Below are 72089 nucleotides of genomic sequence, written 5' to 3' on the forward strand. Positions count from 1 at the left end.
GCTACAGCTTGCAAGCGCTGGCATTAAGCACATGCATTTGACATTTTGTTGGGTTAATTGTTCCATGACATCAGGGGTAGATTTCTTTTGTTCACACAGCTCATGGATTACTCCAGTTCTAAAGCTTTTTAAAATGTTAGCATAGGTTAGCTTTGCAGACTGATGTATGTTTTGAGTTAGTTCTCTGTAGAGAACATGTTAACAGAGATTTATATCCCCAATGCTGTCAATTGTATTACGGCATTGGTTGTGTCCTAAAGATTTGAAAATGGGATTATTATATTTTATTTTATATGGTTTTATAAAAAGATGAAAACCCAACTGGCATCAGAGTGTGAGCACAGAAAACACACAGGACAATACAAGTTAGACAAAGCCTAGGGTGGTATATTAGTTTAAAGTTATGGTTATAAACTATTCAAACATGTATGTTTTCAGTCCTCTTCGAAATGAAGTCAGGTTGTTATCCAAAAGTAGGTTCATCGGAAGGGTATTCCAAATGGAGTGCTCAATGTACAGGAATAATTTGACATTTGCTTTCATCCGTTTGGGTCATGGGCAGTTTAGCAGCAAGGTGTTGCTTGAACATAATGTTTAACTGGTCGATAAATAGTGATTTCTTTCTTTAGCTATTGTGGGGCAGTGCCATATACAGCTTTATGAGTCAGGACCGATAATAAATTGGATTCTGACTTTAACAGGGAGCCAGTGAAGATTCCTTCTATGCGAAGTAATACGTTCACTGTGAGGTACCTGTTTAATAATGTGCACAGCATTATTTTGGACCACTTGTAGGGCATGCAAATCCTTTTTAGACACACCGCCCAAAAGAGAATTACAATAATTAATTGCCAGTATTTCACAATTTGTTTCAAAGATGAAAGGTCACATTTTTCTAACAATTTTCAGATGATATTGTGTGTTATGAGTGACGTTGTTCACTTGTGCATATGTTCTACCATTGCAATCCAAAACTATGGCAACTGTTTTGACTTTAGACTCTATTTTGATCACGAATCCGTCAAGCATAAATTCAGTGTATCTATGATCTAGTTTGGATCTATGTAAGGATGAACCAAACAGCAACAACTCTGATTTGGCATCATTCAGTCACATCAAGTGATCCACCATCCACTGTTTTACAGTTTTTAAGAATGTCATTCAGTTTCACAGAGTTCTGTTCATAGCTTCCATCCACAAGTTGAGTATTGTCAGCATAATTAGTAAACCAGATTGTCAAGTCCTCCAAAAGATCACACAAAGGCTTGAAATAGAGGTTGAAAAGGACAGGTGACAGACACGCCCCATGGGCTACTCCAAAAGAGATTGGAGCATAATCTGACAATGCATCGCCTTAATGAGCAGCTGAGACTCTTTCAGACAGAAACGAGTAGGTCCATTTTATAGCCATAGAGGAGCACTTCCTGTTTTTTCCAAGGCTGCCATTAGCATGTCATGATCCATTAAAACGATGGCTGCTGACAAGTCCATAAGGACCAGCAAGCCACATCTTCCACAGTCCACAATGTTCGACATGCCTGACTGTAGGTTCACAAGTGTGCTTTCAGTACTATAGTGGGGCCTAAAGCCTGAATGTTTTCGGTGAAGAACAGGGTGAACTTCCAAGAATTCTTGACATTTTTTCATAGCCACTTTATCAAGAACTTTCAAGAAAAAAGAGGGTGTTTGTGATTGGACTAAGATTAGGTATGACATTGGGCTCTATCCCCACTTTTTTGACTAAAGGTGTGATTGTGACTCACTTTATACATCTGGGAAACTTCATATCTAAAGGATGAATTAATAAATCAAGTGAGAAATGGGCTAAAAATAATTGCATTAGCTAAAATGATCTTAGATGGAAGAATTTCCCCTGAGCAGGATGTAGGGTGCATGTTTTTCATAATTTCCAAGAGTCCTACTATGTTAATATCTTTGTAGGTAAAGTCCTGTGTTTCCACCTCTGTAGTTCCAGAGTAATCACTGATCATGTCATGAGTACTCATAAACAAGAGGTTAACTTTAGGGGGGCACTACTGGCATTTTAATCTTAGGACTTTATCAGCAAAACCTGTTTGAATTTGAGTACAGTAATTTATAGTAGGTGCAAATGAAATTGTCTGTTGACTGGGGTTTTCAATGTTCTTTAAAATTCTAAAACGTTCTTTAGTTCCTTTATTGGCCTTAGTGATTTGGTTCTCATAGTAAATTTCTTCACATTGTATGTGGTATTTTTATAGGTTTTCTTTAATTCATACCAGACTTGTATGGTGGTCAGAGTTTGTCTTCATCCAAAGACATTCGGCTTGCCTTTTTGCTCTCTTGATTTCTTTTAAATCTTTAGTGAACCAGTCCTTATGGTGGATTTTATTTCTCATAATCAAGTTCTTTAAGGGCGTAACCTGGTCTAGCATTTTGGTCATAGATTGCTCAAAAACTTTAATTAAAAGCTCTGGTTTATCTTTATCAGTTGTATGCTCCATTACTGAGGCTAAAACATTCATCGTGTTGCTTTCAGAGACCTTTTTATAATTTATGGCATGGAATACGCCATGCGTGATATCCAATTTTGTATGCTTGACGTTTGGAACACAATGATGTAGTGATCTGACTATATCCAGCATTAGGTCTCTGTAATCTCCACTTGAATATTTTTCACAGCGATCCAGTGTTGCTTTAAGAATTAGTTAGGTCTGTATTTAAAATATCAAATTCTGCACTCTTCAATTAGTGCACAAGTTGCATAGCCTCTTTGCCTGTGGTGTCCTGGAACCACCTAGTAAAATCACCCAGGAGTATTGTGGCACTACTCATTTTATTTAAAGGCTGTTCGAATGTGAGTTAGTTCTTGCCCTTCATTCAAATTTGTCATATTATTAGGTGGTCGATACAGCAACAGAAGATTAAGACAATTTATTTGATCTAGTTTTATTTTTAGATTTAACATTTCACATCCACCGCAGGTAAGAGGAACCTGGTAGAAAAGCAACTCTTTCCTCATAATAATGGCTACACCTCCACCTTTAGAGTTAGTGCGGTTATTGGAGAAATCTACATAGTTCTCTGGTACTGCTATCTCCAGAGCGGGACCGCAGGGGTCTTGTGACCAGGTCTCCGTAAGGCAAAACAGGTCAGGCTCATGTTCGGGAACAAAACAATTTACGTCTATTGCATGAGCATTTTGAGACCTTGTGTTGAGTAGTGCAGCTTTACGTATTCACTGGTTTTGGATATTATCAAACTCAGCCAAAGTTTTAAACTTTGTGCCTGTTACCTGATCCATATTGCTTTCAATATTCTCTTGACTGTCCAAATTAGTTGGAATAGAATTGTTAACAATATGGACTGTTAAGCTAAAGCTCTGTGGCACAGTTACTCCATCTCCAATACCTATGTGCGGGGTGTCTATCCTTGACACTGCAGTATTGTCACTCTATTTTTTGTATTTGTATTTTGTATTTTATTTATTTAGTTTATATAGCATTTTCATCCAAAGCGCTTTACATTAAACAACAGTATACATAGACAATAAAACAGTAGAAGCAATTTACAATCATGAATCAAACCAGTAAAAAACAGAAAGTAGAGCAATTCATCTGAAGGGGTAGTGGGAAAGGGAGGAAGGAAGGAGGAGCGAGGAAACAGGAGGCGAATAGGGTGAAAAAGAGGGAGCATAAGGGGAGGGGGGCGGGAAGAGAGGATCATAGGGAAGAATCAAGGGAAGGGAATGAGAGGTGGCGAAGGTTTCAAGGAGGGGAATGGAGAAGGAGAGATTTCAGGCAACAGCGGAAGGAGGAAAGGTAGGAATGGAGCGGATTGAGAGAGGTAATGCATTCCAGTGCAGGGGGGCTCGGAGCTGAAAGAAGTGGAAACAGGAGGAAGCACATGGGGAAGGGGGCGGGAGGGATTATAGAAAGAGAGGAGAAAGGAGAGATAGAGGGGATCCAGGTCATGGAGAGACTTAAAGACTATACAGAGGAAATGAAATTTAAGTTGGGAGTGGAAGGGAAGCCTGCCAAGGGCGGACAGTGAAGAATAAATGGAGTTGTGAGGGGCAAGGAGACAGAAAGCATGGACAGCTGAGTGGTAGATAGATTTGAGATGGGCAAGATGAGAAGCAGGTAGTCCAAAGAATAGGGAGGAGCAATAGAAGAGGCGAGAGAAGATAAGGGAGGAGATTAAGAGTTTAGTTGCATGAAAGGTAAGGGAGGAGAGGACTTTGTGAATATTGAAGAGATGATAGCGACAGGCGCGAGAGGTAACAGAAATATGGTGGGAAAAGGAGAGGGAAGAGTCAAAGTGAATGCCTAAATTGCGGGCTTGGGCAGAAATAGTAAGATTAGAGGGGGCAAAGTGAATGAAAGGTGGAGGAGAGGGAGAGGGAAGAGTGTTGGTGGGAAAGAATAAGGCTTCAGTCTTATCAGTATTGAGAGAAAGAAAGCGGAATAACATCCAGTTTTTAATTGCAGTAAGACAGGAAGAGTGATTGGCAGCTTCATGGGCAAGGGTATCTGGTGCTAATGTTATGTCATTTGGTTTAGGTTCTTGTAAATACCTTTTACTGGTGTTAACTGTAGGAGGTCTCCGAAAAAACAATAACTTGTTGTCCTTCAAACTGTTGCTTGTAGTCGGTTATTGGGACTTCCTGCATTCTGACATGAGGTGGGAAAGCATGCTTAATTCAGCAACCAGGAGGACTTGTATTTGTTTCAGAATTCTGCACACTTCAGTAGCAGCTTCTGCTGACAGTTTGTAGTATTCTCATTTGTTTTGATGTTCTACTGGGAGAAGTAGTCAGTGTAAAGATATACCTCCTATGTTGCAGGCAGCCAGACCTGTAGGCGCTGTTACAACAGCTGAACGGTTGTTCTATCTTAAGTCTTATAGACATTTCCTGTTTATTTTAATTATGAAGGTTTTGCCTGAACCAACTTCTCCAATTACATTCAAGAGCAGAGTTTTATAATGTTTACAGCTACAAGTTTTAGTTTCATGTTTAAGTCCATGTTCAATTTGTTCAGTGACTTCTAAGTAAATGGTGAGTTGTTCATCATTTCGCTGTGATTTGAGCACTGACAAATCTTCTTCAGATTATTTAGATTGATACATGATGTTTTCTACCTTATTCATGGCTAATTCTGCTTCATTGTGAATGAGTGTTTCCCCAAGTAGTTCTTGGCTGCCTTTAAGAGAAGGTTGATTGCCTTTGGGTTATGTCTTTATCTAGTAGAGTGTTTCTCTCATTCTGTTGCTAGCATTTATTGTGCAATATGTGTGTATATTGTTTAAAATTGACGTATCTTATTATGCTTGAATTTGCCTTGAATGTAAACAAGAATAGGCATCCCCAACCACGTAGACCCAGGGGAGTAACAGAACCATTAACAAGAGAGAAGAAGGGGTCATGTGAATCCAACCGCTGAAGGATCAAACAGGATACATTGCTCTCAAGGTAAAAGCTCAATCAGGGGATAGGCCAGGCCAAGGATCATATAAAATCAGTCAATCTTTATTATATATAATAGTGGCCATGTAGTTATGGTTAAGTTGGTCTTTCCATAGGAAGAGCACTTTTTGGGCGGCTTATATCTTCGCTCTCCCGCTCTCCCTAGACGGATCCTCACCAAACTTTGCAAAAAAAGTATTTGGGTCACTCTGATTTTTTTTGCAAAGTTTGGTGAGGATTCGTCCAGGGGGGGCAAAGTTATAGGGGGGTCCCAAAACTTTTTTTTTCCCATAGACTGAATGGGAAAAAAAATTTGCTCGCGTCTACAGCCCAAACCGCTGGACGGATTTTCACCAAATTTGGATCAGGAGCAGCGGCTTGGTCCCGAAAGCGTGCTTTTGCAAATTTGGTGAAAATCCGTGTAGTAGTTTTTTTAAAATGACCAAAAAGTAGGTAAAAAAAAATTAGTGATATCTGTGTTCGGTCCGCGGATCGAATTCCCTGTTTGCTCCGCGGACAGTGTCCTGATTGGCCAATCGGCTTGCGTGATGTTCACGGACATGCAACGTGTTCGCTGATTGGACGGCGTGGAGCGTGAAGCGCGTCAGATTTTCGGTAGCGCCCGCCATCTTGGATTTGCGGTCATCCGTGGACAGCGCAGTGAAACTTTGTTCAAAATTTGTATTTAGTAGAGTGTGTTGGTGTGTAGGAGTGTTTGGGGAGGGTGGGAGTGTATGAGATAGGATGAAAGTTGTGTTTTTTATGTGTTAGACGTTCTTTTTGTGTTCGATTCGTCTGCGGACATCACGGGTGTTCTGAAATGTTCTAAATAAACTGAATGGGGGGTGTTCTGAGGACTCAATATGCGTCCGTTTTGTTCGCAAGCAAACTGAAACTGTTCTAAGAACACTCGCAGTGTACTGAAATGTTCGCAAATAAACAAAATGGGGGTGTCCTGAGGACACTGTCCGTATTGTTCGTTGTCAAGTTGAATATGTTCTAAGAACACTCGCGGTGTCCTAAATTGTTCACAAATAAACAAAATGGGGGTGTTCTGAAGACGTTGTCGAACACTCGTTGTGTCCTGAAATGTTCGCAAATATGAATTGGGTTGTGGCTGACAAGTTGAATGTGTTCTAAGAATACTTGCGGTGTCCTGAAATGTTCGCAAATAAACAAAATGGGGGTGTCCTGAGGACGCTGTCCGTATTGTTCTCTGTCAAGTTGAATGTGTTCTAAGAACACTCGCGGTGTCCTGAAATGTTCGCAAATAAACAAAATGGGGGTGTCCTGAGGACGCTGTCCGTATTGTTCTCTGTCAAATTGAATGTGTTCTTAGAACACTCATGGTGTCCTGAAATGTTCGCAAATAAATGAAATGGGGGTGTTCTGAGGACACTGTCCGTAGTGTTCGTTGTCAAGTTGAATGTGTTCTAAGAACACTCACGGTATCCTGAAATGTTCGCAAATAAACAAGATGGTGGTGTTCTGAAGATGCTTCTCAGAACACTCGCGGTGTCCGGGGAATGTTCGTAGGGGGTGTCCTGAGGACGCTGCCCGTATTATTCTCTGTCAAGTTGAATGTGTTCTAAGAACACTCGCGGTGTCCTGAAATGTTCGCAAATAAACAAAATGGAGGTGTTCTGAAAATGTTTCTAAGAACACTCCCGGTGTCCTGGAATGTTCGTAGGGGGTGTCCTGAAGGAGTAGTCCGTATTGTTCTCTGTCAAGTTGAATGTGTTCTTAGAACACTCATGGTGTCCTGAAATGTTTACAAATAAACAAAATAGGGGTGTTCTGAAGACGTATCTAAGAACACTCGCGGTGTCCTGGAATGTTCGTAGGGGGTGTCCTGAAGGCATAGTCCGTATTGTTCGCTGGCAAGTTGAATGTGTTCTAAGAACACTCGCAGTGTCCTGAAATGTTCGCAAATAAACAAAATGGGGGTGTCCTGAGGATACTGTCCGTATTGTTCGTTGTCAAGTTGAAAGTGTTCTAAGAACTATCGCGTTGTTCTGAAATGTTCATAGGTGGTGTCCTGAAAATGCTGTCCATATTGTTCGCTGGCAAGTTGAAAGTGTTCTAAGAACACTCATAATGTCCGCGGACATTAAAAGTTTCCATAGACCATAGTTGAAATGTTTGACTCTATGGATTTGATATGCTGCGATGCCATTTGGCCATGCACCCAAGACTGTATGCCCTGACAACAACCACCGCCGCTTATCACATTCATATTTGCTTATAACTTTGGGTGAAAAACAAATGTATAAGGAACAAAGATATTAGATACTATGGATGTGATATGCTGCTATGGTTCTCCTTATTATTGTATACTTACTGTTTGGTCTAGTAATGGGAGTCCATGTTTTTCTTGTTAATTTCTGTGATAAAAGAAAATAGCATGTTAGTATTAGTATTTTGCAATGACTTATTACATTGTATAATCAATATACTTTTTGGACCCTCATATTTAGTAGATTACAAATCAGAGTACTGTGCAATTTGCTCAGTTTCTGTATTTGTTGCTAAAATCATTGGGTCTGTGGGAGAAAATAAAATCCATGTTGGATAAAAAAAACCCTTTTCTGTTATGCTACTGTTTATTTGTTTGTCTTTTTTCAGTGTTCACTTGTTGTTTCTGGCTAATGCTTAATACTTTGGCTTGTTGTATTTTTTTGGAGCAGTAACATATTATTTATTTGTTTTGATATTATGCAATTTTGGAGCAGTTAGATACCAATTGGCATATTATAACTGCCTATTTTTTGATATATTTTAGTGGTATTGATTTATCTATTTGGATATTGATAAATTTTGGGACAGTTAGATACCAATTGGGGTATTCTAACTGTATATTTTTGGTCTAATTTAGTGGTATTCATTTATCTGATTAGTTGTTGTAGAATCTTTGAGCAGTTAGATAGCCTTTGGAGTATTCTAACAGTTTATATTTTTTTAACACAAGTTTACTTATGGTTTAAATACAGTTTAGTTATCAAATTTTGGTTTTAAGAACATCAAATAAGCGTTTGTAAGATTTCCTGGTAATCTCTGCTTTAGAGTAATGGTACTATCATTACATTCAAACCATCCACATTTCTTTTTTATATATGCAGTGTAGTGCCCTGAATTGGTTGTGGCTCCTGCATGGTAGATTATACCTATTGTTGTGAAGGTTTTCTTACCAAGTGATATTTGACCATGTGTGAATCCAGTCAGCTTGCAGTTGTTTTTGGTACCATCTGCATTGTAACGTAGAAGCATTAGTGTTATGTATTTACTATGTGTTCGTATTACTAAAGTGGAGCGATTATCTGAATTGCAGGTAGAGCATAATCTACCATGGTTTGCATTTTGTACAAGTCGCTGAAATGGAATGGATTCACAATTTGGTATTGATATATATACAAAGCTTTCATTGGGGATTCCTTCTTGTGTCACATTGTTGCAGAGAGTGCATGTATGTTTCCACATGTATGAAATCTGAAAGATTTCATTTATAGGTATGTTTTTGTTTTCCAGTACTTGTAGTAAGTACATTAGAAATTCTTGTGGATCTTCCTGTGAATTTATAGTGAATTTCACCATTCCAGCACAGTAGTCCAATTGTTGTCTTATTCCAAAAACACTATCAGGCCGATTCATGGAATAAATGTGCGCCGAAAATCCCGGCGCAGAGGGGCCAATACGTGCGCTGCGCCGAAAATCAGCGCAAAGCGCAGGGAAACCAGCGCACGTCGATTCATGGAAGTCCCTGCGCAAGAAAAGCAGAGGACGTGCGCGGAAAAAACGCGCGGCGCAGGCCGGCGCACAGGTCAACCAACGTCGTGCGCCACGGCCACTGCGCCATCACTCCGAGCGCAGCGCACAGCTCTAAAGTAGGCGGGACACAGGGCGGGACACTCGGAATGGGGAATAAAATGGGGCACAACACTCAGAATGGGGAAGAATGTGGGCGGCACGGGGAAAGTTAAGGAGGCAAGTGCGCGGAACGCCCACACGCTCGCATACAACACGTATTCATGGAATAGAATAGGGCAAAAAAGCGCACGCTCAAAGCAGCGCACAGGCACAAACATGCACAAACACGACCGCCACAAGAAAGCAGGCGGTAGCGTCTCTGCGCCTGCAAGAAATGTGCGCTAAAAGGTGCGCCAACAAATAGCACCTACATACAGACATGATCAATGTCCAATACTGTGGCCCTCCAGGACAAATGACGTACAAAGGGGTACCCACAAACACAGACACGCGCAGAGAGAAAAAATAAACGTGTGCGTGCATACCGGGGTGCGCGGTAAGTTGCACACGTGATATGGCCGGGTACGTGGATTTCAGGGGTGCGCGGGAAGTTCCACACGCGATATGGCAGGGTACGTGGATTACAGGGGTGCGCGGGAAGTTCCACACGCGACATGGCAGGGAACGTGGATTTCAGGGGTGCGCGGGAAGTTCCACACGCGATATGGCCGGCTACGTGGATTTCAGGGGTGCGCGGGAAGTTCCACACGCGAAATGGCAGGGAACGTGGATTTCAGGGGTGCGCGGTAAGTTGCACACGCGATATGGCCGGGTACGTGGATTTCAGGGGTGCGCGGGAAGTTCCACACGCGATATGGCAGGGTACGTGGATTGCAGGGGTGCGCGGGAAGTTCCACACGCGAAATGGCAGGGAACGTGGATTTCAGGGGTGCGCGGGAAGTTCCACACGCGATATGGCCGGCTACGTGGATTGCAGGGGTGCGCGGGAAGTTACACACGCGATATGGCAGGGTACGTGGATTTCAGGGGTGCGCGGGAAGTTGCACACGCGAAATGGCCGGCTACGTGGATTTCAGGGGTGCGCGGGAAGTTCCACACGCGATATGGCCGGCTACGTGGATTCCAGGGGTGCGCGGGAAGTTCCACACGCGATATGGCAGGGTACGTGGATTCCAGGGGTGCGCGGGAAGTTCCACACGCGAAATGGCCGGCTACGTGGATTTCAGGGGTGCGCGGGAAGTTCCACACGCGATATGGCAGGGTACGTGGATTTCAGGGGTGCGCGGGAAGTTGCACACGCGAAATGGCCGGCTACGTGGATTTCAGGGGTGCGCGGGAAGTTCCACACGCGATATGGCCGGCTACGTGGATTCCAGGGGTGCGCGGGAAGTTCCACACGCGATATGGCAGGGTACGTGGATTCCAGGGGTGCGCGGGAAGTTCCACACGCGAAATGGCCGGCTACGTGGATTTCAGGGGTGCGCGGGAAGTTCAACACGCGATATGGCAGGGTACGTGGATTCCAGGGGTGCGCGGGAAGTTCCACACGCGAAATGGCCGGCTACGTGGATTTCAGGGGTGCGCGGGAAGTGCAACACGCGATATGGCAGGGAACGTGGATTCCAGGGGTGCGCGGGAAGTTCCACACGCGAAATGGCCGGCTACGTGGATTTCAGGGGTGCGCGGGAAGTTCAACACGCGATATGGCAGGGAACGTGGATTTCAGGGGTGCGCGGGAAGTTCCACACGCGATATGGCCGGCTACGTGGATTCCAGGGGTGCGCGGGAAGTTCCACACGCGATATGGCAGGGTACGTGGATTGCAGGGGTGCGCGGGAAGTTCCACACGCGAATTGGCTGTGTGCTCCCAGGCATTACCTGTACACCCTCCACGGCCCCTGCAGGCAGCACACACAACAGGGAACTACCCTGCACACCTGCTCATGTCTCCCACCACCCCCACCCCCCATCCACCAGGGACACCCTCCACCAGGCCCCCACCCATGTCTCCCACCACCCCCACCACTGTGGGGAACCTGTCAGCAGGCCCCCACCCATGTCCAACCCATGTCTCCCACCACCCCCAACCCCCATCCACCAGGGACACCCTCCACCAGGCCCCCACCCATGTCTCCCACCACCCCCACCCCCAGCACTGTGGGGAACCTGCCAGCAGGCCCCCACCCATGTCCAACCCATGTCTCCCACCACCCCCAACCCCCATCCACCAGGGACACCCTCCACCAGGCCCCCACCCATGTCTCCCACCACCCCCAACCCCCCATCCACCAGGGACACCCTCCACCAGGCCCCCACCCATGTCTCCCACCACCCCCACCACTGTGGGGAACCTGTCAGCAGGCCCCCACCCATGTCCAACCCATGTCTCCCACCACCCCCAACCCCCATCCACCAGGGACACCCTCCACCAGGCCCCCACCCATGTCTCCCACCACCCCCACCCCCAGCACTGTGGGGAACCTGCCAGCAGGCCCCCACCCATGTCCAACCCATGTCTCCCACCACCCCCAACCCCCATCCACCAGGGACACCCTCCACCAGGCCCCCACCCATGTCTCCCACCACCCCCAACCCCCCATCCACCAGGGACACCCTCCACCAGGCCCCCACCCATGTCTCCCACCACCCCCACCACTGTGGGGAACCTGTCAGCAGGCCCCCACCCATGTCCAACCCATGTCTCCCACCACCCCCAACCCCCATCCACCAGGGACACCCTCCACCAGGCCCCCACCCATGTCTCCCACCACCCCCACCCCCAGCACTGTGGGGAACCTGCCAGCAGGCCCCCACCCATGTCCAACCCATGTCTCCCACCACCCCCAACCCCCATCCACCAGGGACACCCTCCACCAGGCCCCCACCCATGTCTCCCACCACCCCCAACCCCCCATCCACCAGGGACACCCTCCACCAGGCCCCCACCCATGTCTCCCACCACCCCCACCCCCAGCACTGTGGGGAACCTGCCAGCAGGCCCCCACCCATGTCCAACCCATGTCTCCCACCACCCCCAACCCCCCATCCACCAGGGGCACCCTCCACCAGGCCCCCACCCATGTCTCCCACCACCCCCACCCCCAGCACTGTGGGGAACCTGCCAGCAGGCCCCCACCCATGTCCAACCCATGTCTCCCACCACCCCCACCCACCAGGGACACCCTCCACCAGGCCCCCACCCATGTCTCCCACCACCCCCACCACTGTGGGGAACCTGTCAGCAGGCCCCCACCCATGTCCAACCCATGTCTCCCACCACCCCCAACCCCCATCCACCAGGGACACCCTCCACCAGGCCCCCACCCATGTCTCCCACCACCCCCACCCCCAGCACTGTGGGGAACCTGCCAGCAGGCCCCCACCCATGTCCAACCCATGTCTCCCACCACCCCCAACCCCCATCCACCAGGGACACCCTCCACCAGGCCCCCACCCATGTCTCCCACCACCCCCAACCCCCCATCCACCAGGGACACCCTCCACCAGGCCCCCACCCATGTCTCCCACCACCCCCACCCCCAGCACTGTGGGGAACCTGCCAGCAGGCCCCCACCCATGTCCAACCCATGTCTCCCACCACCCCCAACCCCCCATCCACCAGGGGCACCCTCCACCAGGCCCCCACCCATGTCTCCCACCACCCCCACCCCCAGCACTGTGGGGAACCTGCCAGCAGGCCCCCACCCATGTCCAACCCATGTCTCCCACCACCCCCACCCCCCACCCACCAGGGACACCCTCCACCAGGCCCCCACCCATGTCCTCCTGGCCCCTGGTCCTGACGATACACAATAATGGCAGTAATGGCCAGCATACCCAGCACAAACACCCAGGCAAGGATTGCATGCACCCACATAGTGAATGCAATCACATGACACAACCCCAAAGGCAAGTATGCAAAAAAACACATGTCCGCCACACACACATACACAATGGGTGCAAGTGAATGTCAAAACCCATATCATGACATGTAAGAAACCAAAGAAAAAATGACACAAGTGTAAGATAATATAAAAATGTATTAAATAAAAAAATAAGTAAACTAATACAACTATCTGGCAAAGCAAATAAAAGGTCCATGTCCGGGAACAAAAATGAGAAACCAAAAAACAAAGGATAGAAAAATCAATAGATTATGTCCAAAGCAAACACATGTAGCATGAAATCAAAGAAAAACCATTACGACATGGTGTAAACAATATGAAATTAAAAAAATGTATCTCCCAAAAAATAACAATATATACAGGAATGTTCAAGGGTCCATGAGCCCAACACCACTAATGAAACCTAATACTAACTAAGTTAAAAAATATGTACAAAAAAGTGGCCATTGTCCAAGCGGTCCAAAATAATAAAAAGAAATAAAGGAAACCTAGCACTAACTAACTAAAAAACTATATACAAAGGCAGCGGGCTAGTCCTGCGGCTCACTTGGTGATGCTGGCCAGGGCATCCTCGAACTCCATGTCAATGTCCTGGAGGCGGGACTCAGTCCTGGCCCCGAGGTCTCGCAGGGACAACCCCATGTGCTCACCAAATTCCCTGCGAGCCTCCTCGAGGCACTCAGCCCGCCTCAATGCCCGATGCATCGAGATCTCCGCCCTGGCCATGGCGAACCGCTCCTCTTCCGCCCGCTGCCGCTCCGCACCTATCCGCTGGCCAAACTCCTCCCACACGGAACACACCGCCATGCCAGGGTTGCCCTGCCCTCCGGCCGATGCCTGCCCCTCTGATCTTGATGGCCCTGAGCCATGATGCCTCCCACGTCGAGCCCGCTGCTGCCTCCGACGCCACTGCCTCTGCCAGCACGACGGCATCCAGGCTGATGGTAACCACCGACGCCGTCGTGCACGTGCCCTGCCCGATGATGCCGGCACATCTTCCACTTGCTGTGTCGTCCACCCCTGCTGGACCTCCGACTCCCAACTGCGGCAGGGATGGGATCCCCACCGAGCTGGCTGCATTGGTCGGGGCAGGTCCACAGGGGGCCATGGTGGCATCTGGGCCGGAAGACGGCAAGGAGAACGACCGGTGGATAGCCTGCACAGAGGAGGAGAGGGCCGTCAGATTGGCCAACACATGCAGGAACCCCCCGAACATGGCCGATCCCAATTGGGCCACGTCGGCACGGTGCACTTCGTGATGACGTGCGTGCTCCTCCCGGGAAGCACGCACGGCATCACGAATCACAGCCGTGCGCATCGCGACCCCAATCAGGACCTGCTCCACGCGGCCAGGGGTTCCCACGGCCGCAGGTGGAGGGGAGTCAGTTGACATGGACATCCCCTCTACCTGCGGACGGGCCTGGGACGGGGCATCCCTGCTGGTGCATGGTGGTGCACTCACAGGGTCAGGGACAGCGACATGCACAGGCACCTCCACGGTGACCTGTGCTGCCTCCTGCCCCTGGCCCTGGACTGCACCACTTGCACCAGCAGGGATGCTCCCACCAGGCCCCATGTGTGCACCAGTGTCGGCCTCCTCCTCCTCTGTGCAAACCACCAACCTGGATGGCTCCTCACCGTCTCCCGCCGTAGCAGGCCCCTGTGGGGGCTCACCCACCCCTTCCGCTGCAGCTGTGGGGGCATCCCCGCCGCCTTGCTCCACAGCGCCGTCTCCGCCCTCTTCTTCACTAGCCGCTGCGTAGAGGGAGACAAAGGACACAAGCATCAGGCTACTGTACAATGGTCCCCTAGACAGGAAGCAATAGCAGATGAGCACCCCTGTCAAAGTACACTTCCATCATGTCCCTCCACAACACATGGGTCAGTCCAGGCAAAACACACACAGTAACAGGCATGGTGCATGCCATGCACATTTCCATGCATGTCCAATTGACTCTTGAAACATTCAATGATATGTAACTCACATGCATCATGGCTCATGCATATCACATGCACACACTTCACCTCAGTCACATCCATCTGGCCCCAATCACACCGAACACAGGCAAAACAAGGGGAAGTTGGGTGCGTCACTGAATCTGTGCATTGTCACACACATGTGTCATGCATCCATGGCATGCACAAGTCACAGACATGCAGGTCAGGCACACAGACATGACTACCATATATGTACCTGGCATCAGCACCCATCCTTCACCCCCATCCATGTCCAGGTACAGAGACTGGCATGCTCTCATGTCCCAAATCTGCATAGTGCTCCCCATGCCGCATTTCAACACATGCAACAACCATGTGGGTCACACATCACTGGTCGCACATGCATTACCATGATGTCCCAGCACACATACATGCATACATGGCCCATGGCACACATACAGGCAAGTATCATAGAACCAGCACACCGCAACATGCACTGTCTCACACAGTGATGCTTGGACACTTACCGCTCAACTCCAGACGGGTCTCCCTCTCAAGGATCTGGGCGTGGAGCGCTGGGCGTACGCGTTCCAGGACCCTCTTCTGGATGGAACTCATGTGGCCCCGGCCCCCCTCCACGAGGCGCCGGGCCTTCACAAGGGTCCTGGACCTCAAGTCCTCCCAGCGCTTCTTGATCTTCAAGACGTTGCGGGTTGCCACCCCCTCCGCGTTGATGGCAACCACACAGTCGGCCCAGATCCTCTCCCGTCCTTCCTTGCTGGCGCGGGACGATCCAAAGAGGGCATCATACTGCCCCAGGACATGCTCCACCAGGACACCAACTTCGGTGGCAGTGAAGCTGGTGCCCCTCTGCCCCTCTGGCCTGGGGTTGCCACTGGTGCCAGATGTAGAAGTGCCCGACATGGCAACCCCAGAGGCAGGTGTGGGTGGGCAACTGGGTCCTGGGGCTGGGCTGTGGAGCGATGTAATCCCAGTTGGGAGTCTTCAGTTCCAGCAGGGGTGGACACAGCAACTGGACCCCTGCAGATGGCTGATGTGCAGGCACCAAATGGCAGGGCACGGTGGCAGCAGGCAGGCAGGCAGGCAGGCAGCAGCAGATAGCACGTGGGAGGCTGCTCAGGGCACTGGGGGGGCAGTAACTCGGCCTTCGGGGCAGGAGCGTGGTGTTCCGTGTGTTTTCGGGTGGCCAGCTTGATACGGAGTGATTTGGCACGTGAAATTCCTGCACGTCAGCGTGAAATCCGAGGAAAGGCCCTTAGCGCGTAAGTGCGTCAGCACGCATACGCGATTCTATTGGACCAGAGTCCCTCATCGCGTAAGCGCGTCTGACGTGATCCGCACGGGCGTTCCCCACTCAGCACGTGAAGACGGAGCACACGCGGAAATACTGCACGTCAGAGTGTCATCGCGTGTAATTGGCCAAAAGTGCGCGTACACGCCATTGGCCTATGTACGTGTATTTCATCGCGTGTAATTGGCCAAAAGTGCGCGTACACGCCATTGGCCTATGTACGTGTATTTCATCGCGTGTAATTGGCCAAAAGTGCGCGTACACGCCATTGGCCTATGTACGTGTATTTCATCGCGTGTAATTGGCCAAAAGTGCGCGTACACGCCATTGGCCTATGTACGTGTATTTCAGGGGTGCGCGGTCACTTACACAAGCAAGTACGTCAGCGCACCTGTATGCCTGCTGCGTGGGAATTTCCACACGCGATTGGAGTGGGAACTCGATTCCAGGGGTGCGAGGCTCACACGCTCGCCTACAACACGCGCAAGGCATTAATTTGCGCACTTTTCAATAAACAAGCCAGATGCCAGGATGAACATACCGTTCCTAGCAGCAGTGGCAGTGGGCTACCAAAGGAGGAGGAGGAGGAGAGTCAGGGCCAGAATATTCACACCCAGAACCAGCCATTCGGGATGCCTGATGACCAGGTGTATGGGAGGTACAGGTTTCCAGCACACATCATACTGGACCTGGTCAGTGAGTGGGAGGATGACCTCACATCACCCACCCTGTGCTCCCAAGCACTCAGCCCCTTGCAGAAGGTCCTGAATGTACTGCACTTCTTGGCCACTGGATCCTTTCAGCGGACAAGTTCCATAGTGGGTGGGGTGTCACAGGCCACGCAGTCACGCTGCCTACACCAGGTCTTGAACATCATCACTGCACGGCCATCAGTCCGCAGGCACATATATCTCCCCAGGACTCATGCAGAAAGGCGGACGTGCATCCAGGAATTCTATGGTGTGGCTCAATTCCCCAAAGTGCTTGGTGCAATTGACTGCACACATGTGGCTCTACGTCCACCCAGGGCAACAGAGCACATCTATAGAAACCGCAAGCACTGGCATTCCATCAACGTGCAAGTTGTATGCAATGCCAAGGGAATAATCACATCAGTATATGCCAACTATCCAGGGTCCACCCACGACAGCTTCATCTACAGAATGTCTACCCTATGCCGGGACCTAGAGGCTGGACAGCATGGAGATACATGGCTGCTTGGTGAGCATGAATGCCACTGCACATGCATGCATGTCAGATACTGGGTCATGACACAACACCACTAATGATACCCATCACCACCTCCACAGGGGACAGTGCCTACCCTATCAGCCCCCACATGATGACCCCAATCCGGAACCCCACCACGCCACCCCAGGTAAGGTACAACACAGCCCACATTGCAACACGGGGCATAGTGGAGCGCACATTCGGCGTGCTCAAGTCACGCTTTCGCTCCCTTGACCGTTCTGGCGGGCAGCTGTTATATGCTCCCCGAATAGTGTGCAGGATCATAGTGGCAGCATGTATCCTGCACAACGTTGCAACACGCCGGGGCCTGCCCGTGGACATGGTGGTGGCCCCACATCCACAACCACATGCACGCCCGCTGCGCATGGGAGGGGAAAGGGCACGGGGGGAGGCAGCCCGTACGCAACTGGTGGCCAACTTCTTCACCTAGGAATCACAGTGCTGGCTAGTGCACACTGCTCTGGCACATACCATCTGACAATCAATGATGACACTACCTGACAATGTCTGAAATTTACTTGACAATAAACTGTCAGATACACATCAGCCTGAGATTGTTAACATGGAAGTGTCAATATGTGTGCACCCCTAGCTACACATACACCAGCAATGCATCACAACGCAAAGACACAACTCCATCAATCTAATATGCATTGCCACAGGCGATTCACTACATGACAACATTGCCATGTCACCCATTCCCTTCACAGTCCCGCCACTGAGGACACCATGTCATGGTATGTGACAGCAAACAAACTGGCCATCACAACATGACACCAGTGTCACAAATAGCAGTGCCCCAAATGGAACATAGCCGCACTTGAGCAGCTAACGGACCTGGAGCCACTACTACACACCTGTGTAAGAGTAATTTCAATCAAATTACACACCAACCCACCCTGAAGCCCACCCAAACAAGACACAATGCATGTAATCAATGGTAGTCTCATTACCTGATTCTGCTGGTATGTCCTCACCGTCCAGATGTACAGTGATGGCGCCATGCAAAAGTGTCAGTGCACATCTACCGACATGTAGTCTGACTCCAGAGAGTATGCCCTTGTGAAGATCTGTGTGAAATACCTGCAAAACATGAGCAACATATGTAAGTAGAGGCACATATCAAACCATCATGCATAGTTAGGTGCAACAACAATGAACACTATGAATGTCTACACAGTATTGACTATGGACTGGCCAACAGCTCATGGGAGTCCAATGTCACCGTGTAATTTGATGTCACTTGGGCACACCCTTTGCAAGCCCATGGAAACGGAAGCAGGAGGGGTGTGGATGTCTGCTACCCAAGCATTGAAACCAAACTCAGGACAAGCCTGCATGTGCCCAGCCACAATACATTGTATGCCCAGGTACCCACACAAGGCAACACTCTTGCAAAATAAAAATAAAATAGAGAAAAAATGGCCATGAAAGGGCCGGCGGGGGGGGGGGGGGGCACCTATGAGGTCCGAGGACAGGATGCACGCCACAATCCACCTGTGTGGATCATGGGAAACGAAAACACCCCATAGGCTCGTGGCCCACACGGCTACTCTGTTGTGGGAGATGAGTCGCTATGGCTCTGGCCAGACCCTGCAGCTGACTCTGGAGGTGGGGGAGCTGCCTCAGAAGATGGTGTGACAATGGGAGGCAGCCCACGCAAAGCACGAGTTTGCTCCTCCAAGGCTGCAAGCAGGCGGGTCTGGTAGTTCTGGTTCTGGGTTATATTCATGCGGAGGTCCCCATGCAGTAACTCCCGGGATGACCTGACCTCCGCACGAGTTGCCTGCATCTCGGCCGAGAGCGTCCGTGTCAGACGCTCCAGCTGCTCCTCTGTCCTTCTATGGGATGAAGCCTCAAGCTCTAACAGGGTCGACCTGAGGTGACGGAGTTCTTCCCTCAGGCCTTCCCTGTTGCACTGGGACTCCATGGAAAGTGATTCCCGCAGAGTCGCCAGTGCCGCCCGCCTGTCCATGTTGGACGCCAACATATCCTCCCTGTGTGCCTGGCAGATGGACTCTGTAGCCTGCTCCAGTCGCTCCATCAGCCTTTCTGGGGGGACAATGGAAGTGGCCACCCTATCCATGGCCTGTGCAATCATCTCGGATGATGCTGCCTGTTGGGTGGCCATACCGTAGATGGATTGCTCCCAAACGGTATTGCCAGGTGGCATACGGCCACCACGTTGACGGGCACCACACCTGCCTGGGGCAAGGCGGACTGCGCCTTGCTGTGCCGGCAAGGCCTCAGGCTGCAGGACTGCATTCCCTCTCTGATCTGCAGCCCCAGGAACAGGATCAGAGATTGGGTGGTGTGGCCCTGCATCCGTAACCACCGGAGGCTGATCTGCCGACACTGACATCCCCATTGAGGGCAATGGCCCGGCTGCAGGTGGGTCGGACAGAGGAGATTCTCTCCCAAGAACACTCACCTGCGACTGCACATAGGTGTCATCCTCCGAGTCTACACCTGAATACTGCTCGGGGGAGGAACCCCCAGAGACACCCCTCGACAGCACGGCCTGCAGCACTTGTGGGTTTTCACCCACAAACACACCACGTCCCTCACTTGTGGTAGGTCGGCCCGGGTTGCCCTCCTGGGACGGCTCAACCACCACATCCCCAGCATCAACAAGTGCTTCGTCCCCTGCAAAGACATGAAAGAGAAAAATGGAAACAGGCATTAGCACCATGGCATGCAACAAGGGCTGATGAACAACAGAGGCAGTAGTTCTACGACACATGTCCCACATGACTGGGAGACCTCCTATGCATTCACCATCACTGGGTCTGTAGGGGAGGCTCAGGGCATACAATGTACAGATTGGAGAGCAACGCCTGCTCACCATGCTGCCTAGCACTGCCATCACACATTGGCCGGTGATTGCCATGTCAAAGGCACATGCCATCACACACATGGCATGTGACATAGCCACCAAGTGAAGAGGGAGAGGAGGGCGAGTTTTTTGGATTTCAACCACTCTGGTCCTGACATTGCATCGTCACTTCAATAAGTATACATGTTGTACATGGATCTGCTAGTCCAAATAGGCCACGATGCACAGTGCCTTGTCTACATCAACAAAATGCAGTAAACAATGTGATTCCACCTCCCCATCACCTGTAAAGGATTCATATTGCATTCGTGAAGCACCGGTCCAGAAATGTATGAAGGTACAGCGGAGCACTGAGGGGTGGTGGGGCAGAAGGGGATGCCAGTCAACAATCCTACTGGTGCTGGTGTCATTCATGTCACGCAAGTGCAGGGGTGGGTGGCACAATGAAGTGCAAGGGGAAGTGGCGGCTGGAAGTGCTGTACAAGGTAAGTAGGACTTGACGTCAAGGGCAGATGGTGTTAGGCGCAGACAAGTGCTGGGGGGGTGGCCTATAGGGGTACAGAGTCAATCATGCAGTGCTGTGGGCTCGGAGGGGACAGGGGAGGTACACACTGCATCTGGCTCGGCAAGGTCCTTGCAGATTTCTATGTGTCCTGCAGAGTTGTCACATGCCGCAGATATGTGCCCTTGGATTGGGGATCTCATCTTGGTGAAAAGGGTGAGGCGCTATTGCCTTTGGAGCATGTGGCAGGCCAGTTTGCCAGAGGATGGGCATGATGCAGGACATTCCCTCTCTGCCACCCGGCACCTGTGGTTTGGGTTCACAAGATCCGAGTCATGCCAGGACTCTGCATTGGCATGGGGCTTCAGACAGGTGGTCATGACCGTGGCAAAGACATCCAGTGTACCTGACATGGAGTGGAGCATGGAGTGTGCCCTGTCAGGATGGGAGTGAGCCTAAGGGGGAGCTGGATGGGGGGGAGATTTTGGCAGCATGAGCCTCGACTGACACACACTTCTTGGGTCGGAATACCAAGAAGGTGTGTGACAGTGGTGAGGGTGGCTTTGCCTGTGGGGTGGTGAGGGTGAGCTGGGAGGAGAGGAGAATGTGATCACTCCAGGAGAGAGGAGTGCAGAGATGGACGGAGAGGGGAAAGTCAGATGAGATCAGAGCATCAAGAGTGTGCCCTGCAGAATGAGTAGGGACAGACGGGAGTCTAGAGGGTGAGAGGGAGTTGCTGAGGTCACAGAAAGGTCACGTGGGGGCGTCAACAAGCATGCAGGTGGATGCGTACAGCACCAAGGATGAGGATTTCTGTGTCTGGGGACATGAGTGAGGAGGAGAGGTGAGGACACTCAGAAAGGAAGTAGTACATTTGACCAGTTTTCCCAGACACAGTACGCACTGTTTGAGAATGTCAAGGTGTGGTGGAGAGAGACGTCACACAAGCCATTCCAGAGTGGAGTAGGTCTAAGTAGGAGTGACAGTGGCAGGAATACCCTCAGGGAAGCCAAGGGCACACCCCCCCTGCACAGTAGTGGCGGGCCAAGGAGAGGGTCTCCTGAAAATCAGGTAGGAGTGTGTGAAGGATGCAGACAGAGCTGGCCGTCAGACATGTTTCCATGAGACCAAGGATGTCAAGGTGCATAACCTCATGTAAGTGACAGATATCGGAGGAATGCCTGATGCAGCCGCAGTGAAAGGAGTGTAATTGTGGAGGAGGTTGACAGCCTTGTAGGACTTACGGGGAGTGCTAGAGATCAGGGGTGCAGCATGTGTAGGAGTTGGAGTGGGAGGCGGAGAAGGTTCATGGGAGGGTGCAGGGAGGCAGTGCAGGATTGATGAGGAGAGAGGAGGGGGGACAGCAGGAGAGGTAAGGAAGTTGATGAGATGTGGGTAGCATTTCTCAAGGAGATTGAGGTTGGCCTAAGGGCCTTGGACTGGGACGCTCCCATTACCATGCACATCAATAGTGGCCTCTGAGGATTGGAAGGAGGCCAGGAGTACACCCCAACGGGTCCCACCATTGATGGTGGAAGAGGAGCAAGGAGAGAGGACAGGGACCATGTGAAGGGTCTATGGGACAGGCAAAGGCATGTATGAGCAGATGTCAGTGAGAGTTAGCTTTGAGTAGGCTCAGATGCACTGGTCAGCAATAGGGTGGGTCGCATTGGAGGGCAGGGTGCCCTCATTTGACTTTTGGCAAGCAGGTGTCGTGAGTAGGGCACGATGGTCTGAACTGTAGAAGTCATGGAAGATAGACCATGAAGAGCAGCATGGAGTGTGAGGGAATGGGGCTCGAAACCAGACGGTACCAAAGCCCACAGGTAGGAGGTGGATGTCAAGGCAACATCCACAGTATGACAGCATGTTGGTTGGCATTTATATACAGAGGACGCATTAGCATGTGGTATCATTGCATGTCAGGCATGTGAAGATGAAACTTGAATGGCTGGGGGAAAGTATAGGAATGGTATGTAAGACATCAGATGAATAGACAGGGGAGTATGAGCAACAATGTAGTGACAAAATGACAATTCAAGGGCAACTTCCATGGTGTCGGGCCATATGTGCACTGTTGCCAGTAGGGATAGTGCTGTGGGCAGATGGTGTTGCACTGAACATACTGGATGGGGCACATGGGTGCCACTATCAACTCTGCCACACACCCCCTTGACAGGCACCCAACATGAATGCTTCACACACACACCATGCACATGGATAATACACACATGCATGTGCACTCACCGGATGATGCCTCGTAATCAGGGAGGTCTCCCACACCTTGGAGTTGTCCCTCGGTGACGTAGGATCCAGCTACGGACTCGTGTGGTGTGAGTTCTATTTCCTGTGCTGGGGACCCACCTCCAGTCACCAAGGTTGCGGCATGACTTGAGGCCAGCTTATCCTTTGCCCTGCGCTTAAGGTCATTCCAGCGCTTCTGGCAATCACTAGCTGTGCGCCTCACTACTCCAAGGGCACTTATTCTGTCAGCAATGGTCTGCCAGTGTGCCTGGCGTCTGGCATGTGTGGTCTTGGACCCTGCAACGATGACCATTTCCCTATCATGATCTGACACATACTGAACAAGTGCATTCAGTTCGGCGTCTGTGAAGCTTGGCTTCCTTGATGGGCCGGACTGTGCAGCCGTGCCTGGTGCATCAGCCTGTGCCGGACGTGCACTCTTCCTCTTGCGCTTGGAAGGGGGTGGGGATCCAGAGTGTCCTACGCCGCTGTGGACACTAGGGGCAGGAGCCGTGGTGGACTCAGTACTGGGTGTGTGGGATTGCCCACTCAGCATGGGAGTAGGTGCAGGCATTGGGGGTAGTGGGATGGGGTCAGGCCTGATCTGAGGTGCATGAACTAGGACCGACACAGTCTTGGCAGGGTGTATGAGAGGTGGGGTGGATGGAGCCACACCCTGGCTACGGGGGCCAGCAGATGACCTATCTGGCATAGATGCGCGTGCCCTGATGACACCAATGTGCACCGGTGCACGTGCAGTGGACCTGCTGACCTGGGTGTCAGCGATGGGTTCACCCTCGGACAGGTCTGGTGCCACAATGGCCTGGTCCGACAAGGGCTGATCAGGGTTGGTATCAGCCACATGACTCTCAACTGGGGGGGGGGGGCATGGGTGTCCCTGACTGGTCCTCCAGACTGGGGGGGACAGGGGCACCCTGCAAGTCACAACCACGTCCCCTAGTGGATCCTCCATGGCCACCACGTGTGGCTCGGCCACCTTTGCCACCCTTACGGCTTGCACGCCTCCCAACCATGGCACTGATGGTATTGTGCGTATGGGAGTCGGTGTGCACAATTGTCCTGGGCAATTGGGTGTCAAAGGGGTTGGGTACCAGATGGTATTCGTACCCTAGTGCAGTGGCAAGGCTATATGACACCCCTGGGGAAAGATGACGGGTCACGCAACGCACAGGCACCCCAAAAAAGTTAAGGAACGTGCACAATACCCCTCCTAGACCACGTGTGCTGATGGAAAACCCTGCACTACGCTGTGGCATCCAGTAACACAATGAACGTATGCGTGTCACACGCAGCCTAGAATGACCTCTGAAGGGGTAGGCTACACACGGGGCAAGCACAGAAGTTAGATACGTGCGTGACTCACCGTCTGCCAGGTAAAAGAGCGTGAAAAATGAGCGCGTTTGGTTGGCAACACCCCCGCCAAAAGAAGATGTGTACGCTGTCTGAGGAGACAGGACAACAGTAGAAGGGGACACTGTTTGAGGGAACAGGCCCAGGTAAACCAGTACTAGAGGAAAAAGAGAAAAAGCTGTCAGAGGTAACAGGGAGTACGAACTGGAAACGCCGTGAAGTCAATCGCGTGTGAAACGACAAGAAGTACAGAATTCACCCACTCGCTCTCCACGAAAAGCACGTACAAGGAAATGGTGTTCAACACTACCTTTTATACAGGCCCACACGTACAGCGTCACTTACGGCGTGTACGTGCTTGGCCCATGTTCACCAATCACACGCTTTGTCACTTCTGCGTGTGGATCCTTTTTCACCAATCACACGCTTTGACACTCCTGCGTGTAGCTCACTTTTCACCAATCACACGCTTTGTCACTCCTGCGTGTGGATCCGTTTTCACCAATCACACGCTTTGGCACTCCTGCGTGTAGCTCACTTTTCACCAATCACACGCTTTGTCACTCCTGCGTGTAGATCCTTTTTCACCAATCACACGCTTTGACACTGCACGTGCAGGTAACTATTGACGCACATATGCTGGGGACGGCTTTTAACGCGATTCGCTGAGTGTGGGGTTTTCACGTGCAAAATCACTCCCTATCAGGCTGTCCACGCGTTCAAACACGAAAGTCCACGCTCCTGGCCAGGAGGCCAAATTAAAGTCCCCCAGAGCCCTGAGCACGCTGCCACCTGCCATCTGCTGCTGCCTGACTGCCTGCTGGCCACGTGCCCCACAGTGCTGGTGGGTGGGGGTGGTGGGAGACATGGGTGGGGGCCTGGTGGAGGGTGCCCCTGGTGGATGGGGGGTGGGGGTGGTGGGAGACATGGGTGGGGGCCTGATGGCAGGTGCCCCTGCACTGCTGGGGGGTGGGGGTGGTGGGAGACATGGGTGGGGGCCTGGTGGAGGGTGCCCCTGGTGGATGGGGGTGCAGGGGGACATGATCAGGTGTGCAGGGTAGTCCACTGTTTTGTGGGCTGCCTGCAGGGGCCGTGGAGGGTGTACAGGGTACACCTGTGAGGGCCCACCCAGCCTATTCGCGTGTGATGATTCCCGCGTACCCCTGTGATACACGTTCCCTGGCCTATCGCGTGTTCTACTTCACGCGTCCCCCTGTAATACACGTTCCCTGGCCAATCGCGTGTTGAACTTCCCGCTACCCCTGTAATACACGCACCCTGGCTGTTCGCGTGTGATAATTCCCGCGTACCCCTGTCATACACGTTCCCTGGCCTATCGCGTGTTCTACTTCACGCGTACCCCTGTCATACACGTACCCTGGCCAATCGCGTGTTGGACTTCCCGCTACCCCTGTGATACACGCACCCTGGCTGTTCGCGTGTGATAATTCCCGCGTACCCCTGTAATACACGTTCCCTGGCCTATCGCGTGTTCTACTTCACGCGTACCCCTGTAATACACGTACCCTGGCTGTTCGCGTGTGGTGATTCCCGCGTACCCCTGTAATACACGTTCCCTGGCCTATCGCGTGTTCTACTTCACGCGTACCCCTGTAATACACGCACCTTGGCTGTTCGCGTGTGGTGATTCCCGCGTACCCCTGTAATACACGTTCCCTGGCCTATCGCGTGTTCTACTTCACGCGTACCCCTGTAATACACGCACCCTGGCTGTTCGCGTGTGGTGATTCCCGCGTACCCCTGTAATTCACGTTCCCTGCCTAGTCGCGTGTAGTACTTCCCGCGTACTCATGATTTGAAGATTGCCCGCTTTGCTTTCCTTGTTTGCCTGCCCTGTGAAGTGGTCCAGGGTTAGCGCAGCCCTTAGCGATGATTTAGCGATTTTGATGGCTTTTCCTTGCGCGAGGGCGTTCTTGGGGGCGTTACTGGCGCTGCTGCAGGCTCGCTGCGATTCTCTGCGCCACGGCTGGTTTGGGAGCTTGAAATCCATGAATACGCTGTGCGCGGAAATCTGTTTTAGCGCACGTGCCTGGCGCAGACTATCGCAGGCGCACGCTGTGCGCCAGCCGCGTGCGCTACTTGTGCGCTGGATTCTATGAATTAGCCTGTATACGTGTTGTCAGGATTGTTTGCTGCATATCTGTTAAGTACTAACATTTGCAAACACAATGGGCCTCATTACAACTCAGGCGTTAAGGGTTAACGCCACCGTTAACCCTTAACGCCTGATTCCCACCTTAACGCCTGCTTTTTGCAGGCGTTAAGTTCCATGGTGCTAAGGCACCTTGGTGCTAATTACGGCACCGTAATTTACGGTGCCGTAATTAGCGCCTTCCCCACTCCCATTATGCCCTATGGGGCAAAAATGGGAATGGGGAAGGGAAAATGGGGATTGGGGACTTACCGCCCCGCCAAGGTCGGAATGGGGCGGTAAGTCCGCCAACCACCATGGCGTAAACGTAGTTTACGCCATGGTGGTAAAATCACGGCCCAGGCGGTAACTTACCGCCTGGGTCGTAATGAGGCCCAATGGGTCTGCAGTGTAAGTAAATGTTGTCAACAATTGGTGGTAATTGAAATAGAATATTCATTGCTACATTTGCGTAGCAATTACACCAACTATATTTGAGAATTTAAATGGTCCAGGTAGTTCTGTATCTAACTGCTTTTTTTGGAGTTTGTCTTCCTTCTTTAAAGAAGTACTTGGTTTACTTTCCCTAATTGATTCTTTTTTGCTTGTGGTACTTCATGAAGTATTAGTTTCTTTAACTCTCTTTGGAGGATTTGCAGTGACATCCTGTTGCATTTCTGTTTGATTTATTTTTCTTTTATAACTTTTTACTTTTTGTGGAACAGAATATGTGTTTAGGTGGGGGGTGTATAGTGAGCGAAGTCTATTGTATTCTAAAATGCAAGGAATATCAGCGTTTATTTTACTTGCATCAAAGTTGATTGGAAATAGACCGCCAAGTGTACGTAAGCCTGATAGTGCTACATAATTCATGTCTTCTTTAAAGACTATGTTACCAATATCTATCATTGCTTTGTCTAGGGTACGACCTTGTGATTTATGAATCGTGACTGCGTATGCAAGAATTAGAGAAAATTGTTCTCTGCGTACATACATATCTTTGAAGAGAAGGAATCTAGCTGTTGAGCGTCCTATCCTTTTTACTTCTGAATGTTTGTCAAAGAGTATATTGACAAACTGAATTTTGTTGTCACGTGGGTACTGTACCCAGTGCTCCATTAACTAGTCATTGGTCCACGTCAAGGTTACGTTTAAGCATTACTCTGCAGTTTAAGGATAATTTTAATATCTTTTCTAAGCCTGCTGTGTTTGAGATTGATTTTCTGAACTAATTAGTCTTGTTGTGGCTTGGTCACACATGGGTAGTGTCATACCATGTACATCTAGTTTGTCTGTGGCGCTAATTTCCATGATTGGTTGCATTTCTTTACTTAGCATGATTTCATTGAATTTGCAACTGCTTGCAAGAGTTGGCCATTGACATTTTTGTGGGCTAATTGTTCCATAACATCTGTAGCACATTCATTATCGCCATAAAGTGCATTAATGTGCTGGGTTTTTAATATTATTTCTGCTTCTTTAGAAAGTATACCAACTCTGATACTTTTTAAAATGTTGGCATAAGTGAGATCTGCAGATTGCCGCATGTTTTCTGTTAATTCTCTGTATTGGAAATGTTGCCAAAGGTTGACATTTCCAATGCTGCCAACAGTTTTACGGCAGAGTTTGTGTCCTAATGTTTTAAAAATAGGCTCACCTTTTACTGGTGTTAATTGAAGCAGATCTCCAAAAACAATAATGTGTTTTCCTGCAAAGAGCTCTTCATAGTCTGTTTTGAGTACTTCTTGTAATCTGAGGTGAATCAAAGCTAACATCAGGTAGGAGACCATGCTCACTTCATCTATTAGTAGCATTTTCATTTGTTTCAATACTCTGCGTAATTCCATTGCAGCTTCTGCTTAAAGTTTGTAATAGTCTAATTTGTTCTGGTGTTCTACTGGTAATAGTAGTAATCGGTGTAATGTAACACCACCTATGTTGTAGGCAGCTAAACCTGTGGGGGCAGTGACAACAGCTGACAGTTTGTTGTTTGTCAATTGTTGAATGAACTTACTGATGATTTTGATTAAGAATGTTTTGCCAGAACCAGCTTCACCACTGACTTACAGTAGTATAGGTTTATAATTATGGCAGGAACATTCTTTATTTTCATGTGTTACACCATGTGCAATTTGTTTTATTACTTCTTGAAAAATGCTACTTTGCTAATTGTTTAGTTTTGATTATAGTATAGTTAAGTCTTCCTTATCTTCATACTAACACATGGTGTTTTCTACTTCTATTATAGCTAATTCTGCCTCATTTATTATTAGTGGTTCTCCCAGTGGTTCTTGGCTTCCTGTTACAGAAGGTTGACTACTGTCAGGAGTGTCCTTATCTAGTTGGGCTTGGAGTTCTTCTTCGTGTTGCTGTTCATTGTGCAACATTGTTTTGTACTGTGTAAAGTTTACATCAGTTATAGTGCTTTCGTTTGCTTTGAAAGCATCCTCATATGAGTCATAGTTATCTAGTAATTGTTCTTCTTTTCTCCATGGTTTGAAGAGTTGTAGCAGGGACATGTAATATACTTCTTTATGTTGAGGAGTCTTTAATGACAATTTGATACGATTAATTAAATTTGGTTTAGTGAGTTTAACTAAGCTGCCTTCACAGTTTGTCACTCTATATTTACCTTTTTTTTCATCAGGTTTCATATTATTTTTGTATGTGTAGTTTTGAGCTATGTGGTATAGACACATGTTTTCCAAAGTATTACTTCTGTTTGGGTAGTATGTGTCCAATGAATTGTTTTTTAAAATGTCTTGGCTGTTGGGATCATGTTCGGCTATTGTTTCTATATCTTCATATGATTTTAGAACTCTTTTTCTAGATTTAGCTGGACCAAGACTTAGCCATACTATATTTTCAGATTTACCATACAATGCAGTACCAGTTAAATGATCAGCTGCTTCATATGATCCACATTCTCTATGGGTGAGCATTTCTATGCCCAAGCTGTATAATTTCTGAGATACTGGGCCTCATTCCGAGTATGGCGGTAAGGGATAGCGGCCACCGCTAACGAGAGGGGTGGCGGTAATCCCTTACCGCCATACTCCGAGTTCCCTTTGCGCCATGGAGGTTTTAACACCTGCTTTTAGCAGGTGTTAAAATCCATGGCGCTAAGGGACCTTCATGTTAATTACGCCACCGTAATTTACGGTGGCGTAATTAACGCCTTCCCCACTCCCATTATGCCCTATGGGGCAAAAATGGGAATGGGGAAGGGTAAATGGGGATTGGGGAATTACCGCCCCGCCAACCTTGGAATGGGGCGGTAATTCCGCCATCCACCAAGGCGCTGCCGGTCCGGGTACGGCGTCAACCAAGGCGTTAATAGCGCCATTGGTTAGCGCCGTACTCGGAATGAGGCCCACTGTTTTATCTGATGACAGGTCATTCCAGAGGTCTTGGACCTCTGTCTTTTCTGCTTTAGTTAAGTATGCTGTGACATATTGTGCAACTGCAGTAGAATTGTCTGCAATGTACTGCACATCTATGTTTGCATTCCATAAGTGGGCAATGATTGCATTATAATCATTGATATATTTTTCTTCTTCTTTTCTTTTTATGTAATATGTACTTTTAGGTGACTTACCTTTAACACTATGTCTAACTGAAGACATGAGGTTGTTCACTTGACCTGCATTTGTAACTGGTCTAGGGAAACCAAATCAGCATTTGGTGTAGTATTTCCCTTTGTTTTTGTATTTGCGACGACAATATTTTCCACATTTGTGTCTTTGAAATTGTAAAATTTGTGCATGAAGATCAATATTTGTGGCTTCTGATGGAATTTCACAAGTGACATATTTTTCAATAAACTGTAAAACAGTGGCATCACTGTCTTGACCAAATTTAGGAGCATCTTTAATCCATAAAAGCATGTGGATATGTGGTGCTCCTCTGGCTTGGTATTCTTTTCTCCAAAAGAAGTGTTGCACTTCTCCAAGAGGAGGAAACGTTTTATTACAAATAAAATGTAGCATAGCAATGAAGCGATGGTGAAAATATCTTGAAACATTAACAGGATCCAAAGAACAAAGTTCTCCAGGTGTTAGTATATCTATGTTTGTTTTGTTTTTATTTGATATGCGTAGGAAATCATGTAAATCTTCCCTTGCATATTCTGCACAACTTAATGTAACAAACCAAGTGGGTGGGCCAAGGTTTCTGATCATACAATGTACATCTCCATGAAGTCGAAGCCAGTACTCTTTAGTACCACGCATATTTGCTAATAGATTTGTAATATTTGATTGTAAAACCTCATCCTTTTGTTGCACTTTTTCTAATAATTGTGTAGCTGTCATATTTTGAAAGTGTGATCCTGATTTTAATATGTGTGCAACTCCATAACATAAAGTTGCTAGTTCACTTTCAAAGAGTAGGTGGAATATGTATTCCACATTTTGTCTAAATCTGGGATCTTCAGAATACATCCGTAATGAGCGGTATTCTGAAGCTGATATTTGAATAGGTCTATCATCATACTTTCCTCCTTTGCCAGTAGGAAAGAGTAGAGGAAAAGCACGTGCTTCTATACTTTTTTCCCATATGCTGATTGGTAATCCTTTTGTTTGACGCATTTGGTAAGTTTCCAGTGCATCTTCTACGGTGTCATTACAGTGCAAAGGATGAATTGTATAATGGTCTAAAGTATTTGATATTGTAGCAGGATCTAGTAGCTCAAATTGACCAGCTTCTTGTGTTTCTTGAATTATTTCAGTTGTATCTTTCAAGTTTTCTTCAATATTAATTTCTTTGTAATATTCATTATTCTCTTTAAGATATTGGAAGGCTTGTCTAACTTTATATAAATCTACCTGCTGTTACCATATTTTTTTGTCTTTTGTAGGTACTCCATTTACTAAGATAATTAAAGATTGCTGCATTGGACGTTGCACTCCTAGAGTATGCACATTTTCTTTTAGATCTAATGGTAAATAAACAACTTTTCCACGAATGCCTTTTACCAATTCAGAATGAGGTAATTTTGCTGTTTTTGGTTGAAGGCATATTATTGCTTGAAATGGGTGTACTGTTTGAATTATGATGCTCTCATATAAATTAAGTTGTTGTAGGGGTTTTGGTACTGGGTATAATTCCAAATTATTTGTGATAGCACGTGAAGGAGTTTGGTTGTTGTCAAGTTTTGTAGTGCAGTAACTGCAAAGTATTAAGGGCTCAGTTATTTCATATTTGTTTTCTGCTACAAGGTAGAGAGCTAATTCACACCATTTAGAATCTTCATTGTCTTCTATTTTGTATGATAGGTCTACAGTTTTTGTGTTACTTTTATAAAAAGTTCTACGGCAACATACACATACATGGTTTGGTACTTCAGCTGATGTACTTTTAAATTTGAGTATTTCTTTTTTGTATGTGTTTAGCAAAATGTTGCCATGTGTAGAATTGTTGCTTAATTGGTTTAAAGCTATTTCATTCTGTAAATAACTTTCACTTCCAAAATATTTTTTCTGGATATAGTGAATTTCTTCAATTAGGTCTTTTGCTGTACCATGTAGAAGGATGTTATTTAACTTTGCTAGTGCTAAAGCAGGACTTTTAGCATAGTACAGTTTATAGACTAGATTTCTTATAGTTGAATGATGTGTTGATATCCTTTTGATATCATGGAAAGTGGTTTTACAAGTAGGTCCTGTAATGCAGGCCAATGAATGTCCTTGTAGTCCTGTGTACTTGCACACTGGACAGGTATCCAAATTTTGCAGTAATATAATTATGATTTTGTCCTTGCTTTTTACATATTTATTGAGGAATTGGCGTAAAAATTTGAAACATTGTTTGGAATGTTACACATTGACGTGCATGGCCATTTGTACACTAGAGGTTCTGATTCAGTTGAATGGAGGGGTAATTCGAAGTTCTCAGGGCATATTTTTGTAAGGAGTACTTCTTGTTCCATTATGGTATTATTCACTTTTTCATAACCTCGACCACTGCTATGTATGGCAATTGTATTTGTTTGCTTTTGTTTGTATGCTTCTTCATTAAAATATGGTTCTGTGCTCATAGTGTGATTCCATTCACCTCCGCAGAAACCTAAGAAGTTCTTTCTGTTGACATTTCGCTTATTGAGAAGTCTTTTTTGTAATTTAGTTATTAGTTTTGTTAGTGGTTTCATTTTGTTTAATACTAGAATAAATAACTTTCTTTTCAGAAGAATTGCACTGTCCATCAACGCTTCTAAGATTAATATCCTACGATAGGATTTAAGCATTGAACATGATGACAGTTTTTATAAGATTTTGAAGGACTTTGTGACGGTACATTTTGGCTAAAATACTTTTCTTGGTATGCTTACTTTGCACTATATTAAAATTTGAAGAAGTAGTTTTATCTGTAGTGATAGCTGATTTTCTGTTAATTATTTTTTGGTTTGTTTTACATTTTGATAGAGGAGGCAAGGTTTTTACACTTGAAACTTCTTGTGTTTCACTAAATGACTGTATTAGCTGTTTTGTTTCAACTTTTTTTTACAAATTCTGCTAGAGATGGATGCTTATGTTGGACACTTTTATTTTCATTTGCTCTACTTTTGCGTTGCTTTCTACAGACTTGACTTTTGGTAGGCATTCTTTAGGGTCTGTTGAAAAAAATAAAGAAGATATGGGTTGGGGTGTTCTGGAATGTATGTGTGATGTGTGCATGAGTGTTTGAGTAAGATGATAAAGATGTATGTAATGGTGTGTGATTGTGCATTGGGAACTACAACTAGTAGGGATAGATATTCTTGAATTTCATGTGTTACTAAACTAGGGTAAAGATGACAAAAAAAAGTAAACTACTGGTGTGGAAAAGTACAAATAGTAAATCTAATGTGTACAATTAAAACAGTTGTTTGTTCTATAATATGAAAATTGTAGCGGTTCAGTTGGGTAATTTGTGTGTCCAAAAATAGGAATTTGTGGGCCATTCTGGCTGTAAATCGCTGTTTAAAACATGGAGATTTTTGTACAAAATGGTACACAATTTCTATTTTTAGGCACCAAAATAGCTTGTATTAATGTTATAGTATGTTTGATTAATAATACAAATATTATGGTGATATTCTACTTACTTTTTTTCTAAAATTAACAGGTAACTTCTTAGTTCTTCTTTGTTCTTCGAATTCGGCTGCTTCTTTTCAGTAGACTGGTCTTCACTGCAATTGTAAAAGCTTCAAATGAGTAACTTTCTTTGTATGTAGCGCTGTTTTTAATTTAGATATTGATTTTTTTAATTGAAATCCTCAGTGCCTTCTTTAAAACCATTAAACTAATTTACTTACATAAGATACATTGCATCAGTTCAGTACATATGATATGTTCTTAATGAACGAATTGTATTGAATGACTAACTGTAGCAAAAAAAAAATATCTTTACTACGTCTTGTGAAATTTATAATATACCAGTGAATACTACTATTTCTGTAAGTAAGCTGTTCTAGGTAATAGCGCCTCAATGTCATGTCTAAATTAAAGTAATTAAGTAAATAAATAAATAAAAACAAAAAAATATGAAATTGTATAAGTATTTTTTTAAAGATTTAAACATAGATTGTGCTTGCATGCAATATTGTTTCAATGTATGTAGTCTATATATTTCATTTAAAAAATGTTAGTTTAACATTATTTGAGTGTGTGTGTATAAAGAAAGTAAATAGTATAAAGGTTTATAAGTGATAGTTGATTTTAGGATATTGAAAAAAATACAGTAAATTCATTTTACAGATTACACAAGCTAAAAGTCTGTTTGAAAATGTGTTCATCTACTGTACAGAAAATATGCATACATGAAGTTTGTGTTCATGCATATGGATATGCATGGAGCTGCAAGTAGAAATCTTGGAGACTTGTACAGTATTTCTGGTAGATGGTGCTTGCCAATGATATGACACTTGTACTCAGAGAGATTCACAGTACATTTGTAGTGCTGATCTATGATGATGCAGTTAGATCTAGAGGTCTTGAATGTGATTGGTGCATGGTCATGTGAATTTTTAGCTACATCCAATGAGGGAATGGCAGAGAGAGTGAAGTGGAAATGGTAGAAGGGCTGTTCATGTTACGATATGTCTGCAGACATGGCGGTAGTTCGCGGACATCGGGAGTTACATCCGGGGATTTTTGGGTTCAGAAGTCATGCAAATGAGAATAAGCACTGAAAGGGATTGGTCAGGAAAGTTTAGTGGGTGTGTTGTGCCAGGAGAGAGTTTCTCAGATACTCTTTTTGCTGAGAGAACAAAAGATAGCTATGGCTGTGTGTTTCAGAAAACAGATTGTTTGGATTTTGGGAGATTCGTGGATACATTGGTTGAAGGTGCATGCAGAAAGCTGTGGAGTAGCTGTAGATCTTGGATTCCCACATGTGGAAGTACACTGGCATGGAGTACGTGGAATGAAGTGGTTGGACTTGATACCTCTCTGTGCTACTTTGGAGACAGAGCAAAATCCAGACAAAATTGTAATTCATTGTGGAGGGAACAATTTAGGACATGTGACTGGAATTGTTTTGCAATTTGCTATGAAAGAAGAACTTGGGAAGGTTATGGACATGTTTCCTAATTCTCAAGTGATATTTTCACGGATTGCGCAGAGACAAATGTGGCTTCGTTCTTCCTCATTTGGTCCACAAATGGAAAAATACAGGCGCAATGTTAATAAGGCTGTTTGTGCTTTTCTGAGAGATTTTGGCATGTCCTCTTTTCACAATGAAAATAATATGTTTCGTAGTACATACATTTTTCGTAAAGATGGAGTTCATCTTACTTATGCTGGCAATCAGATTTTTCTGAGAAATGTACAAAATGCATTGCAACCTTTTTAAGAATTACAACAACCATTTTGACGTAGGTGTTAAGCATTTATAATTTTTGACTTACAAACACCACCCAAAGGCTCTTTTCAGAGCCACCACTTCTTCCCAGAGAAAATTGCAATGTTTGTGATGGGGTAGCAACCAAATTTTTTAAATGTTTGCGAACTGTCCGCGGACTTCTAAAAAACACAAAGGGCCCTGCTTCATTTATTTTCACTTCTATTTTTTAACTGTAAAAGGCGGCTCTGAAAAGAGCCTTATTTTTTTTTTGATTTTTGATATTTTGTATTTTTTTTGGTTTTTTATACACGACACACTAGGAGAGGAGGGGAAAGGAGGGTAAAGGGGGGAGACACCAACCACAGTAATAAGAAAGGGCGAGCTAAGAGAGGAAGATGTAGAGTGGGTTCTATTTGGGTAGTGAGCAGATCTTCTCGTGCTCTGAGACGATAGTCTCAAAAGCACTACGAAGTCGCTCCCCACTGCAGAGTACTGTGTCACAGTACATACATACAACTGTGACCCTCGAAAGGTAAGGGACATCAGCATTCTGTATGGCCTGTGAGGCAGCTTGAGGAAGACGCTGTCCCAGAGAGGTGGTCCTTGTGGTGACAGGATCAGAAACAGAGGATGAAGTAGAGGAAATCAACCTGCTACGTTCTTCGCAAGGTACAACCCTGCGAATAGCCCCAGAGTGAAATGACCTCAGGTGTCGCTTCATATTAGTGGTCCAAAAGCTGTACTTACCGTGCTTCCCACGACTGAGTATCATTTTGCACTCATTGCAGGTAACACGGTTCGCACGAGTTTTAGGAACATTACCATGAATGGTAAATAACCACCACACCCAAGACTCATGCCTAGTGCGGGTAGTAGGGTTTTCCTCTACCTCATTCTCATCATCCTCTTCTTCCTCCTCTGCATCCTCACTCCTGTTCCCCTCTTCAGGCCCTTGGGGAGATGGTGGTGGTGGAGGGGGTGGGGGTGGTGCTGAAGCAGGTGCAGCACCAGGTGGCAGTTCAGCAGCCAGGGATGCCATCAAAGATGCGATGGAAATCTGCAGTTGGCAGCAAAAATCGCTGTGTTTCGAAGAATAGCCAGAAACACAATGAGAATAAGCTCTAGGGCGTGGTCTTTTATAGGGGTGCTTGTGCATGGTCCACGGACATGCGCGCTGTCCGCGGACAGATCGAACACAAAAAAAAGTTTTTTTCATTTCAGGACACCAATTGTGTTCTTAGAACATTTTCAAGTTGCTAGCGAACAGTACGGACAGGTATAGTGTTCTTTAAGACACCTCCATTTTCGTTTAATTACGAAGAATTCAGGACACCGCGTATGTTCTTAGAACAGTTTGAACTTCCTAGCGAACAATACGAACAGGTATAGTGTTCTTCAGGACACTTCCATTTCCGTTTATTTACGAACATTTTAGAACACCTGCACTGTCCGCGGACACCTACATTGTTTTTTTTTTAAAAAAAAAATATTTACAACACAATATAAAAATTAAACTTTATTTAACATATATTAATCATTTATGACATAGAAGGTGAGGCAGAAACAGAAACAAAAACAGGAGAATTAGGGGTTTTATCATGATTGTTATTAGGTGAAGAAGGGATGGAAGTCTCATCAAAACGTTTTGGGTTATGGAGAGGGTTTGGGGATAATTGACTGGGATATGGTGAGGGGGACAAGTACATGTGGGGCAATGGTATGACTTTTTTGTTTTAAAATGATCTTCAACAAAAGTTTTCAAATTATTAAAATTGCTCAACAATAAATCCATTTTTTCTTTTAAGCTGTCAAGCGTGTTTTCCATAACCGCTTCTTCAGAGGTAGTTTCTATTTTGTTATGCTCTGTACAAAAAAATATATATATGTGAAATGTATACAAAACAATAATATTTAAATGGTTAATATTATAAAGTGTTTACCATTATTTCACTATCTTGTGACATTTCTTCATGTGGGAAATGTTCCTCTAGCCATTCCAGAGTACTAGACATTTCTGTGAGAGAAAAAAAAAGATAATATATTTTTTTTATCTAATACAGAAAGTTTATAAATATATGAATAAAATTAAGTACACTTACTATTTCAGGTAAGATATGTACTATGTACTCAGTGGGTCTGCTCTTGTTCTCAGTTCTGTTGTATTTGTGAGGTAATTATGTTGGAAGCCAATTTATTTTCTTGTGGTATATTCCATTTTAGAACATAGTGCATTTAAATGAATGGTTAGTGTGTTGTATATATGGATTACATTTAGTATGTATTAGTACATATAATGTGTTTGTGTGCTTTTTTTGAATTTGTTAAATGTTCCTATGTTATGATATAACAATCAAACATACCCCCCAGAGTTTTTTAGGTAGTGGTACTGTTCTTCGAACATGTCCGCGAACATTAAATGAGTTTGTGGACATCAAGCACAGTAGAAGAGTTTCAGTCAGTTCTATATGATATGTATATAAAGTGAAACTCATTATTGTTAAGTTGCACTACTAAAAACCTATGGAATTCAATGAAAAAACTTTGTTAAAGGGACGTTATGGTTAAGTTGCGCTACTGAAAACCTATGAAATTCAGTGAAAAAACTTTGTCAAAGGGACGTTATGGTTCCAAGTAAAACCGAAAAACCCTTGAAATTCGCCAGTTATGGTAAGATAAGCAACCATAACTCGCGCCACCACCGTGCACTGCTAAGACTAACACCCAGGACATCAAAGATGACATCACAAATGTCATTGATGACATCACTGATGACATCACTTGTGTATGTACTTTTCATGAAATATGTGGACAAGGGATTCTTATTATAATGTTGCAAAACACGTTTCAAGGATCATTGCAATAAATATCATACCCTAATTAGTGCATTGAACGATGCATTGATATAAATAGCATTCTATTATGGGGTTCTATCTAGTATACTAAGCTACTCATACAGAAACATAACATTGTGTGCAGCGTACAAGATGAAGGTATAATATTCGTAATGTTAATATGTTGAATAATGAAATGATAATTGTTTTGTTAAAAGATGTTTGTGTACTGTGAAATATGTAATAAGTAGCTAATAAAACACATGTATTACATAATTGCATTACTATAGACAAAACACAAAGACACAAGAACACATACCAATATTGGAATATACAGGGAAAGTGAAGTTAGCAAAAAAGCACAAGTAGTAGCAGAAACAATTCATAATTTAACTGATTATTTTCATGTAAATAAATTATTGCTCTGTTTCAAAGCTGCTATTTACCTTATGTATATGTATCACTTGATGTGATTTGACCCTAAGGAAAGTAGTGTGAGTACAATGTATACAAATATGATCATATACAGGGAAAATAAAGCCATAAAAAAAAACAACAGAACTATCAGAAAGTGCTCATTAGTCTATTGATTATCTTTATGCACAAAAAGGATTGCTGTCTTTCAAGCTTGTGTCTTCCCATATGTATATGTTTCATATGATGTGACTGGACTCTAAGGGAATTACTGTAAGAACCTACTTGAAGGATACGTCTACAAATAAAATTACATTTTTAGTTTCTGACTGTTACTGAAGAAAACCATGTGGCCGAGACATGTCAGCAAAAGAAAAAAGAGCGAGCCAGACATGTGATGTCATCAGTGATGTCATCAATGACATTTGTGATGTCATCTTTGATGTCCTGGGTGTTAGTCTTAGCAGTGCACAGTGGTGGCGCAAGTTATGGTTGCTTAGCTTACCATAACTGGCGAATTTCAAGGGTTTTCCGGTTTTACTTGGACATTAACGTCCCTTTGACAAAGTATTTTCACTGAATATATATATATCTAATAACATTAAACGTAATGCTGAAAATATGATAAAACAGCATAACATCGGACAATCAATCTTGGATCTCTCCAGTTAAAGTGCATATTGATCTAGTAAACATACTATAAGATAAATTGAACATAAAGTGCATAATACAATTATAAATCACGAACATATTGCACAAAACCAAATTCCAATCTCAAAAGTAATAGAAATTATTATAAATTCCAACAGACTTATACAAACAAGAAAAAGGAAAACCAAAATAAAGGAAAATGAAAAAAAAAGGATTAAGAAAAAGGTAGGAGACACAGCATCACAGGAATAAAGACAGTCAATATTCCCTGTGAAATTAAATTGTTGTCCCCAATTGCAAATTATATTTACAATGATATAACAAGCTAAAAGTGCATCCATGAAAACCAAATTAAATGCACTGCTTGTTGCCAATCCGACCTAAATAGTCAACACCCAGTACCTAGTGGAGCTTCCAACAATCTCATGGGCTGCGTTGGTATCTATGAAAGGTAGTTTCGACTCTGTGTACTGTGTTCATCAGGCGGAAGAGGGTACGATTCTTAGAGGGGGTTTGCTGATGTCCAGGGATTGCCTGCTGTCCAGGTAAGTGGCATTCTGTATGTCAGTTTCCATAGTTGTTCTAAAGATGTAATTTCAATGCTTTGATAGTATGTGTCCAATACATTGACCTGATTACGAGCACGCTACCGCCATGTTCGCTACCGGCTCTGCCTCCCGTAATTGGGCAATAACCGGCCCATTACGAGATGAATGGCCCGGTCACTGCCCATTTGCGAGTGGCGGTATTGCCAGGCTTCTGATCCCTATTCTGCCAGATAACACCTGGTGGGCTGTCAGGTACCCGCAAGCAGAACTCGTTATGCAGCGGGATGGTATGAACGGTGCCGGTGCATTACCGGCACCATTCATGCCATCACCGCCAGGGTGGTAATGAGGCTCACAGTTATTTAAAATGTATTGGCTGTTGCGATCATTTGTGGCTATTTTTCTTCTATCTATTTCTATCTATTGGTGGGATTCTGGTACCCTTTTTTAGTGATGAAGCTGGATCAAGGTTTAGCCAGACAATGTTTTCAGATTTCCCATATAAGGGTGTACCTGTTGAACGGTTTGCGGCTTCGTAGAACCCATTCCCTATGTGACAGCATTTTGATAACAAAGCTGTACAGTTTTTTTCGACAAAGTTTTGTCAGAAGATATGTCATCACAAAGGTTTTAAGATACATTTTCTCAGCTTTGGTGAGGCTATGGCATATCGTGCAACTGCAGTAGAATTGTCTGCGATGTACTGAATTTCTATATTTGCATTACACAAGAGGGTAATGATTGCATTGCAAGCATCAAAGTACTTTGATGCCTCATCTCTTTTAATTATGTGTGGGTTTTTAGTAGTTTTCCCTTTTACACTATGTCCAATAGAAGACATCAAACTATTTACTTGCCCTTTTGGTCAAAACTGGTCTAGAGAAGCCAAAGCAACATTTGGCATAGTATTTATCTTTGTTTTTATATTGTTGTCAGCAGTATTTGTCACACGTATGCTTTTGGAAGCGTAGGATTTCTGTACATAGGTCACTATGTGTGTTTTCTGAGGGATGTCACAGGTAATGTATTTTAGAATTAATTGTAAAACAGTGGCCACATTTGGGAACATCTTTTATCCACAAAAGATTGTGGATGTATGGTGCTCCTCTAGATTGATATTCGTTTCTCCAAAAGAAGTGTTCTATCTCACCAGGTGGAGGGGTCATTTTATTGCAGATGAAGTACAGAATGGCAAAGAAACGATGGTGAAAGTATCTTGAAACAATGACAGAGTCAAGAGAACAGAGTTCTGTTGTTTTCATGTCTAACCTGTCTTTATTTTTGCTTGCAGTGCGTAAGAAGTCATGCAAGTCATCCCATGCATATTCTGCACAATTTAAAGTAACAAACCATGTGGGTGGGCCTAGGTTCCTTAGCATTTTTGTGATACTTGACTGCAAAATCTCATCTTTGTCTTTTATCTTTTGAAGCAGCTGAGTAGCTGACAATGGTTAAGAAATGAGAGCCTGTTTTTAGTGTACTCTGTAATATACAGTTCTTAGTTTGCTTTTGAACAAGAGGTGGAAAATGTATTCTACATTTTGCCTGAATCTTTGGTCTTCAGAATAAAGCCGTAAACAGTGATATTCTGATGCCGTAATTTCTGTGGATCTTTCATCATATCTTCCTCCTTTTCCTGAAGGAAGTAGTAGAGGAAAAAAACATGATTCTAAACGTTTTTCCCATTTGCTCATTTGAGATCCTTTGGCTTGACACATTTGATATGTTTCTAATGCATCTTCTATGCTGTCTTTGAAATTAAGTGGGTGAATTGTATACTATAAGATGGTTGCAGTAACAGGATCCACACATATACATTGGCCAGCTTGTTTTGAATCTTCAATTATCAGTTGGTCATCAATGATGCCATTTGTGATGTTATCTTTGATGTCCTGGGTGTTAGGTTTAAGCAGTGCATGGTGGTGGCACGAGTTATGGTTGCATAGCTTAAGTCAATCTTTGATTAAACCATTCATAAAAGAGAGGAGATTGTTGCATGGAAGACCATTTATAAACCGTCCATGATATATTCAAAGTCTTCTAGACTAAGGAACAGTATATGCAGTACGTTCACCTAACGCTCAATTCATCAGCTACTAGTGGCATTTGGGGTCTCAATGAACAGGAAAATGTGTCATGGGCAGACTTTGAGAAAGAGGTCAGACATCAGTTTTCACCTTAACAGTCAATACAAGATGCTGAAAAAGCAGCATGTACAATGACTGCAAAGCCAGATGTGTCCACTCGCCAGTTTCTCCAAGACTTAAAAAGAACATTTTCCAGTGTTGATGTTTCCTTTAATCCTAATTCTTTAGAAGTTAAGACTGCATAGTTTTATGTTCTCCAAAAAGAAATTGTATACTAGTTAATTCATGAATTTCACAGGGAAAAATCAATAGAATGGATAATAAAACAGGGGAACCAACATATATGAGGTAATGTATTGTCAGAGAGAGGAAGGGTCTTAGAATAAAGAGACAAAATCGAAGTCTAGGAATCCACACCAGCACTAATGGAGGTAAAATCTGCAAAAATTCCACTTGAATCAGCACAAACACAGAATGACACCTAATCAGAGGGGCGTTCCACCACAGAGGATACCACCCCAAACACCTCTGTCCCAATCTGTTGATTCGAGCAATAGAGAGTCTTACATTAGCCCTAGATATCTGGGAAATCCCACTTGGTGGGATTTCGGCCTGATATGTCAGGCATGAATAACAATCAAAATAGAATGTACAATGGCCCATACCAGATACTCGGGGTGCAGAGCAGATTTTACCCTAATACAATGGTGTATGGTCACCAAGAAAGACCACGGTATGTGGATAGATTACTTGAAAATGGAAATTAGCATAGGGGACAATTCCCACCAAATAAAAGACAAAATATGAATTATGTCTCTCGCCATTATAACCAATCATAACTACCAGTCGCCATGGTCAAAGGATGGTCACTCTGCGTTCCCCACCTTGTGCTTTCTGGCAAAAGGTGGCTATTTAATAGCCTCTGCACTGATAAAAATACAGAAGCTCATGAATCACATTTGTATAATGGTCCTGAATTGCCTGCTGATTCAAAAATAACAATACAAACAAATGAAAGTGAGACAGTGAATGCCAACACACACAGAAAGGGAGTGTGGTTCAATTTATAGTTCAAAAAGACTATTGAAGTGTGTGAAGATGGAGAACAGAAAGGGAAAATTAACAAGAAAAACCTTAAAAACAGAGAGACATATTTTAAAAGAGCATCCAAAGTGAAAATAAAACACAGAATGTAGAGGTAGGATTTCCAATTACAATATTCTCCCTTAATAGTCAGAATACTGTTGAGCTCCAGACAGAAAAAATGGTAGCTCAAAACGAGGGTGCAGGTCAGTCACCTGAGGAGTATTTTGAATCACAAATATTCCAAGAGCCAGAAAGGACAGACACCATGCAAAACACAGATAAGTGTCATGCGCCAAGAAACGACAGGCTGCCACGTGCCACTTGTGAAAATGTTCAGTCAGAAAGTTGCAGTGTGAACACTGGTAGTCCCAGGTTAGAGGTTGCAGTCTGTGGCTAAACTCCATATTGGTTCTGAGCACAGGAAAATAGACAATGAAATCCAATACGAATGTGGGCAAAAAGGAGGGAAAAATATCTGCAAGGAGTGCAAAGGGGCTAAGGAAAGTGAGTTCTGAGATCATCAAAAACTCACACTTTTTGTGTGTACTATAGGATGTTGAAGACAGGTATTATGCTCCTATCACTGTGGAAGAAAAATGTAATGCATTTGCAATGATTGATACAGGTGCCCAGGCCACGATAATGTCAAAGGAATTAGTAAAAAGAATTAATAAAGGGAGATTCCCACAAAATCATATGAAAAAGCCAGACAAAATCAATGCCAGGTGCACAACTTCAAAGGGGAAGAAATACCTATTGAAGGTGTCACAGAGGTTGACCTAAAGATTGGGAAACATCGGATGAGACAGTATTGATCACATACATCAGTGAAATACCATTCCTCATAGGGACAAATTGCCTGAAGAGGTTGTCGCCCCTCATTGATGGGGTACATCGGGTATTATGGTCCCTAGCCAAAATAACATTGAGGCCAAAGAAAATCATGACACTAAACAACAATTTAAGAGAATGCCATCCTGCGGCTAAGTCAGAAAGTGCAGTGGAGGTATATCTTCAGAATGACTGTGTGCCTAATGTCACTGTCATTGTCATGTGTCCGGGTGAAATGAGGGGTGGGAAAGAGAAGCAGACTCTGGAGATTTATTTGGACACCAAGAAAACATGGCAAACATAAATAGATGAAAACACATTATGCTTTTATCTAAAATAAGAGAAATGCAAGCCAAAAGTCATTCCAAAGATAAACACAGAAAACACATTTCAACCCTTTCTGAAATTCACATTGGAGATGGGCAGCCAAAGATCCCTATCCATATAAATGGGCATTATGAAATGATAGAATCCACTTGAGCATGAAAGAAGTTTCATTCATGAGAAAGTACTCCAGCAGATAGTTGACAGGGAGGAGACACCTCTTTGTTCTGGATGTCATGGGGTCAGGGCAAAGGATTGTTAGAAGATGCATGTTAAAGATTACAATTTGTCATAAGAGTATCCATTACAATGTGAGGATCGTGAGTGGTGCACAAAATAAAATGTACTTGGGAAATGACATCATGCACAGAATGTGTATGGTGTTAGACTTCCTAAATCAAAAATGTTGGTCCAGATTAGGAGGGGCCACATCTGAATTTGCGGACAAAAGACAAGCTGATCATTGTGAGCAGATGGCACCATATGCAGTTGAATTGCAAATGAAAAAGGATGGTACGATCCCTGCATTCACCAGACAAGTTACAATAGTGTTAAAATACAGAAAGGGACACCAGGTAAAAGATTCTGATGCATATGTATGTCTAAATGAATCTGTGAGGCAGCAAGGGCTAGAATGCAAATATACACCAATGATTGGGAAGGGAAACATTAAAATTATGGTGGACAAAAAAGGGTGCCAGGATATCTATTTAGAAGATAATTCAGTGATAGGAATGGCAATAGAGAAATCTTTACTTACTGCAGACTTCAGCTTTGCAGTGATTAGGAACATTCCTGAAAGGTAGGTGACTGTACAGGGTGAGTTGCCAGAATCATTGGACTCTCAACCTAAAGGAATCTTTAAAGTTCACTCTGTGTATCCTTATGAGTCAAGTGAAATTGTGTGCTGTCATCAGAAGGATTGCATCCTATTTGATTTAAGTGAGACAAAAACATAAAAGCAGCATGTTGTAATGGAAGTCAATATTCTAAAATATTTAAATGTGCAAATCTCCAAAGGGACACAACCACACAGTTGCAGGACAGCACAGAGGTTCCTCCGTTGGAAGACTTCCCAGAATTCTCTAAGATGGTAGAGGAGCAGATTTAGGCTGCAGATGCATTCATAAATGAAGAAGAAAGAGATCAATTGAGAAACATATTTATTGAATTCATAGGAGTTTTTGCCAAAGACGCATATAATTGTGGATTAACAGATTTGTATGTTGCTACATTACCAGAAGGACATGGTAGGGAACCAGTATTTGTGTGACAATATAGGTTGCCCATGGCATGTTTGGAATCACTAGCTGAAATAATTAAACATTTTGAATTTAGAGGAATCATTAGGCCCATTCATAGCACATCAAACATTCTTGTATTCGGTGTGTTGAAACCAATGGCATTTGTGCGCAGATCTACGAGAATTAAACAAAAGGGTACTTGTTTCACGGTGGTCTCTTCCGTTTATTGATCAGGGTCTTGCACAGGTTCACTGGTCAAAGGTGTTTACCACATTAGATCGTACAGTTGGATAATGGTGTGTACCACTGGCTGAAGATATCCAAAACTTGTTTGCATTTTCTTTTGACAAATCACAATTTGCGTGGTCCTGGACACCTTTTGGGTATGTCAATAATGTGAGTGTATTTTGGATATTCCTGAGCAAAGAGTTCCCAGATGCAGCAGAAAGGTGGACAATAGTTTAACAGGAGATCTTTTTAGAGGTAGGATTCACTGATCAATGCATGTCAGCAGTGTTATATCAAAAGCATGAAGTGAATAACAAAAATATTGCATATGCCAGAAAGGTCTTGTCACAGGCAGAAACTAAGTTCAGTGAATGTGAGAAGCACTGCTAATCACTGTCTGGGCATTCCGTCCTATAACTCCAGGGGAAAGAGTAATTATTGAAACACATCATCAGCCTCTGCAGTTTCTGCAAAGCAAGAGAATTAGATCAGGGAATTTGGTGCAGTCCAGAATTACTTCCTGGATGCCAGCACTTCAGGGTTTTCCTGGGGAAGTGAGATATGGACACAATAAGAAGAGCTTCTTTGCCCAAGAGCTACCAGATTTGCATTATTGTGCAGCAGAATGTGCATGTGAGGCACATAAATTGAAATAGTTTGAATTAATTTGAACAATCGACACAGAAGGCATTCGATGAAGAGGTATGTAGGGATTTACCAACTGTATATGTAGATGGTTGTGCATACCATGTACAAAATAACACAACAACGAGCTTGTGGCAGGAATAGAAAATATCTGGATTAAATGTGACAACGTTCAAAGAGTAAGCATGAGGATTGGGCCTAGAAGTAGTGAGAAGGAAGAATAATCCACTTTTTACAAAGCAGTTGCTATCACAGTAGAAAATAAACTCAAAGAGATAGTGTTAGTAACTGATTATGATTATGCACAAAATAGTTTCGTAGAATATTTACCTGGCTGGAAGGTAAAAGGCATGCTCGCCTATAACAAACAAAACACTTAAACACGGCAAGATGATATTGAAGCCATAGACAAACTTGTGTCAGAAAATGATTTGGTAATACATTGGAGAAAAATCTGTGGCCATTTGAAGATGCCAGGTGAGGACAAAGAGGGGAATGACAGGGCAAATGAGTTAGCCAAAATTGGAGCTGTGATGGGAGAGTTGTTTGCTATTGAACACCTGCTTGGTGAGATACAGGTAGATGCAATAACTATCTCCAAAACTCCAAAAGCAGTTGAGCAACATGAGGTGCAATGGTGTTTTGACACTCCTGATCAGGACCTGGTCAAAGTGCAAAGGGAAGATCAGATTTTGGGCATATTGTATAATAATCTGTTAGATGCAGAGAAAAATCCTCTCATTGAAGAAGGTTGTAAAGGGAAAGAGGAGTTGAGGGAGTTGCTAAAACACAAAAAGGTAATGAGGTTACAAGATGGACTGATGATTAGAGAATATGTCACCTGTAAATACAATGGGTAGTGCCTTTGTCATTTCAGGGATTGATGTTACATCATGCTCATGATGCCACAATGGCAGGGCACCAGGGTTCACAGAAAACTTTAGACATTTAAAAAATGTATGCTTATTGGCCACACATGTCCCAAGATGTTGAACTACACACCAGAGGGTGCTAATATGTGCACAATTTCAACCTGTTTCACCTATTCAGAGAGCACCATTAATGAATAGGGGTTTGACCCTCCCATGATCTGATTTGCAAATTGACTATATTGGGCCTGTAAAAAGATCAGCAAATGGAAACAGATATGTGTAAACAGTAGTTTATTTAATGTCTACATTTGTGGAGTGCATTTCAGCACCGGATTGCAGTGCACAACAGCGGCCACGTTACTTGTGGATCACATTTGTTCAAGATTTGGTCTACCTCAAAGCATAGAGTCAGACCGGGGAAATAATTTCACTAGTGCATTGATGACAAAGATATGTCAGCCTTTGGGTGTGAAAAGAAAACTACACATTTGGTACTGGTCTTCCTCTTCAGGGGGAGTGAAACGGTGTAACAGGTCAATAGTGCATATGTTAAAGAAATTTGTGGCAGAAGCAGGTTCTAGTTGGGACCTTCAGCTTCCACTGGTATTAATGGCTATTAGGTCAACTCCTGCTAAATCAACAAATGTCAGCACTCATGAAATATTAACAGGAAGAACAAGTGTGCTGCCACAACATTTAATTTACAAGACCAATGAATAGACCCTCGTACGTGCCTCCAAAATAAACAAATATATGGAAGAGTTGGGAAAGCCCTAACAACATGAGTTTGCATTTGTGCAGCAGAATTTGGAAAAGGCTGCTGCTGGTGCAAAAACATATTATGATAGGAAGATATCTGCAAGAGTACGAGATAGGAGATCAGGTGAATAAGTTTAACTTTGGAAAGGGAAGACATACAAACTCTTGCAGCATGGCCAGAGCATGTAAAATTACAGAGAAGATCTTGCCCATAGTGTATAGGATTGCTAGAAAGAAGTGTGAGTTGACAGTGGAGCAGTGTGTCCATGCCAACCAAATCAAACCTGTCCACCCGAAACTTTTGAGACTAGCTAGTTAAAAGGAAAAATAAATAAATAATGAGTTTGATGTGGAAGGTTGCCATAACAAGTGGGTAAATGTAAATATTACTGGTACATGGAAAGTGCCATGGGGTTCTGGTATAAAGGTACTATGTGTGTGGGGGTGTATTTTTGAAATTGTTCTGGTTGCATGGCACATTATGGCCCTGATTTGTATAATAATACATTTATTTTCAGGCACTCCATTGTGACATATTACATCTATTACTTGTATTGGATAATGATAATACATACATCTAATTTCAGATGCTCCAGTGAAAGAGGGAATGAGACATGCATTGTGCTTGGTGCTTAATGTGTCTTTTTCTGTTTACTCTAGAAAACGAATTAATGTACTCATCAGCGTTGGATCTTTGGAGCGCTGGACCCCTGGAGGAGACCGCAGGATCAGAGACCACAGGAAAGCCCCTGGACCAAAGAAGGAAGTTAAGATAACGTTGCTGAAGACTGTGAAGATGATGACCAGATATTAGGACTGGCTGTTGTTCCCGCATTGCAGAATGAAAGGAGAAAATGTTTGGTTAATATTCAATAATGTTAATTGTGAGCATCTCAGTTGCCATGGTTGTAAAGGCACACGTTTTGATAGAGCCAGGACCGACATCTGGAATTGCAGTAGAGGAACCACCAGGTTTTATCTTAGGGAAAAGAAGGTTGATATATCAGAACATGTACATTAGGCTAAATCCTGACTTCATCATTCAATTAATTTTTTTATGAAATTGATGTAAAGTCAGATCAGGTAAATGAATAGGTGCGTCCCCGCAAGGAAGAAGCTGGGATAACAACCAAAGAAATTATGCTGCAGTTAGAAAAAAAAATGTGTGAGTTCATCCGGTATAAAGAAAAGGAGAAGGAAGAGAATGGATGGGTTACTAGTGGCATCTATTGTAATGACTATAATTGGTGATGTGGTGGGCACGACAATATCCACAGCTAATGCCTTGTCTGTGGGTGCTTTAAGTGTTAAGGCACAAGTGTTAATATATGATTTGAAAGAACTGCAACAAACGTTAGATGGAATCAGAGGTGGACAAAATTAAGCCATTTCGCTATATGAATGAAACGATTTTGGTGCTCATTGAACACACCAAATTTGGGGCGCATAGTACCAATGTCATTGTTAAACATGATAAACTGCTACATGACATTTTAAATGTAGTAAACCCCAATTGAGAGTATGATGGAGACATATTTGCGGGAAATTCAAAGTGTACTGCCTCAATTAATTCAAGGCCATATACCTCTGTATTTTGTGTCATCTGATATCATCCGTCAAATGATGGCATAGATCACACAAACGGAGGTGGAGATGATACAAGAGAAAATTGCACTTGGAATGGGGAGTGCAATGTCATTATACATATGGAGATGAAGGAAATAGGTGTTCTCTTATGCATCCCATTCATTGCTCCAGAGTTGATTTATCAAACCAAGTTAGTACATAATGTAGGTTTTTGGCAGGGTGATAAGTATGTAAAGATTAGGAATCCGGAAATGATAGTGTTTCAGTCCTGGGAACCTGATGTCTAATTCCGAAACTGGATACTTGTGTGAAATTCAGAGAGAAAAATTATATATATCCGGGCAAACCAGTTATTCCTGATGCAGCAGATACTATTTGTGGGCTGAAGTCAGATCCTGGAGTGTCTGGGGTGTGTGAGGTGGTCATTAGTAATACTGAGGTTGAGGAACTGGCCCATGCTAAGTTAATTAAGGATAGGTGGTTAGTAAGTACCTCACTGACAAATTATATGATTACTCACCTTAACCATGGATCTTTTATTGTGAAACAGTTGCTGCATAATGTATTTTACATGTCTGTCCGAAAGGATACAGTGCTATCATTGGGTGGGCTGACCCTGTTTCATGCTGATGGCGATTTGTGGTAGGGAAAGGCGAACATTATCGAGTTGTTTCAGAGAAATACGTTTCCCATTGATCCAGATGTGCAGTTCTTGCTGAAGCATAAAAATGCACATACAATTAGAATGCATCTGAATAAGGATAATATTACTGTGAGCAGTCTAGGCTTGATAGAGGATGATAGGTTCAATTTGTGTACATGGGTTGAAAGAGGTTTAGTGATTTTGGCAGTTCCAGTGAAATGCATTTTGGTATGGTTAATTGTTCTCACTATTAAGTGACATTGTTGATCTTGGTGTTGATGGCAATGGGGAGGGGGAAATTGAATTGGGAGCAACAAATACATTTTAAAGCATTTGATGTTGTTTTTTTTTTTCCTGCAATGATGTCCAATGGATCCCACCAGTAAAAAAAGGAGGGAATATGTAGGAGTTGGTGGCTCTGTTACAGGAGTCCATTAGCTTAGTAGTTTTGTATGTAGTGCTACTGGGCTTATGTAGAGACAGGGCAACAGAAACACCGCAAGCAATGGCAATTGCAGCCGGTGAGCGCACCAGGTGGAAATGCACACATTCTTACAGAGAGCACATGTTCAAAAATGTTTTATTTCAGCATAATATTTCATTTGACATGCTTGGACTACATCTAAATGCTAATATAAACTAACAGGATAACCCCCTTCCCAGTAACCTGTAACCGTGTACATACAAGCTGTTTGGCTTCATTCAGCATAGTAGCAGATTGTGGCAAGCTGCAAAATATGAAATTAAGCTGCTAAAGAACAACATCATTGAATGTGCAGGAAGAAGAAGATGTTACATTTCTAGAGAGCAGGATTGGCATTCTCAAAAAGAAAAATACTGGGTAGGACGGATGAAATAGCTTGTTCTTGGTGAGGGGAAGGATTTCTTTTGACTGACAGGGGTAGGTCATAAAAGGGACTGTTAGCGCGAGTGCTGAGCAGACATCCACCGGAATCCAGGGAGTGACATTCTTGGGGGATCCTCAAGTGCTGGGCTGAGATAGGCAGTCTGAAACATTTTGCTGAGACGGTATTTGCAGGTTTCCTGGGGTTCTGATAATCCTTTTCAGTGGGCGAACCAAGGCAGAGAGATTCCCACTTTCAGCAGTGCAAGGAACCTCACCAATTTCTAGGTAATTATAGTTCAAAGTGAAGGTGTGCTGGATTTGCCTGTCCGATAGTCAGCCAGGAATGGGTTATTTCATGTTACAGCATTATTTTCATAAAGCTTAATTCTTGCCAAGTTCTTCGCTTTCAAGGTTGCGATGCTAGGGCTGGTTATAGATCATTCGATTTTTTTTTAAAGGTGCCTCTTGCATTTTTTTCAACATTCTCACTAACAAATGCTGTCAAGTGTTTTGCTAATTTTATCTGTCACAGTAAAGACACATGTGCAATAAGTCCAGTATCTGGTATTGAGAGTAATAATAATAATATAACACAATAAGAAATACCACAATAATAAAAAATACCACATGATCAGGTGTAACTCCTCTTGAAAATATAGCTAACAGTGTGCAACTCCGTAATATGGAGTTCTTAGATCGATTTTGAAGAAGAGGTGGAAAATGTATTCTACATTTTGCCTGAATATTTGGGCTTCAGAATACATTCGTAAGGAGTGATATTCTGATGCAGTAATTTGTGTGGAACTTTCATCATATCTTCCTCCTTTTCCTAAAGGAAATAGTAGAGGAAAAAAACATGCTTCTACACTTTTTTCCCATAAGCTCATTTGAGATCCTTTGGCTTGACACATTTGATATGTTTCTAATGCATCTTCTATGTTGTCTTTGGAATGTTGCATATACTGTTCTAAAAAAGTATGTTGAAGTAACAGGATCCACAGGTTCAAATTGGCCAGCTTGTGGTGAATCTTCAGTTATCAGTTGGTCATCAATGATGCCACTTGTGATGTCATCTTTGATGTCCTGGTTGTTAGTCTTAAGCATTGCATGGTGTTGGAGTGAGTTATGGTTGCATAGCTTACCATAACTGGCAAATTTCTTGGGTTTTTTCACTGAATTTCATAGATTGTCAATATTGCAACTTTACCATAATGTTCCTTTTACAAAATGTTTTCACTGAACATATACACATATATATTTCTTTTAAATTACAAGCTACAAGGCAATTGGCTACACTGACCCCCTCCTCTTCCTGTCATTGGTGTCTAGATGCACCAGACTGCTTTAGTCTAGCCTCGGTCAAGGATTTGACATGTCTTGTCTCTTATACATCTCTTCATTCAGATGACTGGACTATTTTAGGCCCTTCCAATGTGTGATAGACATGGAAGTTAATAACAGCGATGAATCAATTTCTCTGAGGGCTTGATACTATGGTCCTGATGGGAAGTCAGCGTCACAATTCCAAACAGTTGATTCCATAGCCAGTGGCTTAACTACTAGACAACTAGTAGCCAGCTGTGTTATATGATGCTACTAGCTTCCACATGCACAATTTTGAGCCTAATGAGTTTCAATATTGGAGTATCTTCAAGGACCTTCACTGAGCTGTCTCTGGGTGTTGGGGTGTGTAGAAAGCAATGGGGGAAATCAAAAACTCAATCTAGGCATCTGTCCTGAAAGCAGGCATGCAGTGAATGTGGTACACTGATGGCTTTATGAGCCACTGTGGTGGGTCAATACACATAAAGACACTCTGATTATAGCAGAAGGACTGCTCTTGCTTATATTCAGTGTTCTTGCTAATAAGCTGGCCAACAACTAAATGTCCCTGGGCTAGCAGAAATATTGATTGTACATATTCCTCTTTAACTAATGCCCTTGATATGTAATATCTTATCTTCTGGAACATTGCTGAAAGTGGATCAGTAACATTTAGGGAAGGAACTTTGTTTATTGTTTAATGAAAACGTACAAGCTGCTGCCCCAACCCCTAATCATCCCCTGATATTTCTGCCCCCAGTGCCAGGACTAGGTCCACAACAGCAGTAACGGATGCCACAATAGCAGTAATTGTACCAGGGAGGCTATTCAAAGGCATCCTTTGTGTCCCTAACTATAGGATGAGTAAGGTTGGCTTTCCATGTACACTCTACTCTCATGCCGGGATCCTCTGCAAGTTCTGTTTGTCTGCATGAAGATTTAATTAAAAAACATATCCTAGAGCAGGTGTTGTCAGGTATGACCAAACCTGAAAAAAAAATGTTTTACCACTGTCACTTTGCCATTTATGTTGCCTCCCTCCGTGTTACAGTTATTGATGATCCAGCTGGAGTTTCGTTTTTTTATCAACTAGAAATTAACATCTCATGATCGCATACAGAAAATGTTGATTTAACTTGCTTTCTTGGAACACCTAACAAGGCAAGTTCTGGAAAATTGTTAGGAAGCTATGCATGGCGAACAATGTTTGACAATGTGCTCCAGTTTTAAACTTTATAAATCAGATATACAGTATCTGGTCAACATCGGATATTTTTAGGGACATCTCATTTGATCCAGTGCAAAACTTTACGAATCAGGCCCAACGTATTAAACCCATACACCATATCACAGGTTTTCCAGTTGCTACTGTTCTCTCTCATAACCATTTTGGCTAAACGGATTCTGTTTATCTAATATTTTGTATATGCAAGCTCCCTTGTGCCACAGACCTACCGCCTTGCTTCCAAAGCCTTAACTTCGTAAACAATTTCTTTCTGTGTTCTTTTTTATGAAGCTACCCCACTGAGAAATAAAAAAAAGAGGCCCCATCTAAATCTTGACACAAAGTAATCAATCTTGCCTTTTCTGAAAAGAGACTTGGCGCGTTTTCTTGCCGTGAAGCTTTCCCGCTTCTTTCAAAACATTATTTTCACCTGTCAGCTATAGAAAGAAACATTCATTATGTTGCACTTCTGTCTCGCCCTTAAACCCATTTGCAGTTAGAAAATAGTTCTGACCAGCTGACTTGTTGCTTGCTAAATCGGCTTGAAGAAAGCAATGAAATCCAGCATGTCCTGAGATTTATAATCTTTTTATTGCATACACATGAAGTGGGTCTTGAAACCAAGGCCTTTCCAGTGCGGATGCCACCACCTGTTTTGCAACCGTTACCCACCCTTCGCTATTGTACCGGAGCTATTATAAAACGGGTTTGTTGTGCATGGGGAAGTCATTAATACATACACACATTTCTACCTTAGGTACAATCCGACTACGACATCTTTGCCAAGGAGTCTGGAAATCAAATATTTATTTCACAAGTAAAAGTACACAAAATAAACAACTATGGAAAGACATACATGAAAGGAATTTGTAAACAATATTGTAGATATAATACAAACAGATCCCTACAAAGTGTGTATGTAATTTTAGCAGTCAAGGCAATCTTTAAAACTTCATGTCACAGGGAGGATCAAGCTCCGGATAAATTCACTTCAGTTAATAATTATGACTCGAAAAATCATAATTACACACGCTATAACGTCGGTCAATCGAGATATTAGATTTGTCTACACGTTTTGTACCATAAAAACGCCCTGCATGCAAGGGCACCACTGTATGATTTAAGAATTAGAACTAGATGTAAAACCCACATCAAAATACCTATTATAAACTCCTATTGCATGTGCTCTACAGGATAACTGCAGTGGCACAGGTTATGAGCCAGAATGTAGGAAGCGGGTAGCAGTCTCCAGCTAATTGCACTTGTGTTTTATAAAAGTGCCACCTGCAGCAGAACATCAGTAGAGCTGGGGAATATATCTTTGTCTCTGTGGTGGGCTATATTCCCTCCCGCCGAAACAAAAAAATAAAGGGATCCAAAATCTCCAGTTGCATCCCCGCCCCCCAATGGGATTGCAAGCCATAGTTTGATATGTTTGAGTCCACTTAGTCCACTTGCCCTCTTCAGACATGATGGAATCAGAATAATAAACAAGTGCCATTTCCAGGGTAACATTGGCAGTCCACGATGAGGGTACAGGGCACATTTGACACATTTTAACACGCATTGTCAAAGTTTTGTGTAGACATGAGATAGGCATTTGACATGCAACGTCATACTGGTGCCACCTCTCCATACGGTTTGGTGAGGTGATTCATTCAGATAGACGCGACATTAGGGTGGGCCTCAACATAATGATGTATAGGGAGTAATTCAAGAGGATTTAGCAACAACTTCTAAGATCCTAACTATCCTGTATGTTCTCTTCTTTTTTTCCTTTTTTCTTTACTGTTTTTCTCTTCACATTGTTTTTTTGTTCATAGTTTTATCCTTATTTCAACAAACATCAATACTTTTGTGACACGATTGTTGATTATAAAATAATATGATCGAATATGCTTTTCCTAATAACCATGTCCTGTTTTGAACTGGGACAACTATGGAACTTAGGCTTACCGTAATTGAATCTTATGATGATGGTGGCTACGGACATGTCACATGCACCTATGTCACTGGGTGCTTTACATGAATGACTTACTTCAGGTCTTTATGACTTTGACAATAAAATGGTTCAGTCATTTTTATTTCCTGTATATACATGTAATCGTGGTGAATGATTTACTTGATTAAATTAACAATTTATGTAGCTATTTTCCCTGATGATGGATGTGTTCTCTGAAATGCATTGGCATTTTTCACATTTTTTTGGCAAAAGCTACTGAGTGGGGTCTATATTGAAATAAAAACACTGCGTTTTTTTCACAAGATATCAGTCAGTAACATTATTTATAATGGATCAATTCATAATGGAACAAGGTAGCAATAGCAAAATTGAATATTTACTTTGATCTAGACTAAGGGTGTGCAACCCGCAGCATAGGCTTGTTGGCCTTGGTCCACATGGCTGCCACCTAGCCATAAGATGGCAACAGCTGGAAAATCATGTGAGTACCTAGGCATATGAGAACAGTGCCTGGTAACACCTATACACAAGTTAATACTTTTGACTTTGCCAATGCTTGTTTTTAACAGGCCTTCAGTGAAAGGACATGCATACTGCTTATAAATCAAATGTCTCCAGGCACACTTGCTAAGACATGTGTATTGCACCAGTAACACATTTGCAACTTCAAGTAAACCATTAATTTGCAGACAACTATTTAGAAAGAACACAGACCGGCCAACATTTCATGTTACAGCTTGATAAAGCTAACTCAAAGAGATGCATTTTGGGCAGGGACGAGTTGGTAGTGGCATGAATAGCTACAGGAATGGCTACATAGATTAGCATAACCAAAGGCAGTCAATGGGTGAGTAAATAACCAAACAACACCCACTGGGTTGTGTATCCATCCTCACAAACCATCACTCTACTTCCTGCAGTCCAATACAATAGTTTAGGCTTACAGGAAGTGTTTAGCAGCTCTAATAGCTAACACATAAAATAGCAGCCCAGAGGAGGGTGTAGGTATACCTATGTGACACAGATCAGTAGATGTAGTATAGCTGTAGGATTCATATTAGCAGAGTGTGAATGTCCTCAAACATGCAGACAGATTGGAAGCAATGGGAACAGTGCAAACACCATTGCATGTAAGGGATAATGGATATAGACTAGAAACTGCCAGAAAGGTGCATGTATGTTAACATATACTGAAATTAGAAGAGAACTATGGTTTTGAAGCTTTATTAGTATAAGTGAGCGAAGAAACAAATGGGTTGTTGTGGTGTGCAGTATATCAAAGCAACTATTATTATACATGAAGCAACACTATAGCTACTTAAACCATGCACACAATGTTTTTTAAAGCATAGCGTGAGAACTAAATCACATTTAGGGGCTCACAACTTGCAATTATTACAGAATGGCAATGTTGACAGGTAAGGCAGCACACTATTAAATGACTTGCCAAGGATCACAGACGATGGTTAAGAGGTTAAGCTTGGATGTGAGCCAATCTGAAATGTCTGCAGTTGACACATTATTTCCAAGTCCTAATCATAGAGAAACGTACAGCTATGTGTGAATGTTTGACTTTCACAAAGTAAAGTAATACCCTGTTTTGTACAATTGGCTTGAACGTACATTACAAGGTAACCTGACTTGAAAATATTTATAAACAAACATTTATAGAAGGATGTTATGCAAAAGGAGAATGATTCTAGCTTCATGTTCTCTGTCCTCAAGGTAATTATACAAGTACCCGTATTTCATTTGGTGTGAGCCTAAAAGTGGGGGTTTCTGTTGCATGTTAAGGCTTTAAATAAACTAATCACTCTGATTATTTGACTGATATACATGATATGCAGAAGTAACTTTGACATTGTATAAGAAAGCAACCCATTTCCCATGGAAAATAAGCACACCTGAAAATATTCTCTCCAAGGTTGGTGACATTTGGTCAACTTCTGTATATGACCTTTTCACTCCAATGATCTACATAAAAAGAAAGGTAGGCAACTGGCTAAACAATGGTGCCAGAATGTGAGCAGGCACGGACGTCAGCAGAGTACTATACAGTTAGATAAAATGATTTGCCTCAGATCACTTTATCATCTGTTGGCAAAGGCAGGATATAAGCCTCAACACTTACCATCCACACTCATGAATTTGACTACCAAATCACCTTTCCTGAGTTACACGTTGTGCTCTTTATTATGGTTAGTGCTAGTTTTTATATCCCTCTTTTGGAGAAATCAGGCACTAGACCTGCACCATACTGATGCTATGTAACATTTGCATTGCTGGTGCTGTCTAAAGAGGTACATTGTTTTGTAGCACAGCAGGTGTTACTATCACAAAAAGTACATATGCATGGGAGCTTATCAACATCAGACATTGGAAAGGCTGAGTCTACATTACTGGAATATGGCGCTGTGGTATCTGGCACATGAATGCAAATCTCTACTACATTGAGCTGTCATCTGAAAATCGTTTCATTCAAACCTATCAATCAGGGTTGCCCGTGATCAATGTATTCCCCACAGGAGAGTGAGAATTCTACGGCAGTGTTGTTATAGTGAACAGACAAAATGGGGCAGATTCCATCAGTTGAGTGCAAATGATAAAAGGTCATAGGATGCACTTTTTTCATTTACGCTCATTTTTCAAATGTGCAGTTCACCTTATTCTCAAAGGTGACTGCGCAATTCCAGGGGTGGATGTATAGTAGCACAAAGATACACTGCCAGCACTGTTAAACAAATTAGCGCCGGGACCATGCTGCTAGCGCCCACGTGGGTGTTCAGTACGTATTTCAGAGTGACAAGTCCTCTATTCTGAAAAGTGGTAAAAAAATACAAACGCATTTCTATCCATGTTTGACGGACAGAAATGCATGTGGGTGAGCAGCGGTTGACACCTCTGCACTCCCACTTCAAATAAAATGCATTTATAAAGTATCAGACATTCATCTATTGTGAATTGGACCTTCCCCTGAACCTAGTACAAACAGGAGCATTGACAAGAGTATTTCATTGTGGATTTGGGATGTGCATTGAAATGCTCAAAGGTAACCCCCTTATTTGTGTAAATGAGCAAAGGAACTGAAAAATGGCATTTGAATGCAAGCATGCAAGATGCAAACATGCATAGGCCCTTTGTGGATTTGGGCGCAATCTTTTGGGTGCAAATCTTTTCACGTGCGCCAAAACAAAAGGTTTAAGACTATGGACCACTATGTGTTCTACAGTGAATCCAAAATACTTGTCATCGTAACTGATCAGAACAGAATGTAGTTGTGAACAACATTCAGGCAACATGTTTAGAGCTTTAGTAGAGCCCCATAAGACATCCTGACATGTTTTGTAAATATTTATTTTATTTATTGAATATTTGTAAGGTGCCTATACATCATATAGAGTTTCCAGGCACCACAAACTACAGGGGAGAGGGAAAGCAGAGGATAAACATCGAATAAAATGGTCCGACTAGGCCTTGTGACATTCGGATTGTGCAAGTGCAGCAAACTGGAAGTGCATAGGGGAGGGGTGTGGGAGGACGAGGGGGAAGGTAATCATTTGCACTGACTTCTTTAAATCAGGCAGTCATGCCACCCGCCCCAAGTGGGGGTGTCCAGGGCATAAGCCCCTTTCGCCCTGCTATATGGATGACTCTGTTCTATGGTAGTGGCCTATAATCTATAATCATAATAGTTCAGTACTCAGCCTGCTAAACAGACCCCCCTTTCATAAAAGCTCCATGCCAAAAGTATAGTGCATCCATGTGCACAAGCCTCCTGACATCTGAATCCCCTGCCCCTGAGTGAACAGAGGACCTTTAAAAGTTCACACTTGCATTCCTGACTGCTGCTGGACCCAAAGTACCTGGATCCAGTGGTAGCATTTTAACTTCTGCACCTCTAATCTAAATAATTATAATTGTCTGTCTATATCAGTCTGGTAGCAGGATATTCTCTAAAAATAAGAAATAGCTGGTTGTGATATGGTGACTAATAGGAGCATACAATTCTGACAGTAACAATCCTTTGATATCATGCAGATGTCAACCCTGTGAATCCAAGACCAGCTATATCAGAGATAAGTGGATCCATGGCTAGCCTGGCTGTTTCCACTGCTATAGCTTCTTCTAATGATACCCAGGAATGAAGTGTAACACTGCCGCTAAAAGCACAACACCTCTGAGTGGGGGATCTCCTGGGAGTCGGTGCTCTAAAGGCAGCACTAACATTACAAAGCTAACCTCATATTAGGAAGTGGCACACTGGAGGGCCTTTGAAGTCAGCAGGTTTGGAAAAGAGACAGATTTAAAATCTCCTGGGAGGGAAGGTTTCTACCATCATCAGTTTCTACCAGGACTCTCTTCCTTTCTTTGCCCTCCATTTAATGCCGGGCAAGACAATCTGAATATGACTATGGTATGACTCTGTCGTGGCTGCTTTGAAACGCAAGTCCAAAGATGCAGAGCGGAAGTGGCTGGCATCTAGCTCACCATCTGACAAACTGGCCTCCACCTACTTCTCCATCTGCTCCAAGAGAGCTCATGTCCAAGCCTGTATCTCTGGAGTCACTAACAACATGGCTGACTCTTTAAAACCTGCAAGGAACTTGCCAATCCTACCGCAGTCGCCTCTACACCTCCAACCACCCCGTCCCTCTATTCTGCACTGACCGCCTACTTCTCTTCCAAAATGTTGGACATCCTGTTCTCTCTATCTTCTACACCCCCATCCCCTCCCCTACCCCTCTCTCACCTCCCTCTCCTCTTCCCCTCCAACCGCAGACTCGTCTTCCCCTCCAACCACCCAGGCCCTCTGCTCTTCACTGACCGCCCACTTTTCCTCCAAAACTTTGGTCATCCTGTCCGCTCTCTCTTCTACTCCTCCACTCCATCCCCCCTCCTCCTGTCTCACCTTCCCCCCTCCTCCTGTCTCACCTCCCTTTCCTACATCAACCCCTGACACTGTCCTCTTTCACTCCCATTGTGCCAGATGAAATCTCTAGAGTCATCCACTCTATGAAAGTGCTCCCATGCACCTCCAGAACCATCAAAGACAACATTGACTCTCTCTCTCCAGCCTTGGCTGACCACTTTAACCACTCATTTGCCACTGGCTCCTTCCTCCAACCCCTCAAGCACTCTCTTGTGCACCATCTCCTAAAAAAGCTGTCTGCTGATTCTTCTTGCACAGCTAACTATCAAACCTTTCTTGGGAAAACACATGGAGAAACTGGTCCTCCCCCACTCACCCTCCACACAGAAATGCCTGGCTGCCTCCACAAACACCAGTCCCATTTTAGGACTGCCAGAGGCATGGGAAATGTTCCCCTGAACTCCTTTGAAGACCTACTCTCCAGCCCTAATTCCAACTCGTCCTTGGTTCTGATCCTCCTTGATCTCTCTTCTGCCGTTGACACTGTCAAACACTTCATCCTCATAAACCGTCTCCATGATACCCTAGGCATCACAGAAAGGGCACTGGCATGGTTTACCTCCTTTCTTTCAAACAGACCCTCCCAAGTCCAAATAGGTTATTTTATCTCCTCCGCCACACTTTCTACCTGTGGAGTCCCCCGGGGCTCAATTCTATCGCCATCACTATTAAACATATATTTGGCCCACCTGATCTCCACTTTCTCAACTCAATTCCAGTGTTATGCAGACAACATACAGCTCAAGCTGCCATCTTCTACCTCTTCCTTCCCCTCCTTCATACCTGACTGCCTTACTGTAATTCAGGCCTGTTGCTCTGCCAATGATATCTGCCTTAATTCCAGTAATACTGAGATCCTACTCATTGGGACACCTGCTCCTTGCCCCCCCCTCTCTGTAGCCTGACTCCTTGGGAATCATCCCATCACCCACTTGTGAGGAAAAAAAAACCTTGGGATCATTTTTGACTCTTCTCTCTTTTTCTATCCACACATCACAGACCTTTCCAAGAAGTCCAACTTTCAGCTACACCTTCTCAGGGGCACTCTACCTTTCCTCACCTTCTCCCAGAAGTTCAATGTCTCCCGAGCCCTGGCTCTCTCTAGCCTTGACTACTGCAACAGCTTCTTCCTCAATCTGCCGCTTTCCTCCCTTTGCCCCCTCCAACTAATCCACAATAGGGCTGCAATACTTATCCTTGGCATCAAGCACAGGGACTGCATCTCTCCTGCCCCAAAATCTCTCATCTGGCTCCCGGTGACCACAAGTATCAAAATCAAGACCCTTTGCATTATCCACAAGGCCTTCTTGGGCTTGGAACCTCAGTACATCCAGTTTTCCCTTCCTAAATACCTCCCATCCAGAGCCCTTCGGTCCTCGGGTTCCAACTCTCTACAGTTCAAATGCATCTCCAAGCAGAGAGTGGGATGTAGCACCCTTTTCCTCGGCTGGCTCCTCCCTCTGGAATGACCTTGCTTCCCCCCGCCGACTTGAGCTGGATCTTCTAAAATTCTGGAAACTTCTCAAGACTTTCCTTTTCTCCTCTTCCTTCCCTCTCCCCCTCAAGTGCTAACTACCCCTCTGTTTCTATGACTGGGGACTGGTCCTTCAGAGTCATACAGGGCCAGACCAACCTCCACTATACCTTCTTCCAGCACTTGCCCTCAGACTCCCTTTCCCGGACCAGCCCAACCTTCTTCTCCCTTCCCACAGCACTCATCCTGCCTTTTCCCTTTTTCCCCTGGCACATAGCACTTCCCTGGCCAGCCCAGCCTTGTCCCCCATTACCACAGCACTCCTTTTCCTCTGGCACTTGCCTGCCCCATGCCCTTGGGGCACCACACTTCTGCACCTCTCCCGCTACCCCCTCACCACTGCACTTACCAACCTTCTCAAGCACTTGCACAGTAGAATTGTCACAAGGTCAATATAATGGTTTCTTGTTTGTGTATCCTCTAGGCTCATGCTTCCCTTGCCCTCCCAACCTCCCTTCTTGTCTTGTGGCACCTGGAAACACTTGTGTATAGGTGTCATACGAATGTCCAATATAGAAATAAATAAATAAATACATTTCCGAAGGCAAGGATCACTTGTTACTACAACAGGAGCTAATTATTCACTCTCTTTACACCATGCATGCTTTGAGCCAATCTCCTGTGACATCTTCCTTCTATAAGGAATGGGTCACTCACTCCTTAATTGATTCATCTTTCGAAACCAGGAAGAAGAAGAATACATTTTTGGATCCTCTGTGATAGAGGTGAAAAGGAGGGTATGTGAGGAAGAGAAAACTCTACTCACTACCCATCCCCATGGCCCATTTGGGGGGTGAACTACTGCTGAAAGAAAGCTTCAACTCTAGGCTGAAATGGGACCAGCACCCTGTCACTGGACGTGAAAGAACCCTTGCAGTTCTTCTTGGAGTGGGACTGCATCAGAAGGATCCACTTTGTCTGAGAGCCACTGGATTGCAACTGAAAACACCAAGGAAGTACAAGGGCAGCTGGAATCCTTTTTCACCACATTGAGATGTCTTTGAGCTGCTTAGAGCTCTCTCTCCACATTAGAGCCACCACAGGATCTGCAGGGCTGCTTTTGGCAAATTTGAGCAAGTTGCTGGGTCCCGAGACACACAGACACTGGCTCGACACAATGCAGCATATTGTCTTGAACAACATGCTCAGCCTTTGAGGCTGCAACTGACTTGAGAAGCTCAATCTGCAGAAAGCCATCTGAACCTGCTGTCATGAATACCGGCTCGACCCAGCAGAGGCAATCTTCTCGCCCCCCACTCGTCCTCTACTCAAACTGTTGCAAAAGATTGTAGGACCATCTTCATTGCTGACTAGAGCCTGCTGGAGCATGAACCATCAAAGCAACTCAAAGTCATCTGCCAGAGGGATTGCATGGAGTCGACCCATCTTGACATTGGGTCGACCACAGCTAAAGCTTCACGAAATATGGCTTGATGATGTTGAACATCCAACGAAAAGAATAGGATACTGGGCCTCATTACGAGTTTGGAAGTAGCCATGCCGTTTTTACCGGCATGGCTACCCCCAAACTCGGTTCCCGCAAAATGGGAATAACCGGGCCATTCTGACCTTTGCTGACCTTTGCAGACCCAGTAATTCCCATTCAGGGGACCCGGAACCAGTACGTCTCCATTCCCATTTGAGCCCCCATAGGGCTCAATGGGAATGGGGAGAATGGTAACAATGGACCTGTTTGTAACAGGACCTTTGCTTTCATCCTGTTCTGCTAGCGGGTGCTGCTCTGCATGCCTGGTTTGACCAGGCGTGAAGAGCATCCCCACGAGCAGAACTCATAATGTGGCCGTAGAGTGATAACGGTGCCAGCAGCACTACCGGCGCCATTATCACTCTACCGCCAGGGTCGTAATGAGGCCCACTGTCTCCCTGGTCCACTTTATAGAATCTTAGTGACTTGTAAGTCCCTTTTTCATCTTGTTCTTTATGCATATACTTTTTGAATAGTCAGATTGCTGCACTTTCTTGACTTAACACCATTGCACAAGTACCCAGATTGCAATAAACAACTATCTGTATCTTGTTTGTAAACTTTTGTAGGGGTAGAATTTCTTGTTTTTTTGTTACTTGTTCACATTTATTTGCATTGTTTAATTAAATGTCTACATTGTTATGGCACCTGTATTGGGCACCCTTTTATATTGGGCTGTTGTACTTAAATTGTTTGGGTTGCTACTGCATTAATGTCACACAACAACTGATGTATAGCCTGCTCTCTGCCCATGTCACCAGAAATGGTGAAGGATGTATATGCTTCAGGCTGTGTCTGTTTTACCTTTACGATTGTGATCATAGCTGGTTCAGTAGTAGTGTGGGGCTGTGTAGGCAGTTTAACCACTAGTCATCCATTTAGTTTGGCAGAGCAGTAGTCATTGTGTTACAAGTGTATGCCAATGCATTAGATCAAAGGCAGTGACTGAATATAATATTTACTTGGGGGGTAATTCATAGAATGTGGCGCACAAGTGGTGCACGCGGCTGGTGCACAGAGTGCGTGTGCAGTGGTCTGCGCCAGCTGCGTGCACCAAAACCCATTTCAGCGCACAGCGTATTCATGGATTTCAACATCCATAACCAGCCGTGGTGCAGAGCGGTGCAGCAACCCTGCAGCAGTGCCAGTTACGCCCCCAACCCCTCCCAGTGCGCCAAAAACATTGCACAAATCCCCTACATGGCACAAAGGCCAGTGGACCAGCATACAGCCCCCCAAACTCCACGCGAAACCTTTGGAATACGCGTACCCCGCTCATGCTAGTGAAAACATGTGTAAAAGTCCACGCGCACCCCCGGAATACAGGTACCCCGCTCGCACTAGCAAAAACGCATGTAAAAGTCCACGCGCACCCCCAGAATACACGTATCCCACTTGCGCTAGTAAAAAAGGCATGTAAAAGTCCACGCGCACCCCCAGGAATACACGTACCTCACTCGTGCTAGCGAAAACGCATGTAAAAGTCCGTGCCCACCCCCAGAATACACATACCCCACTCGCATCAGGTAAAATGCGTGGAAAAAGTCCCCCCTGTCGTGTCAGTTGCCTGTGGTGCATGGAGAGGGTGGATTTGCTGCCTGCAGGGCATGGGGAGGGTGGGTGGGTTGAATGTGCATATTCTGGGGTTGCGCGTGGACTTTTACATGCGTTTTCACAAGCACAAGCGGGGTACGCGTATTCCGAGGGGTGCACATGGACTTTTACACGCATTTTCGCTAGTGCGAGCGTGGTACGTGTATTCCGGGGGTGCGCAGGGAGTTTTACATGTGATTTGGCAGTGTGGGCCCTGCCGGGTGGGCCCTTTCCCCCCTCCCCATGCCCTGCAGGCAGCCCACACCACAGGGGACCACTATACACCCCTGACCATGCCCTGCAGGCAGCCCACATGGCACCATGCACTTGTGAGCCCCAACACTTGTCCCCCCACCATTGACGGGCACCTGCCAGCAGGCCCCGACTCATGTCCCCCACCAACCAGTGACGGGCACCTGCCAGCAGACCCCGACTCATGTCCCCTACGTGACGGGCACCTGCCAGCAGGCCCCGACACATGGCCCACCAAACAACATCTCATAACAAAACAGACCCATGCCCCTAATGCTAACCCAAATCCCACCTGTCCCCCAATACAAGCACACAACCATCCACTGCACCCACTCCCAATTAGCCATGCCATGAGAGTCTCAAAAGAACCAGCATGGCCATGCATGAGTATACAACAGAGCCACACAGTGGCAACACATGACTGAAGCAATGCTCATAGAGACATGCACAAAACCAATGAGAGTACACCACACCAGTAATGAAGGAATATGAAATTTATTGAAAAACGTAATGAAATAACAAAATGAAAAATCAAATGTGCAAATTAAGAAATAATGAAAGGAAAAAAATGAAATGAAAGGATTCCAATGTAAAACAAAAATCCACAACAGGAAACTAGAAAAGTGGTCCATTGCCATTGTCCATATAAAGTACATTAAAACAATAAAAAACATTGCTCCATGGAATATCCAAAGAAAGAAAGTATGTACAAGTCTGCAACTATATATAATGAAAGTCCAAAGGGTCCATGATCCACAAACAAAAGGAAACCTACAAAAAAGTCCTATGAATAAAAATCTATATACATAAAGTGGAGCAATGTCCATGAACTCCAAATAAAAATATTAAACAAACGAAACCTAACCCTAAAGAACTATGTACAAAGGCGGCGGGCAAGTCCTACGGCTCACTCTTTGATGTTCCGTGCCAGGGCATCATCAAACTCCTCTTCAATGTCCCAGAGTCGTGCCTCTTCCCTGGCCTCTAGGTCTCTCATGGATGCAGTCCTGGCCTGTTCCAACTCCCTGCGAGTTGGCTTAAGGCACTCAGCCCGCCTCAAAGACCTGCGGTTGATTTCTCCACCCTGACCATAGTCAGCCGTGCCTCCTCCACCCGCTGCCGCTCCGCATCTATCCGCTGGCCCAACTGCTGCCACACGGAAGACACTCCCAATCCAGGGTCCTCCTACCCTCCGGCCGATTCCTGCCCCTGTGATGTTGAAGGCCCCGAGCCATCATCGCTCCCACCCTGAGCCTGCTGTTGCCGTGCATGTGCCCTGCTTGTCAATGCCTGCACGTCCTCCTCTCGCTGGGGTCCAGTTGTTGGGGTGGCCCCCCTGCTGGACCTCCAACTCCCGACTGTGGCAGGGATGTGTCCTCCACCAGCCTGGATGCTGGCTCAGGGGCAGCTCCACAGGGTGCCCAGGTGATACTTGGGCAGGAAGATGGCACGGGGATGACTGGCGCATAGGGGATTCAGTTGAGGAGGGGGTCACATGAAGGTCCAGCACACAGAGGAACCCAGCCTTGGTGACCTGTCCTAGTAGGCCGACACGGTCAATGAGGTATTCAAAATGACGTGTGCATTGTCCTTACGAGAACCCTGCACATCATCCCGAATACCACGTTGACGCATCGCCACCTCAGCTAGGACAGGCTGAACCCGGTCACGGATTGCCACGTCCGCAGGGAGAGGAAGGCTAGTTGTTGTTCGTGCATCCCCTCCCTGAAAATGGGTCTGGACGAAGGCATCCCTGCTGGTGTGGGATGATACCGTCACATGATCGGGGACAGGATTACATGCAGGCACCTCTGTGGCAGCCTGTGCTGCCTCCTGTCCCTGCCCCTGGACTGCACCACTAGCACCAGTGATATGCCCCCCATCCAGGCCCCGTGCATGGGCCTTCCATGGCCTCCTCCTCAACCAAACTCCCCACCAACCTGGATGACTCTGTGCCATTTTCCTCCATAGGCCCCTGTGGGGGCTCAGCTGCCCCTACTGCTGCCGAGGAGTCCACCTCCAACCTCCGCCTCTTAGACCTTCCCTCGGCAGCTGCGGCCATGGACGCGGCACCAGTCTCCTCACTCCCGGAAGAGATGACAACGTGGGAGGAGATCTGGGCCTTGCGTCTCCGGCTGACGGTGGGATCCCTGCCTCTGTGCTCCACAGCACCGTCCCCGTCCACTTCATCAGTCGACACTGCAGACAGGGAGAGACAGAACACAGGCATCAGGGAACTGTACAATGGTTGGATACACACGTGACAGTTGCATATGAGTGGCAGTGTCAAACTTCACAGATGGCATCAGACTCCCCAACACTCATATCATTTGAACCTGCACACATGCAGAAATTGACAGGAATCGTGCAGCAGGCAGCAGCATCCATATGCACACACCAGCATGAACATCCGAAGGTTGGCATGACCTCACAAGCAATATGGGGAGTGCCAAACACATGCACACACGCCAACAGACAGACATGCATCTGTACATCTCCACTACCTGTCACAGTGCAATCATTGGCTTCTATGTCACATCTGCCAATCGGGTTCATACATGTCCGTGTCACATGCATCCATGTTGTATCACTGTCACACACGTGTAACCCACACATGCACATGTATGCTGTGCACATAAATGAAGGTGTAGCCAACATCCATGTGTCACATCCCAACCATGCCATAGTACATACACATAAATACCAACATGTGTGCATCTCCACATGCAGTTGTGCATCATGCTTTGGAACACGTACACCATTGATGTGCATCACTCATGACAGGACTCACATGCAGTACGGTCATGTCCCTGCACATACACATCCATAAATGGGCCTTTTCAAACATATGTCCAAGCTGCACACTCCTTGCACACCCCACCATGGACTGCGTCCAATAAGTACGCATGGACATTTACCGCTCGACTCCGGACCGGACTCCCTCTCGAGGACCTGTCGGTGAAGTGCTGGGTTAATACCTTCCAGGACCCTCATGCCGTTGCTGGTAAGTTGGAACCGGCGCCGGGCCTTCCGGAGGGTCCTGGACCTGAAGTCCTCCCAGCGCTTACGGATGTGTTGTATGTTGCGGGTTGCCACCCCCTCCGCGTTGATGGCAACCATGATGTCCAGTCGAATCCTCTCCCGCCCATCCTTGTCGGCGCATCTTCTTCCATAGAGGGCATCATAATACCCCAGGACTTGCTCCACCAGAATGCCAACCTCTCCTACTGAGAAGCTGGCAGCCCTCTGACTCTCGGGCTGGGGGTTGCCAGTGGTGTCTGATGGTGTTTCCCCCGACAAGACAACCCCAGAGGCAGGTGTGGGTAGGCAACTGGGTCCTGGGGCTGGGCTGTGGAGCAATGGAACTTCAGTCGGGAGTCTTCTGTTCCAGCAGGGGTGATCACAGCAACTGGACCCCTGCAGATGGCTGATGTGCAAGCACCAAATGGCAGGGCATGTGGCCAGCAGGCAGGCAGGCAGCAGCAGATGGCAGGTGGGAGTCTGCTCGGGGATCTCTGGGGGGCAGGAAAATGGCCTTCTGGGAAGGAGCGTGGTCTTCATAGCCAGCTGAAAAACAGCACATCCGTGTGTTAATGCGTGTAATTCGGGGAAAGGGCCTAAGAGCGTAAGTTACGTGACATGCGTGGGTGTTTCCCTCAGCACGGGTTAAAGGTGAGCGGGGCCAGCAGTTCACTGTATGTGCGTTTCGTGGAGCCCAACGTGTGTTGATAGTTCTGGTTGTTTCGCGCGCCATCACAACTTCACAGCTTTTCTAGGACGTATCTCTTCTTTTGGCGAGGGTATTTGCTACGTGTGTTTTTCAATATCACACTAGTCAGACGTTGAGTCACACACGCTATTTTTCACACTGCGGGTCTCCCTGTGTATCGCGTACCCATTTTCGAGGTCATAGTAGCCTGCGTGTCCCACGCGTACATGTTTTTCCTGTCCCTGGGTGCCACCGCGTACTACGGGAGGCTAATTTCACACACGTGGGCTACCGGGGGTTGCGTGCCCAGTTTTACTGCAGTTTTGGGGTGCCTGAGCGTTGCGTGACCGTCACATTATCACCAGGGTCACATACAACCTTGCAGGTGAACAGGGGTGCTATTAACATCTTGTATTCCATCCCCTTAACTCCAATTGCCCAGGACAATTGTTGTGTACACCTCCCATTGGCACTACTACATCTGTGCTGGCCCTACTACATCTGTGGCATGGTTGGGAGGCCACAAAAGGTGAGAGGCACCTCAGCTGGGTGTACTCCACGTGGCGGGCGTGGTCAGGAAGGTGGCCGGGGTGACTAGGGAATAGGGGGACTCTAGGGTGTCCAGGGTGGCTGCAGACGGGGAAGAGGCAGGGGTGCGCCACTTCGGCACAATGTTGTGCTACGTGTTGGTGCAGTCATGCCACCACCCCCTGTGGTTCCGGGAGATACAGCTCTTGCATCTGGCACTGGCGCCCATGTGATCCGGAAGTCCGTTTCATCGACTGCCACGGGCCCAAGGATAGTGGTAGCTGCAAGTGCAGCTGTGGACACCACCACCCAGGCTCAGGGTCGGCAGGCGCATGTTGCGTTGGCACCTGAAGAGTCCCAGGATGATTTACAGGAGGTCAGGAGGCACACAGTAAGGGCACGCAGGGCTGCTCTGACCGAGGCACATGTCCCTGGGGCAGTATTGTCATCTGCTGCCCCGAGCATCCGGGTGTTGGCAAGTGCATGGGCAGATGCAGCCGACACCTGGATGTGAGTCTACCATCCAGGACAGTCCCGTTCAATGTCCTTGGCAAGCAGATGTTGCTGCGCAGTGTCAAGTCAAGGGCACCCAGCAGCCACTGACGCAAGTCAGGGCTTCTGTCCTTGTTCCACCTGCCACTCCCTTGGTTCAATCCACCAGCGCCACTGCCCATACTGAACAGGGCGGCATGTGCCCGTCAGGGTCCGGACCACTGTCCAAGAGGAGGAAGGTTGCATCTGTAGCACAGGCTGGGACCCCAGACACTGCTCCGGCCTCCGGCATGTCGAGGAAGAAGCCTTTCTGCAAGCAGGAACTGGACTTCCTTGTGGACTAAGTGTCAGGACACGACCGTGCTAGTGGGCCCAAATTGTCACACTACGGCTGCCCAGCGTTTGTCCCACTGGAAGCATGTTGCGGAGGATGTCAGTGCAATTGGCCATGAGGTGCTCACAGCTCAGGAGTGCAAAAAGTGTTGGGATAACCTCTGACGCTGTGCTAAGCTAAAGCGTGCCTCTAATTACAACATGACTCTGGTGACTGGCAGTGGGCCACCACCTGAGGAGGAAGATCTCACTTCTTACGAGTCAGTTGCTGCAGAGATCATACTGCCAGAATTGTACAAAGGAGTGGGAGAGATGCTGGACTTTGATGCCCCGTCCAGTGAGTGTTGTCGTGTGTTTGTACAGACCATGTGTGGTTTGCTTGTGTGATGTGTTGTGCTTGACTGCCACTACATGTCATGTGTACATGGTTCTCATGTGCGAGTCATGCAATGTTTCACTGATGCGTGCCTGCTGTGCAGCATGCTGGACATGCAGAGCAGACGGGGACTGTCCTCATCACCACACCTGCACCCTGCTCATGTGCTAGTCACCCGGCAGCCCTTCCGGTCCATGTTCCAGCTCACTGGACCTTCTGCATGTAGCCTTGGGTGTCTTTCCACTCAGCACTGGGATTATGTCATCGGATGACTGACGTGCATGTGGGTTCTTCTGCATGCGGCTACTCCACGTAGGCATGCCCCCTTGCCCCTACTCCCCCCTGCACCCCAATTTCACCATGGCACTGGTGGGTATCATGTTGGAGTACTGCAATGGCCTGTTCCACACTCCTGTGTACATGCACACTTCCCCCTGCCAACCTGCCAGACACATACAGTGGGGTACATCCTTTGTCCTTGATGCAGGGTGTCTCACTCGGACTGTGCAGATGGCAGATGCTCTGTGGGGACATGAGTGCCCATTCATGCTCCATGTTCATTCCATGCATGCCCCTATGTGTCCTTGCCTGGATGATCATTGTAGTACGTGTACAGGATGACATACATTTAATGGCATTTGATCATCCATTCCATGCCCACTCTGGCTCAGTCCTGCATCACGCTCATGTTTAGGGGGTCGCAGTCTGTGTGGGGCACAGGCCTTCCCCTGTTTCAGGCCCCCTAACTCTGTTCAACTGGTGTAGTGACTTCTGCACACATGGGTGTACTACTGAGGGTTCATCATGTGTCCTGCTTACTGTCCCATTCTCATCTGCTGTTTTGTCAGTTGACTCAGATGAGGCAATTGATGCTAGTCAACACTGTCTGCCAATACACAGTTCTCTGGTCACCCTTTCGCTGCCATGCAATGCCTCCATGCATTTTCACTAGGGGTGGGGGGGGTTGCCTGTAGCCATGCAACCCATTGCATGCACATTGCACGTGATTCCTGAACTTGCCCTTACACTGCCTTCATGCTTATTGATTGTCATCATAATGTACTTGTTCATGTAGATAGTGGTAATGTACACATGTTCTGCTCTGCATCAACCCACTTCTGAGCCGTGTTACACCGTTCTACATGCCTACTCACTGCTGCAATGTCAAAGTGACCTGGCATGTTTGGTCAGATTTTCATCCCT

This window comes from Ambystoma mexicanum, chromosome 5p (genome assembly GCF_040938575.1).
Source record: "Ambystoma mexicanum isolate Mex_15411 chromosome 5p, UKY_AmexF1_1, whole genome shotgun sequence".
Classification (NCBI taxonomy): domain Eukaryota; kingdom Metazoa; phylum Chordata; class Amphibia; order Caudata; family Ambystomatidae; genus Ambystoma; species Ambystoma mexicanum.